Consider the following 71,302-nt stretch of genomic DNA (forward strand, 5'->3'; position numbering starts at 1 on the left):
CTTTGCCAGCGGGTATTCGTCGGAGGAGGAGTCATCCTCCTCCTCTTCCTCCTCCTCGTCGTAAGAGGTGAAGCTGGCCCAGGAGTGGAGGTCGTCCTCGCTCTCTCCCTCCAATTCCCCGTCGACAAGGAACCGGAGGTCCGCCTCCCCGTCGGTCAGGGATAGGTCATCGTCTGACCCGACGGCGGCCAGGGGTATTGATGCGTGTGGTTGACACGTCCGTTGGGAACCCCAAGAGGAAGGTGTGATGCGCACAGCGGCAAGTTTCCCTCAGTAAGAAACCAAGGTTTAATCGAACCAGTAGGAGTCAAGAAGCACGTTGAAGGTTGATGGCGGCGGGATGTAGTGCGGCGCAACACCAGAGATTCCGGCGCCAACGTGGAACCTGCACAACACAACCAAAGTACTCTGCCCCAACGAAACAGTGAGGTTGTCAATCTCACCGGCTTGCTGTAACAAAGGATTAACCGTATTGTGTGGAAGATGATTGTTTGCAGAAAACAGTAAAACAGGTATTGCAGTAGATTGTATTTCAGTATAGAGAATTGGACCGGGGTCCACAGTTCACTAGAGGTGTCTCTCCCATAAGATAAACATGTAGGATAACGTTGCATAGAAAACAAAAATTTTCCTACCGCGAACACGCAATCCAAGCCAAGATGCAATCTAGAAGACGGTAGCAACGAGGGGGTATCGAGTCTCACCCTTGAAGAGATTCCAAAGCCTACAAGATGAGGCTCTTGTTGCTGCGGTAGACGATCACTTGCCGCTTGCAAAAGCGCGTAGAAGATCTTGATCACGATCGGTTCCGGCGCCACGAACGGGCAGCACCTCCGTACTCGGTCACACGTTCGGTTGTTGATGAAGACGACGTCCACCTCCCCGTTCCAGCGGGCAGAGGAAGTAGTAGCTCCTCTTGAATCCGACAGCACGACGGCGTGGTGTCGGTGGCGGTGTAGAAGTCCGGCGGAGCTTCGCTAAGCAAACCGGACAATATGAAGTGGAGGAGCAAAGCTAGGGTTTGGGAGGGGGTGGCCGGCCACTCAAGGGGGGCGGCCAAGCTATGGTCTTTGGGGTGGCCGGCCCCCTCCCTTGGCCCCTCATTATATAGGTGGATCCCAAGTGTTGGTGTCCAAGTCTTCGAATAAGACCCGAAACCAAAACCTTCCATAGGAGGGGGCAAACCTAGCCCAACTAGGACTCCCACCCAAAGGTGGGATTCCCACCTCCCATGTGGGGGGTGGCCGGCCCCCTATGGTGGAGTCCACTTGGGACTCCACCCCCACTAGGGCTGGCCGGCCATGGAGGTGGAGTCCCTTGTGGACTCCACCTTCCTTGGTGGTTTCTTCCGGACTTTTCTAGAACCTTCTAGAACCTTCCATAGAACCTTCCGCGACATTTTATTTCACATAAAATGACATCCTATATATGAATCTTATTCTCGGACCATTCCGGAACTCCTCGTGATGTCAGGGATCTCATCCGGACTCCGAACAAATATTCGAACTTCATTCCATAATTCAAGAACTACCATTTCAACATCCAACTTTAAGTGTGTCACCCTACGGTTCGAGAACTATGCGGACATGGTTGAGTACTCACTCCGACCAATAACCAATAGCGGGATCTGGAGATCCATAATGGCTCCCACATATTCAACGATGACTTTAGTGATCGAATGAACCATACACATATATTACCAATTCCCTTTGTCTCGCGATATTTTACTTGTCCGAGGTTTGATCTTCGGTATCACTCTATACCTTGTTCAACCTCGTCTCCCGACAAGTACTCTTTACTCGCACCGTGGTATGTGGTCTCTTATGAACTCATTCATATGCTTGCAAGACATTTAGACGACATTCCACCGAGAGGGCCCAGAGTATATCTATCCGTCATCGGGATGGACAAATCCCTTTGTTGATCCATATGCCTCAACTCATACTTTCCGGATACTTAATCCCACCTTTATAGCCACCCATTTACGCGGTGGTGTTTGGTGTAATCAAAGTACCTTTCCGGTATAAGTGATTTACATGATCTCATGGTCATAAGGACTAGGTAACTATGTATCGAAAGCTTATAGCAAATAACTTAATGACGAGATCTTATGCTACGCTTAATTGGGTGTGTCCATTACATCATTCACACAATGACATAACCTTGTTATTAATAACATCCAATGTTCATGATTATGAAACTAATCATCCATTAATCAACAAGCTAGTTTAAGAGGCATACTAGGGACTTCTTGTTTGTCTACATATCACACATGTACTAATGTTTCGGTTAATACAATTCTAGCATGATATATAAACATTTATCATAAACATAAAGATATAAATAATAACCACTTTATTATTGCCTCTAGGGCATATCTCCTTGATCTCCCACTTGCACTAGAGTCAATAATCTAGATTACATTGTAATATACCTAACACCCATGGCATTCGGGTGTTGGTCATGCTTTGCCCTAGGGAGAGCTTTAGTCAACGGATCTGCTACATTCAGATCAGTGTGTACTTTGCAAATCTTTACTTCTCCATCTTCGATGTACTCGCGAATCGAGTGGTAACGCAGCTTGATATGCTTCAGCCTCTTGTGTGACCTTGGCTCTTGTGCATTGGCGATGGCACCCATGTTATCACGATAAATGATTAATGGGTCCAATGCACTCGGAACCACACCGAGCTCTACAATGAACCTCTTCATCCATACCGCTTCGATGAAGCCTCCGAAGCCGCTATGTACTCTGATTCCGTTGAAGACTTTGCCACCGTGCCTTTGCTTCGAGCTTGCCCAGCTGCTGCAGCACCATTCAATATAAACACGTACCCAGATTGTGACTTAGAGTCATCGGGATCAGTGTTCCAACTTGCATCGGTGTAACCGTTTACAACGAGCTCTTGGTCACCTCCATAACAAAGAAACATATCCTTAGTTCTTTTCAAGTACTTCAGGATATTCTTGACCGCTGTCCGGTGTTCCATTCCTGGATCACTTTGATATCTCGCTAGTCAAACTAACAAAGCATGTGCTATATCCGGTCTAGTACATAGCATGGCATACATGATAGATCCATCGCCGAGGCATAGGGGATGTTACACATCCTTTCTCTTTCTTCTGCCGTAGCCGGTCCTTGAGTTTTACTCAATACCTTGCCTGGTAACATAGGTAAGAACCCTTTCTTACTTTCGTCCATTCTAAACTTCTTTAGAATCTTGTCCAGATATGTACTCTGTGATAGCCCTATTAGACGTCTTGATCTATCTCTATAAATCTTGATGCCTAATATATACGATGCTTCACCAAGGTCTTTCATTGAAAAACTATTATTCAAATAACCCTTAACAACTTTGCTTAATAGTTCTATATCATTCCCGATCAATAATATGTCATCTACATATAATATCAGGAATGCTACGGAGCTCCCACTCACTTTCTTGTAAATACAGGCCTCTCCATGACACTTTGTATAAACCCGAAGTCTTTGATCACCTTATCAAAGCGTCGGTTCCAACTTCTCGATGCTTGCTTCGGTCCATAGATTGAACGCTGAAGTTTGCATACTTTGTCGACATTTTTAGGATCGACAAAACCTTTGGGTTGTACCATATACAACTCTTCCTCAATGTCTCCATTAAGGAACGCCGTTTTGACATCCATACGCCAAATCTCATAATCGAAAAATGCAGCTATTGCTAACAAAATCCTCACAGATTTCAGCTTCGCTACGGTGAGAAAGTCTCATCGTAGTCAACTCCTTGAATTTGTCGGAAACCCTTTGCGACAAGTCGAGCTTTATAGACGATAATATTACCATCGGCATCTGTTTTTCTCTTGAAGATCCATTTATTTTCGACTGACCTTTCGGCTATCAGGTAAGTCTACCAAAGTCCATACTTTGTTATCATACATGGATCCCATTTCGGATTTCATGGCTTCTTGCCATTTGTTGGAATCGGGCTCATCATCGCTTCTTCATACGTCGCAGGTCCTCATCATTGTTATCCACAATCATGACATTTAGACAAGGATCATACCAATCAGGAGTGGCACGTTCCTTGTCGATCTGCGAGGTTCGAGTAGTTTCCTCGTTCGAAGTTTCATGATCATTATCATTAGCTTCCTCTCGTTGCCGGTGTAGGCGGTACAGGTACAACTTCGATGCTTGCGCTACTCGATCAACGAGTATAGATTCATCAATCTCATCGAGTTCTACTTTTCTTCCAGTCACTTCTTTAGTGAGAAATTCTTTCTCAAGAAAGGTTCCGTTCTTAGCAACAAAGATTTTGCCTTCGGATTCGTGATAGAAAGTTTATCCTATAGTTTCCTTAGGATAACCTATGAAGACGCATTTCTCCGCTTTGGGTTCTAGCTTGTCCGGTTGTAACTTCTTTACATAGGCTTCGCAACCCCAAACTTTCAGGAACGACTGACTTAGGTTTCTTATTAAACCATAATTCATACGGTGTCGTTTCTACGGATTTTGATGGTGCTCTATTTAAAGTGAATGCGGCTGTCTCTAATGCATAACTCCAAAATGATAACGGCAAATCGTAAGAGACATCATACTACGAACCATATCTAAGAGAGTTCGATTACGACGTTCGGACACACCGTTTCGTTGAGGTGTTCCGGCGGTGTCAATTGTGAAAGTATTCCGCATTTCTTTAAATGCATGCCAAACTCATAACTCAGATATTCACCTCCACGATCAGATCGTAGAAATTTGATCTTCTTGTTACGTTGATTTTCTACTTCACTTTGAAATTCCTTAAACTTCTCGAAAGTTTCGGATTTATGTTTCATGAAATAGATATACCCATATCTACTCAGATCATCTGTGAAGGTTAGAACATAACGATAACCACCGCGCGATGCTACGCTCATTGGTCCACATACATCGGTATGTATGATTTCCAATAAGTCGTAGCTCGCTCCATCATCTGAGAGAATGGAGTCTTTGTCATTTTTCCCATTAGACATGCTTCGCATCTATCAAGTGACTCAAAGTCAAGTGATTCAAGTAATCCATCGGTATGGAGTTTCTTCATGCGTTTCACTCCAATATGACCAAGACGACAAGTGCCACATATAAGTAGAATTATCATTTAGTTTAATTCGCTTAGCATCAATGTTATGTATATGTGTATCACTACTATCGAGATCTAACGAAATAAGCCATTCTTTTGTGGTGCTCGACCATAAAAGATATTATTCATAAAAATAGAACAACCATTATTCTCAGACTTGAATGAATAACCGTCTTGCATTAAACAAGATCCAGATATAATGTTCATGCTCAACGCAGGTACATAATAACAATTATTTAGGCTTAAAACTAATCCCGAAGGTAGATGTAGAGGAAGTGTCCCGACTGCGATCACATTGACCTTGGATCCGTTTCCAACGCGCATCGTCACTTCATCTTTCAGCGGCTTGTCGTTTATTCTTTAGTTCTGTTTCGAGTTACATATATGAGCAACCGAACCAGGTATCAAATACCCAGGTACTAGAACGAGAACTAGTGAGATAAACATCTATAACATGTATATCGGATATACCTTCTTTCTTCTTCTTGACAAGGCCGCTCTTTAGATCAGCCGGATACTTGGAGCAATTACGCTTCCGGTGTCCCTTCTCCTTGCGATAATAGCACTCAAGATCGTGCTTAGGGCCGTTCTTAGGTTTCATAGGAGGCGTGGCAGCTTTCTTGCCACCCTTCTTGAATTTTCCCTTAGACTTGCCCTGTTTCTTGAAACTTGGTGGTCTTGTTGACCATCAACACTTGGTGCTCTTTCTTGATCTCAATCTCAGCAGCTTTTAGCATGCCAAAGAGTTCAGGTAACTCCTTGTTCATGTTACGCATATTGTAGTTCATCACAAAGTTCTTGTAACTTGGTGGCGTTGATTGAAGGACACGATTAATCCCCGATCTGTTAGGAATCACTATTCCCAAGTCATCGAGTTTCTTCGCATGCCCGGTCATGGCGAGCATGTGCTCACTAACGGAGCTGCCTTCTTCCATCATACAAATTGAAGAAATGTTTCGATGCTTCATAGCATTCCATCGCCGCATGAGTCTCGAATATAGCTTTCAGCTCATTCATCAACTCATGAGGATCATGGTGCTCAAAACGTTTTTGAAGATCGGATTCCAGATCGCACAGATGGCACACCGAACTTGAGAGTACCGAGTTTTCCGAGTTGCGTAAACAGCTTTTACTTCATCGGATTCATCTTCTGCAGAGGGTCACCTAGCGGTGCATCAAGCACAAATTGCGATTTCCGCCAGAGAGGAAGATCCTCACATGACGGAACCAATCGGTGAAGTTGCTACCGTTGCTCTTAAGTTTCTCTTTCTCTAGAACCGATTAAAATTGATTGAGGACGCCATCTCTACAACATATATTTGCAATAGTTTAGACTAAGTTTATGACAAATTGAGTTCAAATTTTAATTCAACATAATTAAAACCCTAGGTGAACTCCCACTCAAAACAATATCCCTCGCATTGTCTTAGTGATCACACGAACCAAATCCACCGCACCTAAACCCGATCATCACGAGAAAAGGTGTGATTTCAATGGCGAACACTCATAGTGTTCATCATATCAACCATATGATTCATGCTCTACCTTTCGGTATCACGTGTTCCGAGACCATGTCTGTACATGCTAGGCTCGTCAAGGCCACCTTAGTATCCGCATGTGCAAAACTGTCTTGCACCCGTTGTATGTACTTATCGAATCTATCACACCCGATCATCACGAGATGCTTCGAAACGATAAGACTTAATAACGGTGCTACTAAGGATGAACACTTTATTATCTTGAGATTTTAGTGAGGGATCATCTTATAATGCTACCGTCGCGATCTAAGCAAAATAAGATGCATAAAAAGGATTAACATCACATGCAGTTCATATGTGATATGATATGGCCCTTTTGTTCTTGTGCCTTTGATCTTCATCTCCAAAGCACGGATATGATCTCCATCATCTTCGGGCATGATCTCCATCATCGTCGGCGTAGCACCAAGGTCAATGGCACCGTCTTCATGTTTGTCCTCCATGTAGCAACTATTACAACTACTTTGAAATACTACTCAACATGAAATTTAAAGACAACCATAAGGCTCCTGCCGGTTGCCACAATACAATAATGATCATCTCATACATATTCATCATCATATCATGGCCATATCACATCACCAAACCCTGCAAAAACAAGTTAGACGTCTCTAATTTGGTTTGCATATTTTACGTGGTTTAGGGTTTTCGAGAGAGATCTAATCTACCTACGAACATGAACCACAACATTGATACTAATGTTTTCAATAGAAGAGTAAATTGAATCTTTACTATAGTAGGAGAGACAGACACCCGCAAAGCCTCTTATGCAATACAAGTTGCATGTCGAACGAGGAACAAGTCTCATGAACGCGGTCATGTAAAGTTAGTCCGAGCCGCTTCATCCCACTATGCCATAAAGATGCAAAGTACTCAAACTAAAGATAACAAGAGCATCAACGCCCACAAACCATTGTGTTCTACTCGTGCAACCATCTATGCATAGACACGGCTCGATACTCACCGTAGGATAACGTTGCATAGAAAACAAAAATTTTCCTACCGCGAACACGCAATCCAAGCCAAGATGCAATCTAGAAGACGGTAGCAACGAGGGGGTATCGAGTCTCACCCTTGAAGAGATTCCAAAGCCTACAAGATGAGGCTCTTGTTGCTGCGGTAGACGATCACTTGCCGCTTGCAAAAGCGCGTAGAAGATCTTGATCACGATCGGTTCCGGCGCCACGAACGGGCGGCACTCTCCGTACTCGGTCACACGTTCGGTTGTTGATGAAGACGACGTCCACCTCCCCGTTCCGGCGGGCAGCGGAAGTAGTAGCTCCTCTTGAATCCGACCAGCACGACGGCGTGGTGTCGGTGGCGGTGTAGAAGTCCGTCGGAGCTTCGCTAAGCAAACCGGACAATATGAAGTGGAGGAGCAAAGCTAGGGTTTGGGAGGGGGTGGCCGGCCACTCAAGGGGGGGCGGCCAAGCTCTGGTCTTTGGGGTGGCCGGCCCCCTCCCTTGGCCCCTCATTAGAGAGGTGGATCCCAAGTGTTGGTGTCCAATTCTTCGAAAAAGAACCGAAACCAAAACCTTACATAGGAGGGGCAAAACCTAGCCCAACTAGGACTCCCACCCAAAGGTGGGATTCCCACCTCCCATGTGGGGGGTGGCCGGCCCCCTATGGTGGAGTCCACTTGGGACTCCACCCCCACTAGGGCTGGCCGGCCATGGAGGTGGAGTCCCTTGTGGACTCCACCTTCCTTGGTGGTTTCTTCCGGACTTTTCTAGAACCTTCTAGAACCTTCCATAGAACCTTCCGCGACATTTTATTTCACATAAAATGACATCCTATATATGAATCTTATTCTCCGGACCATTCAGGAACTCCTCGTGATGTCCGGGATCTCATCCGGGACTCCGAACAAATATTCGAACTTCATTCCATAATTCAAGAACTACCATTTCAACATCCAACTTTAAGTGTGTCACCCTACGGTTCGAGAACTATGCGGACATGGTTGAGTACTCACTCCGACCAATAACCAATAGCGGGATCTGGAGATCCATAATGGCTCCCACATATTCAACGATGACTTTAGTGATCGAATGAACCATACACATATATTACCAATTCCCTTTGTCTCGCGATATTTTACTTGTCCGAGGTTTGATCTTCGGTATCACTCTATACCTTGTTCAACCTCGTCTCCTGACAAGTACTCTTTACTCGTACCGTGGTATGTGGTCTCTTATGAACTCATTCATATGCTTGCAAGACATTTAGACGACATTCCACCGAGAGGGCCCAGAGTATATCTATCCGTCATCGGGATGGACAAATCCCACTGTTGATCCATATGCCTCAACTCATACTTTCCGGATACTTAATCCCACCTTTATAGCCACCCATTTACGCAGTGGTGTTTGGTGTAATCAAAGTACCTTTCCGGTATAAGTGATTTACATGATCTCATGGTCATAAGGACTAGGTAACTATGTATCGAAAGCTTATAGCAAATAACTTAATGACGAGATCTTATGCTACGCTTAATTGGGTGTGTCCATTACATCATTCACACAATGACATAACCTTGTTATTAATAACATCCAATGTTCATGATTATGAAACTAATCATCCATTAATCAACAAGCTAGTTTAAGAGGCATACTAGGGACTTCTTGTTTGTCTACATATCACACATGTACTAATGTTTCGGTTAATACAATTCTAGCATGATATATAAACATTTATCATAAACATAAAGATATAAATAATAACCACTTTATTATTGCCTCTAGGGCATATCTCCTTCAAAACAGCATGTTGGGTGAACAAATTACAGTTGGGCAATTGACAAATAAAGAGGGCATGACCATGCACATACATATTATGATGAGTATTGTGAGATTTAATTGGGCATTACGACAAAGTACATAGACCGCTATCCAGCATGCATCTATGCCTAAAAAGTCCACCTTCAGGTTATCATCCGAACCCCCTCCAGTATTAAGTTGCTAACAACAGACAATTGTATTAAGTATTGCGCGTAATGTAATCAGTAACTACATCCTTGAACATAGCACCAATGTTTTATCCCTAGTGGCAACAGCACATCCATAATCTTAGAGATTTCTGTCACTTCCCTGCATTCACGGAGACATGAACCCACTATCGAGCATAAATACTCCCTCTTGGAGTTACAAGCATCTACTTGGCCAGAGCATCTACTAGTAACGGAGAGCATGCAAGATCATAAACAACACATAGATATAAATTGATAATCAACATAACAAGTATTCTCTATTCATCGGAACCCAACAAACGCAACATATAGAATTACAGATAGATGATCTTGATCATGTTAGGCAGCTCACAAGATCCAACAATGAAGCACAATGGGGAGAAGACAACCATCTAGCTACTGCTATGGACCCATAGTCCAGGGGTAGACTACTCACTCATCACTCCGGAGGCGACCATGGTGGCGTAGAGTCCTCCGGGAGATGATTCCCCTCTCCGGCAGGGTGCCGGAGGCGATCTCCTGAATCCCCCGAGATGGGATTGGCGGCGGCGGCGTCTCTGGAAGGTTTTCCGTATCGTGGCTCTCGGTACTGGGGGTTTCGCGATGGAGGCTTTAAGTAGGCGGAAGGGCAGGTCAGGGGGCCACATGAGGGCCCCACACTACAGGTCGGCGCGGCCAAGGGCCAGGCCGCGCCGCCCTAGGGTGTGGCCACCTCGTGGCCCCACTTCGTCTCCTCTTCGGTCTTCTGGAAGCTTCATGGCAAAATAGGACCCTGGGCGTTGATTTCGTCCAATTCCGAGAATATTTCTTTACTAGGATTTATGAAACCAAAAACAGCAGAAATGACAAAGAATCGGCACTTCGGCATCTTGTTAATAGGTTAGTTCCAGAAAATGCACGAATATGACATAAAGTGTGCATAAAACATGTAGATATCATCAATAATGTGGCATGGAACACAAGAAATTATCGATACGTCGGAGACGTATCAGCATCCCCAAGCTTAGTTCTGCTCGTCCCGAGCAGGTAAAACGATAACAAAGATAATTTCTGGAGTGACATGCCATCATAACCTTGATCATACTATTTGTAAAGCATATGTAGTGAATGCAGCGATCAAAACAATGTATATGACATGAGTAAACAAGTGAATCATAAAGCAAAGACTTTTCATGAATAGTACTTCAAGACAAGCATCAATAAGTCTTGCATGAGAGTTAACTCATAAAGCAATAATTCAAAGTAAAGGTATTGAAGCAACACAAAGGAAGATTAAGTTTCAGCGGTTGCTTTCAACTTGTAACATGTATATCTCATGGATATTGTCAACATAGAGTAATATAATAAGTGCAATATGCAAGTATGTAGGAATCAATGCACAGTTCACACAAGTGTTTGCTTCTTGAGGTGGAGAGAAATAGGTGAACTGACTCAACAATAAAAGTAAAAGGAATGGTCCTCCATAGAGGAAAGCATCGATTGCTATATTTGTGCTAGAGCTTTTATTTTGAAAACATGAAACAATTTTGTCAACGGTAGTAATAAAGCATATGAGTTATGTAAATTATATCTTACAAGTTGCAAGCCTCATGCATAGTATACTAATAGTGCCCGCACCTTGTCCTAATTAGCTTGGACTACCGAATCATCACAATACACATGTTTTAACCAAGTGTCACAATGGGGTACCTCCATGCCGCCTGTACAAAGATCTAAGGAGAAAGCTCGCATTTTGGATTTCTCGCTTTTGATTATTCTCAACTTAGACATCCATACCGGGACAACATGGACAACAGATAATGGACTCCTCTTTAATGCATAAGCATGTGGCAACAATTATTATTCTCATATGAGATTGAGGATATATGTCCAAAACTGAAACTTCCACCATGAATCATGGCTTTAGTTAGCGGCCCAATGTTCTTCTCTAACAATATGCATGCTTAACCATAAGGTGGTAGATCTCTCTTACTTCAGACAAGACGGACATGCATAGCAACTCACATGATATTCAACAAAGAATAGTTGATGGCGTACCCAGGAACATGGTTATCGCACAACAAGCAACTTAATAAGAGATAAAGTGCATAAGTACATATTCAATACCACAATAGTTTTTAAGCTATTTGTCCCATGAGCTATATATTGCAAAGGTGAATGATGGAATTTTAAAGGTAGCACTCAAGCAATTTACTTTGGAATGGCGGAGAAATACCATGTAGTAGGTAGGTATGGTGGACACAAATGGCATAGTGGTTGGCTCAAGTATTTTGGATGCATGAGAAGTATTCCCTCTCGATACAAGGTTTAGGCTAGCAAGGTTATTTGAAACAAACACAAGGATGAACGGCGCAGCAAAACTCACATAAAAGACATATTGTAAACATTATAAGACTCTACACCGTCTTCCTTGTTGTTCAAACTCAATACTAGAAATTATCTAGACCTTAGAGAGACCAAATATGCAAACCAAATTTTAGCATGCTCTATGTATTTCTTCATTAATGGGTGCAAAGCATATGATGCAAGAGCTTAAACATGAGCACAACAATTGCCAAGTATCACATTATCCAAGACATTTTAGCAATTACTACATGTATCATTTTTCAGTTCCAACCATATAACAATTTAACGAAGAAGAAACTTCGCCATGAATATTATGAGTAGAGCCTAAGGACATACTTGTCCATATGCTACAGCGGAGCGTGTCTCTCTCCCATACAGTGAATGCTAGGATCCATTTTATTCAAATAAAACAAAAACAAACCGACACTCCAAGAAAAGCACATAAGATGTGATGGAATAAAAATATAGTTTCAGGGGAGGAACCTGATAATGTTGTCGATGAAGAAGGGGATGCCTTGGGCATCCCCAAGCTTAGACACTTGAGTCTTCTTAGATTATGCAGGGGTGAACCACCGGGGCATCCCCAAGCTTAGAGCTTTCACTCTCCTTGATCATATTGCATCATACTCCTCTCTTGATCCTTGAAAACTTCCTCCACACCAAACTTGGAACAACTCATTAGAGGGTTAGTGGACAATAAAAATTAACATGTTCAGAGGTGACACAATCATTCTTAACACTTCTGGACATTGCATAAAGCTACTGGACCTTAATGGATCAAAGAAATTCATCCAACATAGCAAAAGAGGCAATGCGAAATAAAAGGCAGAATCTGTCAAAACAGAACAGTTCGTATTGACGAATTTTATCGAGGCACCAGACTTGCTCAAATGAAAATGCTCAAATTGAATGAAAGTTGCGTACATATCTGAGGATCACTCACGTAAATTGGCATAATTTTCTGAGTTACCTACAGAGAAAACAGCCCAGATTCGTGACAGTAAAGAAATCTATTTCTGCGCAGTAATCCAAATCTAGTATGAACTTTACTATCAACGACTTTACTTGGCACAACAAAACACTAAACTAAGATAAGGAGAGGTTGCTACAGTAGTAAACAACTTCCAAGACACAAAATAAAAACAAAGTACTGTAGTAAAAACACATGGGTTGTCTCCCATAAGCGCTTTTCTTTAACGCCTTTCAGCTAGGCGCAGAAAGTGTATATCAAGTATTATCAAGAGACGAAGTGTCAACATCATAATTTGTTCTAATAATAGAATCAAAAGGTAACTTCATTCTCTTTCTAGGGAAGTGTTCCATACCTTTCTTGAGAGGAAATTGATATTTTATATTACCTTCCTTCATATCAATGATAGCACCAACGGTTCGAAGAAAAGGTCTTCCCAATATGATGGGACAAGATGCATTGCATTCAATATCCAAGACAACAAAATCAACGGGGACAAGATATTGTTAATGGTAATGCGAACATTATCAACTTTCCCCAAAGGTTTCTTTGTAGAATGATCAGCAAGATTAACATCCAAATAACAATTTTTCAGCGGTGGCAAGTCAAGCATATTATAAATTTTCTTAGGCATAACAGAAATACTTGCACCAAGATCACATAAAGCATTACAATAAAAATCATTAACCTTCATCTTAATGATGGGCTCCCAACCATCCTCTAGCTTTCTAGGAATAGAGGCTTCGCGCTCTAGTTTCTCTTCTCTAGCTTTTATGAGAGCATTTGTAATATGTTGCGTGAAAGCCAAATTTATAGCACTAGCATTAGGACTTTTAGCAAGTTTTTGCAAGAACTTTATAACTTCAAAGATGTGGCAATCATAAAAATTCAAACCATTATAATCTAAAGCAATGGGATCATCATCCCCAATGTTGGAAAAAATTTCAGCAGTTTTATCACAAGCAATTTCAGCAGTTTTAGCAATTTCAGGCAATTTTGTACGCTTTGCACTAGGAGTAGAAACATTGCCAACACCAATTATTTTATTATTAATAGTGGGAGGTGCAGCAACATGTGTAGCATTAGCATTACTAGTCGTGGTAATAGTCCAAACTTTAGCTATATTATCTTCTTTAGCTAGTTTTTCATTTTCTTCTCTATCCCACCTAGCACGCAATTCGGCCATCAATCTTATATTCTCATTAATTCTAACTTGGATGGCATTTGCTGTAGTAACAATTTTATTTTCAATATCCCTATTAGGCATAACTTTCGATTTCAAAAGATCAACATCAGCAGCAAGACTATCGACTTTAGAAGCAAGTATATCAATTTTCCCAAGCTTTTCTTCAACAGATTTGTTAAAAGCAGTTTGTGTACTAATAAATTCTTTAAGCATAGCTTCAAGTCCAGGGGGTGTGTTCCTATTATTATTGTAATAATTCCCATAAGAATTAGCATAACCGTTACCATTATTATAAGGATATGGCCTATAGTTATTACTAGAATTGTTCCGATAAGCATTGTTGTTGAAATTATTATTTTTAATGAAGTTTACATCAACATGTTCTTCTTGTGCAACCAATGAAGCTAATGGAACATTATTAGGATCAATATTAGTCCTATCATTCACAAGCATAGACATAATAGCATCAATCTTATCACTCAAGGAAGAGGTTTCTTCAACAGAATTTACCTTCTTACCTTGTGGAGCTCTTTCCGTGTGCCATTCAGAGTAATTGATCATCATATTATCAAGAAGCTTTGTTGCTTCACCAAGAGTGATGGACATAAAGGTACCTCCAGCAGCTGAATCCAATAAATTCCGCGAAGAAAAATTTAGTCCTGCATAGAAGGTTTGGATGATCATCCAAGTAGTCAGTCCATGGGTTGGGCAATTTTTAACCAAAGATTTCATTCTTTCCCATGCTTGTGCAACATGCTCAGTATCTAATTGTTTAAAATTCATTATGCTACTCCTCAAAGATATAATTTTAGCAGGGGGATAATATCTACCAATAAAAGCATCCTTGCATTTAGTCCAGGAATCAATACTATTCTTAGGCAGAGATAGCAACCAATCTTTAGCTCTTCCTCTTAATGAGAAAGGGAAAAAATTTAATTTTATAATGTCACCATCTACATCTTTATATTTTTGCATTTCACATAGTTCAATAAAATTATTAAGATGGGCAGCAGCATCATCAGAACTAACACCAGAAAATTGCTCTCGCATAACAAGATTCAGTAAAGCTGGTTTAATTTCAAAGAATTCTGCTGTAGTAGCAGGTGGAGCAATAGGTGTGCATAAGAAATCATTATTATTTGTGGTTGTGAAGTCACACAACTTAGTATTTTCAGGGGTAGCCATTTTAGCAACAGTAAATAAAACAAACTAGATAAAGTAAATGCGAGTAACTATTTTTTTTGTGTTTTTGATATAGCAAACAAGATAGCAAATAAAGTAAAACTAGCAACTAATTTTTTTGTATTTTGATTTAGTGCAGCAAACAAAGTAGTAAATAAAACTAAGCAAGACAAAAACAAAGTAAAGAGATTGGGAAGTGGAGACTCCCCTTGCAGCGTGTCTTGATCTCACAACGGCGCCGGAAATTTGCTTGATGCGTGTGGTTGACACGTCCGTTGGGAACCCCAAGAGGAAGGTGTGATGCGCACAGCGGCAAGTTTCCTCGATAAGAAACCAAGGTTTAATCGAACCGTAGGAGTCAAGAAGCACGTTGAAGGTTGATGGCGGCGGGATGTAGTGCGGCGCAACACCAGAGATTCCGGCGCCAACGTGGAACCTGCACAACACAACCAAAGTACTCCGCTCAACGAAACAAAGTGAGGTTGTCAATCTCACCGGCTTGCTGTAACAAAGTATTAACCGTATTGTGTGGAAGTTGATTGTTTGCTGAAAACAAGAAAACGGTATTGCGGTAGATTGTATTTCAAGATAGAGAATTGGACCGGGGTCCACAGTTCACTAGAGGTGTCTCTCCCATAAGATAAACAGCATGTTGGGTGAACAAATTACAGTTGGGCAATTGACAAATAAAGAGGGCATGACCATGCACATACATATTATGATGAATATTGTGAGATTTAATTGGGCATTACGACAAAGTACATAGACCGCTATCCAGCATGCATCTATGCCTAAAAAGTCCACCTTCAAAGTTATCATCCGAACCCCCTCCAGTATTAAGTTGCTAACAACAGACAATTGCATTAAGTATTGCGCGTAATGTAATCGGTAACTACATCCTTGAACATAGCACCAATGTTTTATTCCTAGTGGCAACAAAGACATCCATAATCTTAGAGATTTCTCGTCACTTCCCAGATTCACGGAGACATGAACCCACTATCGAGCATAAATACTCCCTCTTGGAGTTACAAGCATCTACTTGGCCAGAGCATCTACTAGTAACGGAGAGCATGCAAGATCATAAATAACACATAGATATAAATTGATAATCAACATAACAAGTATTCTCTATTCATCGGAACCCAACAAACGCAACATATAGAATTACAGATAGATGATCTTGATCATGTTAGGCAGCTCACAAGATCCAACAATGAAGCACAATGGGGAGAAGACAACCATCTAGCTACTGCTATGGACCCATAGTCCAGGGGTAGACTACTCACTCATCACTCCGGAGGCGACCATGGCGGCGTAGAGTCCTCCGGGAGATGATTCCCCTCTCCGGCAGGGTGCCGGAGGCGATCTCTGAATCCCCGAGATGGGATTGGCGGCGGCGGTGTCTCTCGGAAGGTTTTCCGTATCGTGGCTCTCGGCATCGGGGTTTCGCGACGGAGGCTTTAAGTAGGCGGAAGGGCAGGTCAGGGGGCCACACGAGGGCCCCACACTACAGGTCGGCGCGGCCAAGGGCCAGGCCGCGCCGCCCTAGGGTGTGGCCACCTCGTGGCCCCACTTCGTCTCCTCTTCGGTCTTCTGGAAGCTTCGTGGCAAAATAGGACCCTAGGCGTTGATTTCGTCCAATTCCGAGAATATTTCTTTACTAGGATTTCTGAAACCAAAAACAGCAGAAAACAAAGAATCGGCACTTCGGCATCTTGTTAATAGGTTAGTTCCAGAAAATGCACGAATATGACATAAAGTGTGCATAAAACATGTAGATATCATCAATAATGTGGCATGGAACACAAGAAATTATCGATACGTCGGAGACGTATCAGGTAGGTCATCGTTCACCCTGACGGTGAAGTCCCATTCTTCATCGTCCCAATGCTCGGGAGCCTCCTTCTCCTATTGCGCCATCAGGTCGTGTTCTGGTATCGGCTCGCTGGAGGAGGAGGACTGGAAAGAGAGACCCGACGAGGCGGAGGAGGAGGAAGAGGAAGACATGGCTACAGAGGAGGGGTTTTTTTTTGCCGATGGCTAGTACAGAGCAAGGGGATGAAGAGGTGAACTGTTCGGCGCGGTTAAATAAAGGGGATATAGTGGAGATTTAATGCTACAACAGTTTCCGAGGAAGTGGTGCCAAAAAACTGTCAAATCGTGCAGAGAAGTTGAGAAGGCAAGGCATCATGATGAAATGATACTGCGACGGTTCTGCTCTGCCACGACATGACCCAACGAAGAAAAAACAGAGTGGTTTTGAAATTATCATTACCAAAACCAGGGGGGCATGTGTTATCACCAGATTTTAACCGAATCAAAGGTGGGCCGTGATTGAGATGGGCTTGGAAAATATACACGGGAAATATTCATGAATCGGCCTCGTGCAAGAGTTTGGGCTAGATTGCCCGTGTATCTGTAAATTATAGTAGGTTACGTGTCGGTTAGGATTAAAAGATAGAGTTTAGCTCGTACACGGTTGGGGTTATTCCCAAATTAGAGAGTCTACAGACTATAAATATGTATCTAGGGTTATTGAGAAAAGAGACGATCACGTTCACAACAAACCAATCTAGGCGCATCGCCACCCCTTGTTTCGAGGGTTTCTTCCGGGTAAGCGCTATGCTGCCTAGATCGCATCTTGCGATCTAGGCAGTATCTTGTTTATTCGTCGTTCATGTGTTGCTCGTACTGAAGCTTTTTTGATGGCGAGCAACACCGTTATCGTAGGTACTTTAGGGTTAGCATCGGTACTTTCTTGATGTATTTGCTTAGTTATGCTATCCCTAGATATCTAGCTGTCCTTACATCTATCTTAGGTGTAAGGGCAACACCTTGCTTAGTCTTTATTTAGTAGATTCGATCTGTTACGGTTGTTCCTTATTCTTCAAGGATTAGTTTAATATCCATATGGTTAGGCCTTGCAAACGGGTTGAAGGATCCAGTAGTGCGTGAGGTACGGTTTGCTGATCCTAGAAGGGATGTTCCGAGGATCGACTTCGTGTTGGTTTTTAGGCCTTTTCTAGGGTTGGTTTTCCGTCATCTTTCGTACTCCGCTGTGCTCAATTACGTGTAAGATGTGCCGGTTAGGAGGTGAAAACCCTAAATCGTCGTAGATCGTTTTAGCTTAGTATTGATCAAGCAGGACCACCATGTTATCGTAGATCCAATACGAATCATGGGTGGATCGGCTCCATGAGCCGATTCACAGGATAACCTGAGAGCCGATCGAGGCTCGTATTTAATGTTTACGTGTATGCCATGCAGGAAACTAGTCGAAGCAATCCATCACCTTCCTGACCAGGTATAGGTCAGGTGGCACGCCCTTGCACCAGCATCGGACGTGCGTGCCGAAGTATTGCGGGCCGTCGCCCGAGGGACCAGGGCCCACCAGCAGTCCTGGGAGCCTCCCGGCTCTACGTCTTGCCCGTTGCTGCTCGCCGGTGGGTTTTGGTGGTCAACAACAATAAAGTTATGATTCAGCATAAAACAAAAACTATTAAGAAGTAGATCGAAAATAACATGTCACCCTTCCGAGGTAAACAAAGGTTTGTATTTAAATCAAATTCCACAGCGCCAAATTGCAAGCAGTAAATTTAAACATGAATTCCTAAATCACAGTACCACGTTGAACGATGTTCAACTCGAGAGTGGGCCTAGATCCCAGTCCCAGCCCAACTTGCGATCAGACTGATACAACCCAGCCAAAGCGACCCGACGCAACCTACCCGGATCAGGCCCACGTGGACGCGCTAGGTCCTCGTCCCCGGCTCCGGCTGCTCCGCCGTCGGCGTCATGTCCCGCGGTGGCGTATTCCTCGGCGTCGACGTCGGCACCGGCAGTGCTCGCGCGGGTTTGCTGCATTCAAAACCCCTCCCTACTTGTTCTCTCACGTTTCTAGTAGTATAATGTCGGATTTTCCATATTAGGGCGAGATTTAGGAGGCTAGTTAATACCGATGCTGTCTTTCTAGCGAAGTAAACATTGCCATTTTGCTAGAGAAAATGGAAGGAAATATATTTCATGCGAGTCCACTCCAGTGATGAACTAAATGCTACCTTCATCGGAGGAAGTATTTTTTTACGGAAAATGAAAGAAAATATGTTCAGTTCTCTTTAACACTCTCTAACTGACTTTCTGTGATGGCGGTTAATGTGAATAAGTAATCAGACACTTTCTTTCCTATGAACATATTGTAGTTAAATTAGGAGTTATTTTTCTTCTTTTATTAAAAAAAGAAGTTAATTTTATTTTTGTAAATTGTTCATTAACATAACGCCATCAGTATGTTTTTCCACATAAAATGGAAGGAATTCTTAAGTATTTTTTTGGGTAACTCTCTAGCTCCCTCTGTGATGGAGAAATTTCATTGGGAGTTTAGAGGCTTCCTTGCCACTGGACATACTATAGAAAACTAAAATAGGAGTTAATTTCATTGGGTTGGTGTTGTAAATTGTTCGTTGTCTGTTGATTCAGGCCTCTTTGATGAGAAGGGTAAGCTTCTTGGCTCCGCAAGCAACCCTATACAGATGTGGAAAGATAAGGATTGTGTAGAGGTTGGCAACTTTTATGTTCATCAATACAGTCTACAACATGATCAATACGCTGTCTTGTTAATTCTCGGCTGTTTTCACCACTAGCAATCGTCAACGGATATCTGGCATGCAGTGTGCGCTGCTGTAAGATCTGCATGCTCGCTGGCAAATGTTGCTCCCGAGGATGTCGCCGGCCTTGGCTTCACCGCTACTTGTTCTCTTGGTTTGCTCTGATCTCCATTTTAGCCACGTGCCTTGTGGTTTGAATGAGAATTTTGTGTCTTAGGTGAATAGAATTTTTATCAAGTTGATGACAGAGGATGGTTGCTTGCAGTTGCTATCGGTGTTGATGGTTCTCCTGTTTCTGTTTCTTCGAATGGTGATTCAAAAAGAGACATCCTGGTGTGGATGGACCATAGGTCTGTTGACCAGGCCGAGAGAATTAGTTCTCAGGGTTCACCGGTATTGCAATTTTATGGTGGAGGTCTCTCTCCAGAAATGCAAGCTCCAAAGGTAACTGCTTTTATTTTCATGCATAAGATTCTCCTGACTTCGTTGTTCACCATTTAAAAAAACTGCTAACCATCTTATTGGAGATCTCAACTCTGTGTTGACTGTTCGATATTATAGTTACCATGTTGTTGCTCTACCTTCCTAGAAGTTTGGCTTGAGATTTGCAGAATCTCAGAACTCTAGCATTTCGAAAACTGAACAGCACAATGTTCTCTTCTTGACTTGTTCAGAGTATGATGTTTTGCTTAAAGAGTACCGAAACCGACATAGTTTTGACTTATTTAGTACTGAGCAGTGGTTTAAACAATAGGTTTGTTGTGTATTTTACTGTTAACTCCATTGCTTGTATCATATTTTGACTTAAAAAAATTTACAGCTTTTATGGGTAAAGGAAAATATGCAAGAGTCTTGGTCTATGGTATGGAGGTGGATGGACCTTAGTAACTGGTTAACATATCGGTGAGGTAACACTGAAACTTGATTTTATTATAAGCGACGACTTGAATTCCTAACATATTTTGCTTTGGTTGTTTATTTTCTAGGGCGACCGGTGATGACACCCGCAGCTTATCGCACATGGAGCAGTGGATGGCATCAGATTCATCTGATATGGAAGCATGTGGAAGGGATGAAGTCTTCTGGGCACAAATAGGCCTGGGAGACCTTTATGAAGGGAACCATGCAAAAATAGGTTGAGTGCATATCTATTTTGCTTTTGGTGCTAAAACCAGTGCATGGTATGTGGTTATTAATTTTCTAAACGTCATTACTTACTTTTCTGTGCGATCGAAATAGGACACAGCGTTGCACTTCCTGGTCATCCTCTAGGTTCTGGTTTAACACCTACTTCTGCAAAGGCAAGCAAATCGGTTTTGCTCCTGATTTATAATGGCACTGTTTAAGATGCCTTTATGGTAAATGGTACTATCATGCATGAACAAGGCAATCAATTACCAAAGTTCTTTCTTACCGTTTTTATGTTAGAAATAAATGATTATTTTTCATCGGTGTACTTTGCTTGCCTCCAATTTCAGGAGTTAGGCTTGCTTCCTATGACTCCGGTTGGAATTTCGATTCTTGATGCTTATGCTGGTGGTGTTGGAGTCTTGGAAAGCGTGTCGAATGCAGAGTTTAAAGCTGCCAGTAAGTGTTGATTCTCCTCTGTGTTTCCTAAAGAAACGACTACATCTAATTTCACATTTATCTGTGTGGAACACTTTTCCCAAGAAAAAGCAAATGGGTTGCAGCGAGATGCATTGCTAGAGAACAAGAATATGTACGCAAGCCAAATATAGGCACACCACACACAAGATTATGTGGAACATTTTGTTTGCAGTGTCTGATGAGGAGGCAATATGCCATCACATGGTTTTGGTTTGCGGAACATCTACATGCCACATGGCTGTTTCAAAGAAAAAGTTATTTATCCCTGGTGTCTGGGGGCCATTTTTGTCTGGTACAGTTGCCTTCATATCTTTATTATTTACTTCCCTATGGTCCTTGCCAGCATCTCTATTAGTTTGTTTCTGCACTTGGTTCGCTGCATCTTATGTTGTCTATGTTAGTTAATGGCTTAATGCTTATCTTGCGATCCCACATTCAGCAATGATACCTGAGTTTTGGCTCACGGAATGTGGCCAGAGTGCAACTGGTGCTTTACTTGATTACATTGTTCAAAATCATCCCGCGGCTCCCCTTCTAGCTAATCAAGCTGCTTCGCAAAGTAAGTTTCATTTTTGCTGAAGCAGATCATCTTCGAAGCTGTACCATGTAAAATGTGTGTAATATTCTTCTCAAATTGTGCAGATCTGTCCATTTGTGAGTTGCTGAACAAGATGTTGCTTTCCATGTCACATGAACAAAATATGCCTTTTCTGTCTACATTGAGTCAAGACACCCATGTTCTTCCAGATTTTCATGGAAATCGGTAAGGATTGTGCATTCTGTGTTAACTAAGAATGTTGGTTGCCTTGATTTTTTTATTTGCATATTTACTATGTGACACCAAAAATTATTAGTCGGTTTTAATTGAAGAAATATCCCTGAGCGCACACTGCGGAGGCCAAGCCTTGAATGCGGGTGGGTTAAGGGCCTGCACTCCCTCCTCTAGCCAACCGACACAAAAGATCTCAGAACAGATCAACCAGGCTTCTTTTCCTGTCATGAATTCAACGAGACATCATGAATCAATATGTCCCTGACACTGCATCATTCTTTCACTCCGGGTCATTAAAATTGGGTCTATTATGCCAACTTTAATGCCATGTCATTATGCAATTATCTGTTCCATCTTTTTTTAGAAAACATGTTACTTTTCACTTTTATTGCTAATTAGATGTACTCAACGAAATATGGCAACACTTTCTATCACACAGGCATCTACCAATGTATGTAAAGATTAAATCTTGTACCATAAACTTATCAGGCTATCACTTTTCACTTTTATTGTCATTCTAATTAGATGTACTCAACGAAATATGGCAACACTTTCTATCACACAGGCATCTACCAATGTCATGTAAAGATTAAATATTATACCATAAACTTATCAGGCTATCACTTGCACACACATTACCCCCCCCCCCCCCCCCCCTGAAACTGTTGGTTAATGTTTACTTGGGACCAGGTTGCACACTTCCAGTGCGGTTGACATGAATGTAACAACTATTGTTATCGCTAGGTCCCCTGTGGCTGATCCAAAATCTAAAGGGGTGATATGTGGATTGACACTTGATACAAGTGAGAAGCATTTGGCGCTTTTGTACCTTGCAACAATTCAGGGCATTGCTTATGGCACTCGTCATATCGTGGAGCATTGCAATGCTCACGGGCACAAGGTATTTATTTGCTGCCAATGATCTGAGAAGTAACTTGGTCTAGAAGTCGGTGCCTAGAATATATATAATTTTTTCGTCATGTATATAACAGATTGACACTCTTCTTGCCTGTGGTGGACTTTCAAAGAACTCCTTGTATATCCAAGAACATGCAGATATCATAGGCAAGTATATCAAAGAACATTCTTCCTGCAGTATATCAAAGAACACTCTTCCTGCAGTAAAATTTGGTCTCTCCATTTCCTCCTCTCCCCTATCCTCTGAAACTTAACTTGTTCTTTACAGGATGTCCAATAATACTTCCTAGAGAGAACGAGTCTGTGCTGTTAGGCGCTGCTATTCTGGGTGCTATTGCTGCAAAGAAGTTCTCTGGCATTCGTGACGCAATGAGAGCACTGAATGCACCAGGGAAGGTATATCTTTTTTCTCGAACATGCGCCAACGATGCATGTCACGTATTACATCCAGTGACAAAGCTATGCAAACAGAACGAAAACCAACAGCCAAAAGAAGACGGAAAGAGAAAGTAGAAGCAAAAGACCAAGGGTCCAAACAGTCCCTAACTAATTACGAGTATTCTTTACTCGTCTCTTGTTTCCACTTGCTATTTCTGAAGTATAATTGTTCCTTTTGAAGGTTGTGTATCCGTCTTTGGATCCCAAGCTGAAGAAATACCATGACGCGAAATATCAGATATTCAGGTGCCTGTATGAGCAACAGCTCTCCCATCGCTCAGTCATGGCGCGGGCATTGCACTAGCGATTTGTGACATGACAATATGACATGTATCACGCGAGGATGCTGCATTCTTGTTCATCCGACGCATTTGTTGCCATGTTTTCTTGCATTATTTACATTTTTTTGTGGAAGTTTGGGTTATTTACATATTTACATGCAGTCAGTTTTGCTTCCATGGTGGAAGAGGATGTACAATGTCTCCAAATTTGATTGTAGGACAAGATGACCCATTGTGATCGAAATATGTAGTGCGCTTATAGCCCCTTTCTCGCTCTATTCTGTCAAGACTATCACAGAAATTTCACTTTTGTGATAGTTGATTTTCATTTCTGACATACCCTCAAAATAGTAAAGAAGGGATTTCGTGTGTAAAATATTGCTGCCTGTATTTTAAACAAGATCACTGGATCATCTGCATACTGTAACTTGCTCAGGCCATGTTGAATTAAGTGAAGACTAACCCTAAGACGTGGCACTCCACCAGAAATTTTGAAGAAAGGGCCTTGCTTCTCATTAATGTTTATTGTGCCCATGTTTGACAGACAAAACCTTGTTCCTATCCAAGAGGAACATTATTTGTCATGGAGAGATCTTAGAGCATCTCCACTCGGGTCCCTAAAGGGCCATGGGAGGTGCTGCTGCTAAAAATCCCTCCAATTTCATTTTGGCGCTGGTGCGGCTCAACTAATAATCCGACGCCCCTAGGCCAAACCTAACCCATGGGAGCTAGCGGGGGCGCTAGATGGACACATGTTGGTGGGAAGGAGGGCGGGAAGGGAACACATGAAGCGTCGGGTCATCGTGGGCCAGAGTTATCAGCGGCTGCAGACTAGTCATCTTCTTCCTCCTCGCCTTTCGCGTCCTGTTAATGGTTTGCTCGCGTTCAGCACCAACATTTGTAGCCGCGCGGCAAACGACAACATTGACGCGTCCCGTTGATGAGCCATGCGTCGACGTTAATGGCCACCAACGCATCCCCTTTCCCCGCTATAAAAACCACCTCGTCGCCGCCATTTTTTCCATCCAAGCCCTTCCCCTCCATCGAGCAAAACACCGAGAAAATCCCTGATTTTTATCACACCGTGCCATGGAGAGATACGAAGGCGATGGCTTCAGGCGGCGATGGATGCTCATCGAGAGGCGCGCCCAATAGCATGCGCGGTACCCTGTCCTGTTGGAAATGCCTTGTCCTTCAGGATGGGTGCTTAGCGCCGACGCCTTGCCAATGCCGCCCGTGCCGGTCGGAGCGACGCAGGGCAACTATCTATGACCTCTACCGGTCAGTCCTCATGCTAGAGGAACTCAACGACCCACGGTGAAGGACGAGCACGGGAACCTCCCTTCCAGGCGCACCGGCGACGTTGCCATACGTGACCATTGCACCCCTTCTCCTCCCCGCAGCCGCCTCCACCTCATCAAGCCAAAGCGCGAGGCGAAGGAGTGGACGTCGCCGCTGGAGTACAAGGTGGCCGCCCTCCGGATTAAGGTGGAGGAGGGCCCAGAGGAATTTTCGGGCCAGTGCAGGTTCCTGGAGTGAAGATTACTCCCCGAGGCCAAGTCGTTGGTGGCGAAGAAGAAGAAGCTGCACATTTGCATCTTCGTCACCGTTGATGTGGCCAGCGCCCTATACCGCAAGCGAACGCCATGCACCCTTGGGTGGACCCACGTCCACCTCCCCGGTGGCTAGAGCCTTAGCCACCAGACGGTTCCCATGCTGCCGGTGCCATGACAAGGACGGGAGCGGCGACAAGAGACCTCCTCGCCGGTACCAAAGATTTAGCTTTGACTCGCAGATGTGGGACTCTTTCGGCCACCTCGAATGGGTTCCGCGGCGCCTAGCGGGGTTCCTAGGCGATGGCGAGTACAACTACGCCGCTTCGCTCGTGCCGATGAAGGAGGAGGAGGAGGAGGAGGAAGAGGAGGAGGAGCGGGATGACACTGAGGACTACATCGGCTACCTAGCGTACCTCATGGATAAGGCCAAGGAGCAAGGCAATGTGGACGAGCTCCCTATCATGTCGGAAGTCGTGGATGAGGACGAGACGATGAGGCTGGCCATGAAGGTCTCATAGGAGCAGCCTCCATCGCCACCGCCACAAGCATCGCTGCGCTATGCCTCGGCCGTCATGCCTCCTGGCCTCTCAGAGGAGGAGGCCATGGGGTTGTCCATGGAGGCCTCGACCGTTGCGCCGCCACCGTGGTCACCGTGGCCCTTGCCGCCTCCTTTCTACCGTGCACCGCCACCAACAGCGTACCCACTGGCACTCCACGCACATCGGCCTCCTCCTCCCGCACCAACACCGCCGCCGACGCCTCAACAGCCTCATCACTAGTCGTGGCCTTGGGCACCTTCGATCTTCATCGACCTCATCAACGACGCCGACAAGTAGCCAACCATGGCGGGTGCCCTTAGCTAAGGTTATTTTCTAGTCTTTTTAATTTATTTTCAACATTATGTAAACTGGTTCTACTACAATTCAGGCAAAATAATGCGTCGAGCCTCTGGGGCTACCCGATCCAAACGAGAATACGAGCCAGCGAGGTTGATTTGGTATCCACGACTCGACCCTACCGAATATAAACGAACACTTTTTTTTATCCATTTTGGGTCGGTCCGCTAAAAATGACCTTAAAAAAACGTGCAATGGATAAGATAGGTCAGTCCAATCAACCACAATTCATGGCCGTCAAGCAAGAGCTGTGGCGTTTAAACCGGTGGTCATCGGACGGTCCAGCCTGTCTGATATGCTTGACTCATATCCGTTGGATTTACCTTGACTTTTGTTCCCTTTCCAAGAAGCAAACGTTGCTCTGGCAAGTGGACCACCGCAAACGGATCAGATCAAACCGAGCCCACACACGCGACGCAGGCCCCGCCCACGTCGCCGCCGGCGGCATGTCCCGCGGCGGCGTCTTCCTCGGCGTCGACGTCGGCACCGGCAGCGCCCGCGCAGGCTCGTCATCCTCTGACTCATTTGAGCCAACGTCCACTTAATTTCTCTTGGCTAGCTAATAGTAGATAAGCCTTGACCGTTTCTTGATTTGCGAGTAGCGATTGAGTAGGCTAGCAACGCTGGTTAAGTTTGAGATACTAGATAAAACTTGCCCGTAGATAAAACTTGTCCGCTCATGAACTGAATATTTGTTTTACGGGAGCGAAAGAAGTTTGTTGAGTTTCCTGTAATTCTCATTCCATCTTTTTTCTTCGGATGTGCTGGAGGGTAATTTGAGATAGGTATTAAGGAAGTATTCTTATCATCGAGTGTATTGGAACTTGATAAAGGAGTTTATTTATGGAAGGTATAGCAACTAGCAGGTAATTTGGTTCGTGTTGTAAACTGTTAGTTATCTGTTGATGCAGGCCTGTTTGATGAGAAGGGTAAGTTGCTGGGTTCGGCGAGCAGCCCCATACAGATGTGGAAAGAGAGAGACTGCATAGAGGTTGGCAATTTGTGATCCAGTTAATGTATTCCATGATTGATGCATGAACCAAGTACCACCTTGCTGATTCTGGGTGGTTCACCACCAGCAATCGTCGACGGATATCTGGCTTGCGGTGTGTGCTGCTGTAAAATCTGCGTGCTCTCTGGCAAGCGTTGCCCCTGAGGATGTCGTCGGCCTTGGCTTCGCCGCTACTTGCTCCCTTGGTTAGCCCTGATCTCCACTTATTTGAATGGGGAATTTGTGTCTCAGGTGACTGGGATTTTACCGTTTTGATGATAACATAGCCTGCTGCTTGCAGTTGCTGTTGACGCTGATGGTTCCCCTGTTTCGGTTTCTTGGAGTGGTGATGCAAGAAGGAACATCATCGTGTGGATGGACCATAGAGCTGTCGATCAGGCTGATCGAATTAATGCTCGCAATTCCCCGGTGTTGCAGTACTGCGGTGGGGGTGTCTCCCCAGAAATGCAGGCCCCAAAGGTATCGGTTTCTCTTCCATGAAATGGGATTCACGTGATGTATTGCACTAACTCCTGACTCCCCGATGCACCATTTATTGAAAATCATAATCATGCTGTTTGGAAATGACGATTGCCTGATAATGATAATATTGTGTTGTCACCTATGTGACTGGATTGGAGAGGGGCTTAAGAATGTGATAAACATAGACATTATTTAGGAAATCTCTAAATTTGATTGTAGCATGCATAAACACAGATCTGACCCTCCTGATTTTCTCGCTAATGAGGAAAGTGGTTAAACAAGTGATACCGTTGAGATTGTCTGATTATTTTTATTGCTAATGGTATAATTACACTTAAAACATTTACAGCTTTTGTGGGTAAAGGAAAATCTGCAAGAGTCTTGGTCTATGGTATGTAGATGGATGGACCTTAGTGACTGGTTAGCATACAGGTGAGTTTCCAGCTATCCAAGTCTGATTCTGCTGTAAGCTATGAGTTGAATTTCATAACATGTTCTGCTTTGGTGGTTCATTTTCTAGAGCGACTGGTGATGACACCCGCAGCTTATGCACAACAGTTTGCAAATGGACATATCTTGGACATGCACACATGGGGCAGTGGAAGGAATCAGATTCACGTGATATGGAAGCATGTGGATGGGATGAAGTGTTTTGGGAAGAAATAGGCTTGGGAGAACTTGTGGAAGGGAATCGTGCGAAAATAGGTTGAATGCTTGTTCAGTGTCCACTTTTCATGCTGCAATCGATGCGCCATTTATTGTCATTGATTTTCTAATACGCCACTGTTCTTATGCAATCGAAATAGGACGCAGTGTTGCGTTTCCGGGCCATCCTCTAGGTTCCGGTTTGACACCTGCTGCTGCAAAGGCAAGCTGATTCAAATTGCTTTTGATTTCATATGGTATTGTATAAGTTTAAATTTATAGTAAGTTAGTAACCGCATCATGTAACAACTATGTGATCCATTCTCTAGGTTCTTTCTCTAAAGTTTTATCAAGAAATGAATGTGCTATCAGTTTTAAGTAATTGCCTTTTTAAACTTGAGTGGATCTATTCCTCAGGAGTTAGGCTTGCTTCCTGGGACACCTGTTGGAACTTCCCTCATTGATGCTCATGCCGGTGGTGTTGGAGTGATGGAAAGTGTACCAGATGCAGAATCTAAAGCTGACTGTTAGTGTTGATTCATCTGTATTTTTCTGCATAAACTATTTCTAGAACTTTATATTTACCGCAGAACATTTCATTGCAGTGCCTGATGAAGAAGAAATATGCCACCGCATGGTCTTGGTATGTGGGACGTCTACATGCCATATGGCTGTTTCAAAGAATAAACTATTTATCCCTGGTGTGTGGGGGCCATTTTGGTCTGGTACAGTAACCCTCTTATTTCCTTCCATATGTTTCTTGCCAGCATCTCTTTTTGCCCCTTGGTTCTCCAGTATCTTTTGTGGACCATGTTGACTGATGTGTATATCACACTTCCATATTCAGCGATGGTTCCTGAGTATTGGCTCACGGAAGGTGGACAAAGTGCAACTGGTGCTCTGCTTGATTACATTGTTCAAAACCATGTTGCTGCTCCCCTTCTAGCTAATCATGCTGCTTCTCAAAGTAAGTTTTTTTTAATGTTTTCTCAAGTATATTATCTTTGAAGCTGTACCATGTCAAGGTTGTAATTTTGTTCTCTAATATTCAGGTGTCTCCATATTTGAGCTGATGAACAAGTTATTATTTTCGATGTCACAAGAACAAAATATGCCCTTTCTTTCTGCCTTGAGTCAAGATACCCATGTCCTTCCAGATTTTCATGGAAATCGGTAAGAAAACTGTTATAACTTCTGTTTTTAAACAATATGCCTATTAACTACTCCCTCCGTCCTCAAATAAGTAGAAGTTTAGCCTCAAACTTTCTCCATAAAAGAGTGTACTTCTATGTTCCCAATGCACTTTAAAGTAGCAAAAATTCCTTCTCTCTAATTGCACGGAAATCAAACCCAATAATATTTAGCATATGTTATCTTCATTTTCTACATGCGTTTAGCTTATTGGAGGTGAAAGAATTAAAGATGAGGGAGATATTGGTTTGCATCTTCCCAATGCAATTGTCTCTCCACTTGATAACCTCTCTTGAAAAACCCGTATGTCCACTTATTTGTGGATGGTGGGAGTAGGTCTTTTCTTCACAATTTTGTAATGTGACACATACAGATCTCAGACTAGATAAACCAGTCTTTTTTTTTTCTGACCAACAATGTAAAAATAACCAGTCCTGATAAACTAGTTCACTCCAGATGGTAAACACTAGATGCATTTAGCTTTATGTAATGTACTTACAAAAGCAGTTCTCTTTTCTTGTCATTCGAATGAGATGTACTCAACTAACGATATGGCAACCGAACATAATCAGTGAGACAGCTAGCAATCTCAGTTGTTCCTAAGAAAATAAATCTACCAGAATTGTGACATTGCACACCTGATCAGCTGCACACAATTTTGTTATTCCCCCTCAATGTTCTGATTAATATTTACCTGACACTGCTTAATACAAAAAGGCCAGCATTTGATGGATCTTAAAAAAAAAAACTAACACTAGATGATACACTTGCAAAACTCAATGTTTTCGTTAATGTTTACCTGACACCAAATTATACACTTCCACTGCACCTGAATGTAAAACCATTCGGATGGTTAGGTCCCCTGTTGCTGATCCAAAATCCAAAGGAGTGATTTGTGGCTTGACACTTGATACAAGTGAAAAGCAGCTAGCGCTTCTGTACCTAGCAACGATTCAGGGTATTGCGTATGGAACTCGTCATATTGTGGAGCATTGCAATGCTCATGGACACAAGGTATTTATTTTCTACAAGGATTCGGAACTTAGTATGTAATTGGATGCCTATAATATATACTTTTTCCATGTATTAGATCGACACTCTTCTTGCTTGTGGCGGACTTGCAAAAAACTCCTTGTATATCCAGGAACATGCAGATATCATCGGTAAGTCTCCTCTTCCTGCAGTCACCTCTCCATATTCTCTCCTCCCTAATCTGTGAATTTAACTTCTTCTTTGCAGGATGTCCAATAATACTTCCTAGGGAGAACGAGTCAGTGCTTTTAGGCGCTTCTATTCTGGGTGCTGTTGCTGCAAAGAAGTTTTCAGGCGTTCGCGATGCAATGAAGTCACTGAATGCAGCAGGAAAGGCATGTGCCAAACCCTCCTATTTCAAAGAAAAAAAAAGAATCGGCTTCAATTTTGTATTTGTATTGTTAGACACCCTAGAAAGCACGCTAATCATCAAACATGCACCATTTTCTTCCTAAAAATGCATACATTGTCAGTTAAAATCTTCCATTTTTTTAATTTGCCAGTTGTAAACCAAAAAGATTATTTTTTGTAGGTAGTGCATCCGTCTTCGGATCCCAGGGTGAAGAAATACCATGATGCCAAATATCAGATATTCAGGTCCCTGTACGAGCAACAGCTCTCATATCGCTCAACCATGGCACAAGCATTGCGATAGGGACATGTAACCACTGAGCTGGGTACTTCACTCTTGGTCTGGAATACCCTTGGTTTATTTATACTTGTAAAAAACATCCAGTCAGTGATGGAATCAGTGATACGGTGCCTATGAGTCACAAAAGTAGAGCAAATTGAACCGTTGTCATGGAATGGCTGTATAAACCACAAAGTTTCTGTGAAATTATAGAGAGAGTTTGATTAACCAGGGTAGCATTCATTGAGCACCATCGAAACATCCTAGCTGCAAATTCTCACAGCAGGTTATGCTAGCCTGTGAGCTGCCCTGTTTTTCTGTTTGTCTTCTTTTACTCAGATTACTTACATATTAGATGAGCTACCACACTGCTCCTCATTGAGCAGTCTCCACAAGCTTGTGCAGAACTGCATGTATTTACATTGCATTGCTCATTAGTAAACTGTGCAGCATATTCTCGTGATGGGATCAGACTGAAATGAAACAAACAACATTGACATTAACATACCTCTTTGTATGCTCCCAGATCACCGGTGGACTTGGACACCTCGATGACACAGTGTGCTTCAGTCACCTCAATCACCTGCATCTCTCATCATGATCAAAATAAAAAAATTAGATAGATGCCTCGCAAAGCTGACAGTTCTGAAATGCCATTTGTTGTGTGCAAATTCTTGGTGTCGAGCGGTTGAAGAGAATACATAGAAAAGGATACACTGCATGGTATATCACCTCTGCCGAGAGAGTAAGATCTAGCATGCTTCTTGATAGCAATCTGATGTCCTGAAGCTTCACCTGTGACAAAATGAGAACCCAGTCTCAAATGACTTGACCTGGGATTTCTCGAGATTTGAAGAAGCTGAATTCATTTCTTTCTTTCTGATCTCTAGTTAATTACCATGGAGTTGCTCATTCTCCTCACGGACAAGCTCACATCCCGGGCTGCAACCCTGATCATCTTCAGTGTCTCCTGCACCGCGTGCGGCGAGCCGAGCTTTGTTTTCTGGTGATCATCCATCAGTAGCCAAGTCAGTCACTGAAATACAGGTCACAACCTAGAACCATGTTTTGGTGCTGGTAAAATACATAAACCAAGTTGATCAAAAGGTCTGGTCACTGCACCTGCTCCTGGAAGAGTCCTGACAAATCGAGATCGCTGCACGTTGCTATCAACTGGAACGCATTAATGAGCCGGCTAGGCTCCGGACTTGCTTCTTCAGCTTCCCTTACCTAGACACAAGAGAAATCCTAGCAACTAGAGGTAGGAAATGACAGGTGCATGCCGAAGGAAATAACTAATATGTGCGTGTTCCAGACTCCAGAGCAGTGTTTACTAGTAGTACTCAGTTACCTGCGTGTTACGGCTGCTATCACTATCTGTGCTGGCTTCTTCAAGATCAACACAACCATCACAATAAACACTCTCTGTTGTCCTTTTTGAGGGTTTAGCCTCTTGGAACCACTTGTCGTTGAAAATATCGCTTATTTTTGCTCTCTACACCATGGTTGCAGATGATCTTGTTAGTTAACTGAAGATATGTATCTGTCCAATGCTTCTAGTATAACACTATAACTACATAACATTTTGCACAGGATTACCCTTATAGGAGATGGATCCAGTATGCTCAATATAATCTTCTTCTGAGGCAGCGTGATCCACTGCGGGAAAGCAAACTGCCCTCGAGATATCTTTCAGTACAACAATTGTCAGAAAGGAAATTCCAATCAGCAAGGTACAACACATCAAAAGGCGGTATTGAATGCAGATATTCATGCTTACCCTTCGGTACAAGTTTGTGAAGCTATGGTCTTGAAATGGAAGATAACCAGTAAGAAGTTCGAACAGGATCACACCGCAGGACCAGATGTCCGCAGCTGCCCCCTCGTAACTTTTGTGCTGAATCACCTATAAGATCATATGAAATCATAAGTTGGCCATGCTAATGACATGCTTTGTGGGACATGTGATGCAGCTTAGCTAGTAGGATATGCCATGCTCTTGTTTTCTCGGCAGTGCTATGATCTTATAATACCTCAGGAGCCACATAACACGGTGAGCCACAAGATGTAGATAGCAACTGCCCTGGCTGAATCAAAGGAAATTTAGATACAAAGCTACAGAGTTGATCATTCCGAGTCATCAAAAACTCGAACGAAATGAGCTCATGATCTTTGCAAGTTCCTACCTTCCTTAGAACACTGAGTCCAAAATCAGATACCTTGAGATTGCCTTGATTATCTAGCAAAAGGTTTTCTGGCTGTGTACACCATCAGGAAGTATATAGTAACTCAGTCATAAATAGCTAATACTCCGGTAAGCAAGATAGTTAGACAAGATTGGTATGAACATGTAATTAATGGATATATATATAGTAATAATATACTGACCTTGAGATCCCTGTGGAAGACGCCTCTGCGGTGGCAATAGTCCACAGCATCAATCAACTGGTAGAAGTACTTGTTTGCTTCCCTCTCATCCAACCTCTTGTGGTAAATCTTAAACAGAAAATTCAGGAAAGATAAGAAATCACAATCACCTGGTTTAAGCAAGTCTTGAGACTATAATCAAGAATGGGCTACACTACTCTGTTTGGCTATCTTACTAGCCTATCAGACAGCTGCCCTCCTGGAACATACTCCATCACCAGGCATATCTTGGTCTTCGTCGCGATCACCTGCGTGCACAAGAAACAAAGTTGCTTCTGATTAAAATGGTATGTTCCTTGTTGAGTATATATATGGGCAACCGAATAAACGTAACGGTAAACCAAATTACTCTTGCTAATTCTAGATTGTAGGTTATATGCTAATTCAGTATTGATCCGAAGAATTGAGGAAACGACTGAGGACTGAGGTTCTGTGAAATTCAGAATCCCATATATTTACCTCGTGTATCTTAACTATGTTGGGGTGATTGAGAAGCTTCATTGCGCTGATCTCTCTCTTCACCTTCAAATACCAAGCGATGCAATAACAACAAACAAAAGATCAGCCGAACACCAAAACATGGTTTAGAAACAACACTCGGGATCAGGCCTCAGGGTCGTACCTGATACATGAGGTTGTTCCTGAGCACCGTGCTCCTGTCGATGACCTTGACGGCGACGCTGCCGCCGGTCTCCATGTCGACGGCGAGCTTCACCTTGGCGAAGGAGCCCTCGCCGATGGTCCGGCCAACCCTGTACTTACCAATGCTCTCCACCAGCACCATCTTCCTCGGTCTCTCACTGCCCCCCTCGTAAATATTCTTGTGGCACATGAAGAGTCAGAGATACCGTAGCAAGCAACAAACTGTGTTGCTTCTTTCTGATCTGCAAATCAAGCAGTCGAATGAAGTGTGCAGCAGGAATGCAGGATTCGCGAAAGGCGGTGGTAATTTGGACACTGCCCTTGTCCTTGGTACGATAGATGGACTTGTACTGTGAAACGGAGATCAGGTGAGAGGGGGAAAGGTAGTTGGGGGTCCGGGGTTTGGAGAGAAAGTAGCCGTGGGGCAACGTGATCTCCGGGCACAACTGCCAGTCGACGTCCACGCGCCCTTCCGACGACGGCGTGCACCATGGCCCCGCAAAATGAGAGGCCTGTGTGTATCTGCCTCCCCTCGCCGGCGTGTAAACGTGCGGCTGGCCGACCGGCCGGCCGGCCTTGGTCGATAGTCGATGGGCCATGGATACCAAAGCTGAAACTTGCGCTGCTAAATCGATGATCGAATAGATCACCTGTCGAACCATACCGGTACCGGAAGATCGAATACTTGCAGCCGAAAAAGATGTCTCTACATGAACGCTTGGACACGCGTGCTGCCGGTGTAGAAGGAATGCAATGTCAAACCTGGAGGAGTGCAAAGCGGCGCCCGTTCGTCATAATCCCCAGGTTACTTGTACCATTTTTATAGCGAGCGGTTCAATTTGTACCACACACCTGCATTAGCGGGCTTATGTTTTTTTCTTTTTGAGAAACACAGTACAAACGCAGACGCTCACATACACGCGCATACACTTACTTGTACCATTTTTATAGCGAGCGGTTCAATTTGTACCACACACCTGCATTAGCGGGCTTATGTATCCCTACTTAAACTCATATTCATGAGTTGTAATATAGATTGCAACTGAAATTTTGTGACATCACCTAGTCACCCTCATTATTTATACTCCCTCCATTTCAATAAATAAGGCGCCCTCGTTTTGCGTGTTTTTTCTTTGACAAAAAATACTCTAAATGTATAAAGATTGTTGGTATAAAATAGCATAACTGGAAAGTTCTTTTCAATACGAATCCAACGATAGTAATTCCGTACAATACAACCAAGATTTTGATGCTCAATTTTTTTAGTCAAAGTCAGTGGCGGACCCAGAAAAAATCGTGACTGGGGACATATCATTTGATTGGGGGTACTTCTTCTCTAAATTTGCCAAATTTTAATGAATCTTTTCCAAACTATATAAAAATACCAAGGGAATTCAAAATTTGAGTGGACTCAGCTATACCTGGGTCCGCCCCTGGTCAAAGTTCGTCTTTAAATGCGCGTGGGTCGTATTTATTGAAACGGAGGTAGTATATTAATAGGGCAATCTATGGACGTACCATTATAATGGGTTACCTTGACGAAAATCTATGTCTATGTCTATATCTAATAATAAAGAAGCTTTTTTTTTTTTTTTTGGGTTTCCTCCATCACTTTAGGCTCTTGTCCGTCCGTTTAGCACCCTCGCTAAAGTCGTCTGGCGCAACCAATCGTGTTCCATGACCAACAACAGGCACGTCCATGCCCCAAGCAAGCCAACGTTGGCAATTTATAGATACATCTCCACTTCCCTCGCCGCTCTCTTCTCCCTACGCACATGGTTTGGCAAGAGGATTTGTATCTCGTGATATAGGCCGGCATATGTGGTTCACAACTCCACCCGAGAGTGTTTGTATGCACTATGATACTATCTGAATAAACGTGGGTGTACCGTTAAAAAAAGAATAAAAATGGGCGTGAGTTACATATAAAAAACCCGGTGCCGACGGGGTGCAATGGCTGTGCTCACCCGGTCGCCGCAGCGCCAAATGCTCGAAAGACTTCGTAGCTTCGGATGACATGTCCACGACTTCCCACCCACATATCTAATGTCGTCTTCTACAACTCGCTTCACAGATGTAAGATAGGTAAAAAATTCATCCACGATGAATTTTCTTATTTAAGAAATTACAGGAGCTCTTGTACAAACTGGATAGTACCAATTGCAAGTGCATTGCAGGCTAGCATATCAAATAAAAAAAATTATGAATGCAAGTATATTTCAATGAATTTTTATGTTTGTCGGTGATTATTATGGGCGGTGATATTTTGATAGCAAATAGAAAAACTTGCACATGCAATTACATTTGCCAAATATTCCATTTGTACTAGAAATTTTAAACTATATATGCTTGTATAATCGTGCACTAGAAACCACTATTAAACTATATGTTAGATTGTACGCTTCATTTAGAGATCTATATCATGATGTTAAGGATATTAAAGTGAACATAAACACATAAATACACGCATGCTTATACTTATATACTATATAACTTATTCATTGTCAAAAGGCAGTTCAATGAAAAATATTTACATCATACATTTAATTTTAACACAGGGTAAATGCTTCAGTAATACATCGCATATGTATAACAAAGAAACATATAATCATTGTTTAGCAACATCTTAATCTTGTTAACTATGCCAACTAAGTAATAAAAAATTAAACTCTTTAAAATTGTAGTATGATAAAAAAAGAGTTAGAAATGAGTATAAAAGTTTAGTATAAGCTATATTTAATTTAACTCATCTCATCTAGATTATTTAGTTATGTAAAGTTATGAAACATAGATTTTTCATACAAAAGCGGACTCGAAAATGTTGTAACGGAGTAAAATGTTTAAGAGTGTGGATTTGTTGCCACCGATGGGTAGTGCTAGCCCTTTGGATGTCGTGCGGTCTGTTGTTGGAGATTCGCGTGGAATCGTCACAACCCATCCTTAGATGCTGTGATACACATGGTTTACGGTGTTAATGTCCTAAATATTCGTCGATTAACATCAATCTGTGTCAGTTGCAGCAAATCTGTCACGTGTATTCATTCGACATGTCCACTATATTATGACTTTTGGGTGAAAAACTGCCATATGTCAGGCCGTGGCAGAGCTTTCTTCATCAGTAGTATGACCACTGACCATTGACCGGTCATAGCTGGCTACAACAGCCACACGAGTTCACCTGCATATACAAAGAAAATGACTGCACTCAGAAAAATCATTAAATGTTGTCGACCCAAAGCTACAATGAACACATTTCAAAGGTAAGAGCATCTTCACCAGCACCTCTAAATAAATAGGCACCAGTAGATACGCTAGCACCTGCTTTTCAAATTAGGAGAGGTTGCACACACTAGCGATTCCAAAATGACAGTCTTAGTTGTTTTAAAATTGCATAGAATTTAAATATTGGTCAAAAAATATTGGATTTTGTTCAAATCTATACAAAGTTTGCAAAATATATATACTATCAGACGAAAAAAACAAATCTAATTAATGGGGGCGGTCGAAGCCATTGTAGTCGAGGATGATGTTGGCGCCGTCGCCACCGCTGTCGTCATCGTCCGAGACGAACTCGAAGTCGTCAGAGGAATGGTCATCCACTTTACCTCTAGTGCGGGTGCCGATGTCGGTACCGAAGCATGCCCTTCGAGGTCGACAACGTTGTTCTTGTTGTTGATCGCCAACCAACACTACGCCTGCCATTCGGTCACCGCCGGCACGTCCTCGTTGAACGACCGGTTCAGTGGCAAATGTTGCCCCGACGCGTTCTCTGTATCTTCAGCGCCGTGCTACGCCGCCGGCATCTCCATCTCCACCTCCCAGCACTTCTTCTCTGGCCGCGGTGGCGGGTGGTTGGAGGATTGGCGCCCTGCGGCGCCCAAGGTACATGTGAATGCGCCTCCTCCTACTTTGGCCAGAGGGGCGCTGGCGCCAAGGATGACGACCTTGATACGTCGTGGATGATAATCCCGCCGCTCCATCTCGGCGGAGGGTAGGGTGTTGATCATTGGCGGCCACCAGAGTTGGAGCCGAAGCGCAACAATCCCGAATACGCCACGGGAACGACGGCCTGGTTCACGGGAAAGCACACCGGCCGGCGAGGAGGCTCGCTGGATTGCAGCGGGCGGTAGCCATACGCGGCGAGCATGGCATCGATGCCACATGTGCCACCACGCTCGCCGGCCAACATTGTTGAACCGGACGGTGTCGGGGCCAGCAAACCTGGCGCTCTCCGCCTCACGCTGAAACACTTCCGACCAGCCCTAGTGTCGTTGCCTATTCGACGGTAATCCAGAGGAGGGATCCTCATGGAGGGAATAAGAAGTAGGGGCCATCGGGCGGAGAGTCCTCGGGATGGTGGGACGCGATTTACCCAGCTTCGGAACACCTGCTCGATGACAGGGTCTATTGCTGCTTGTCTGGAATTATCTGGGCGCTTTCACGTTGTTACAGTAAGTTGTGGTTGTGCCTCTAGGGCTCCCGGGATCCGTCTTATAAAGGCGCCAGGATCTAGGGTTTACACGGAGAGTCCTAGCCGGAATACAAGTTGCCTAACTACGGAATATTACATTGCCGTGCACGTCAAGGATCCACCTTTCCTTATACGCCGTACTGGATCCGGCTACCCCTGATGGAGGCCGGATCCGACTTTCAGAGTAGGTAGGTGGATCCGGCTCCTTGTTCCGGGCTGGACTTCCTCCATCTTGAGCATCAGCAACTGGGCCGCCCGATGGGCCATATGCCACCATCTCCGTCTATGGGCCACCCGGGCTTGCCGGATCTAGCCACTGTCGATGGTGCACTCATGAAGTATACCCATAACAGTTGCCCCCAGAGTTCTCCGAGGTTCACCTATCCTTTCCGTCTTGCTCGAACCATCTTCACGTCTGGCAATCTTCCCGGAAACTTGGGGAAACTTGAAGAACTCCAACTTCATGAAACTTCCTTTTCTAGCTTGCATGCCTAAAAAAACCTTCATCTTGCGAGACTTCATCCATCGAACTCATTGTTACAACGAGTCTCCGGGTTACTACCCTGCAGAGATAATAGCTTATAAATTGAAACTCGTACCCGCAACCTCGAGGGGTTCAAACAGTTCCGTCAATCTTGGCGCCATTTTCAGGTAATTTGAACGGTAACTTGATCCTCAACCATTTTTATCGCTAGGGTTTCCGACACATGTCCATCATCCAATGGCGTGACTCTTGCGTTCCGACCACAGGATGCGGAGCACGAATCTCACCCCGCGCCTATAAATATCCCCACCGCTCACTCTAATCGCACCATTCCCCCCTGATTCACCTCTCCTCCGAGCGCCGCCACCGAGCTTCCGCTTCCGCCGTGCCGGAGTCTGTCGGAGCTTCGCCGGAGTCTGCACCGCCGCACCGTCGTCTTCGTGTTCTTAACTTCAAAAAAGACACTGCAGCAAAACCTCGCAGCCGGCAACTCCGACCACAGCAGCGTCCATCTCTGGTAAGTATTCCGGCCTCGAGCTTTTGATCGGTGTTGGTAGGTATGACTAGCGAGCAGTGGTAGCTCCGACTAAGTTTAGTTTCCATTCATTATAGATTTCTTCGTCTACTCCGCCTCCATCGTAGTCGGAGCCGATTGCGGCCACGCCTATCTCTTCCCGCCCCTCCACCATTTGTCCCCATTCGGCTGGATCTTGCCAAAGGATCCGGCAAATCCATCGAAGGAGCCAACTCTAACCCTGCGGACCTAGCCGGCAAAGAGCAGATGGAGAAGAAGGTGGAGGAGGTAGCCGCCAAGAAATCTAAAGCCCGATCTCACGAAGGCGAAGTCAAAGGGCAATGGTGGCCCTGCCCACCACCGAGGACGAGCTCCGCAGCTTTGAGGCGGAAGGATTCCTGAAACCCGGATCCTGGAGAGTGGTTCCGGGTGCCCTAAGCCCGGCGCCCGAAGCCGGAGAATGGGTGCTGACAAGGGCGTGGGTTGAGCACGGATTCTCGCTGCCTCCGAGTGATTTCTTCTTGGAAATCCTTGAGGCCTACAAGCATCAACCCCACAACATCTCTCCAAACAACGTCCTCGCCATCGCCAACCACGTCGCCCTCTGCGAGGGTCATCTCCGGGTAAAACCTGACTTGGCCCTCTTTCAGTTCTTTTTCTCCGTCAAGAAGGAGACCATCCCGCAGACTTCCTCGCTCGCCACCTGTGGGAAAATTACTTTCAAGATCCGCCCCGGCCGCGTCTACCCTCACACGGATCGTCATGTGTCCGTGAGGTACTGGTCTGGGGGGTTCTTCTACGTGAAGGACGTCGCGGATCCGGCCAGCCCCAAGACTCTGCTGGTGTTCAAGGATGGACCCGCCAGCGAGACCCCCGCCTGGACTGCTTGCCCGCACATCTCCGAGTCACCTACGCTGACGAGGATGGTTAGGCGGATCTGCAAGCTGACGGAATCCGTCTTGTCGGGGAAGGACTTGACGCTCTCCTGGTTCACCAAGCGGATCCAACCCCTCCAGCACCGTGAACGTTTGATGTATGAATACAGCAGCCACGACGACACCATACGCGCCACTAAGGACAACCTTTCTTCTGATGCCATGGACAAGAAGCTCCGGGTTATGATCAAGATTCCGCGTGATGTTCACTCTCACGCGTGTCAATTTGACATATACACGGAGGGTGCCGGCACTGCGGTATGTTTTCCGACTAATCATCATTTTCCTTTTTATGCCTGCAAATTTTCCTAAGGAATTTATCTTGTGTGTACAGCTCGAATCCCTCGAGGAGAAGGATCTTGGGACCTTGACCGGATCCCACATGCTGGCACATCAAACCCGAAAGCCGCATCCGACGCGGAAATTCTTGAGGGCGCTCCTCCCGCAAAACAGAAGAGAGGCGCAGCTTCCGGGTCGGCGACCAAACACGCGCGTGAAGTCCCCAGCGCCGCGGCCAACAAGAAACTTGAGAAGGAAAAACAACATCTCAAGGAGATCGACACCGGCAAAAGAGCGCAGGGCGGCATCGAGAGGTTCTTCAACAAGCCTGGGTAATAACTCAATTTCCGACTGACTTCTTTCCAACTTATCTCAAAAACTGCTAAGTGTCATGCTCTTTTATCGTGCAGCAAAATTGCCGGAAATAAGCCCCAGAAGAAGAAACTCAAGCCCTCGCATGCCTCCATGCCAATCACTCTAGAAGTGTAGATTCCGCCAAAGCCTTCATCCTCTGCAGCTCAGGATCCGAAGAACATCATCAACCTTGATGATATTCCGACACCCAATGCAGATTCTGGCAAAGGAGCTTCCTCCTCCAAACCCCCGCCTGAAGAACCCGAAGCAACCTTGGCTGAAGCTCCGGATAATGATGCCGCAAAGAAATTATTGCTAAGTGGTGCTACTGGTATGCCCCAAACGCACCCTCACTTGTTTCCGGTTCTCCGTAAAGCTCCTCTACACCAGAGCCACACGGAAATGACGCGCTTGATGAATAAAGTGTGGGGAGAGGCGGATGTAGAGCAGCATCACCTGGCCAGTTTGGATGACAATCTCCGTGTTTTCTTCGCGAAGCACAAAGCCGTGCGCCAGGTACCACTAGCCCCCAAGCATCGGTTTATATATTTCCGAGTAAAATTTGTAAGCCGATGCTTCAATTGTATTATCTTGTTTGAATCTTGGCGGAAACTTGAAATTTCCTAGCACAAGAAGATTTTTAACTTCGCGTCCAGCCCCCAGATTGTAAATTTCCGACTAAACAATCCTACTTGCTTCACAGAACACACGCCAGCTGCGCACGAAGACATGCACCAGCTAGTGGTGGAGCAGAAGGCGAGATTGAGCGGCTGAACAAGAAGGAGGCGGAGGACCAGCATGCGATCATACTCCACGAGACTCATTTGAAAAACAACGAGGGTATGTCTCCGTCCTACTAGAGGTTCCTCAATGTGCTCTTCTTAGTTGAATATGTATTTTACTTTGAACTTGCTTTCCGCCATACAGAACTGCTTGCCAAGAGCCCCTCCGTTGACGAAATCTCCGGCAAGCTTGAAGTTTTGGAATCCGAGCATGAATCCCTCCAGCAATCCCTCAAGGAGTCTTACGAGCGTGAGACTAAATTCAATAAGGAGCTAGAGGAGAAGCACGCTCAGGCGATGACGGAGATGGCCGAGAAGCTCAAGAATAACAACAACAACAGAGTTAAGACTCTAGCGTCTAAGCTCAAGGCTGCTGAGGCGGAGGCGACGGACGTCGACGAGCTTATCTTCCGTAAGGACTTCACGTCTCCGGCATGTATATTGTACTCTCTCATCTTCCCAACCCGGAATCTGATCACATGATACTTTGCGTGTATCAGCGTTGCTGGGATTTGAGTGGAAGAAGGATATTGGCATCTCCCGAACTGAAGCGTATGAAGAAGCCATGAACTCCATCGAGGACCTTATTGAATCTTGCCAGACCATTGCTCGGAAGCTGTCCCTGAAGAAAGCCTGCACCACAGTCATTGATACGATGACGAAGCGGATGAAGATGGTGCCGGAGCTGATCAGGGACTGGCAAGAGTCATCTGCTCGCGGAGCTGATGCCACTGCCTTGGCCATGTGCAAAGCACATTTTCCCTCCATGGATTTGCCATGATCGCACGCGGAGTCCCAAAAGCTACCAACGTCAAGCAAGCCATCGCGGAAACCCAAGGCTTTGACACGCTTTTTGCCGAGCGAGTGGATCACTCGTCATGGTACAAGAAGCATGACCTTCCAGCTGGTTTTACCGATGAGGAGGAGGAAGACGAGGTAGAAGGCTCTGGGTCCAGCGCGCATCATTCAGGCGAAGAATCTGGCGATGGTTCCGCCAAGGACAGCACCTACCAAGCTTCTGATGACAAGCCAGAATCGTCAGAGTGATTCCTGAAAAAACATTGAGCTGCATCATTTTGGCCCCTTCGAGGGTTTGTAATAAAACTTAAGTATTTGAAGTAGTTAGGACGAAACAAATGCATGTCGTGGGCGGAAGAAACTTATCCCCGCAATCCGTTTAAGTTATATATGCATGTTTCGTTGTTTAGAAAGCAAGTGCTAGTTTCTAAGTTTTCCGGCTTACTTATTTGACCTTCCAAGAGCCGGAATACCTTTAGCCGTAAATGCTCACCGATGGCGATGAAGCCCAATGGCAATCCGTCAATAACCGCGGAAACAAGCCCCCAGCCGAGGTGCCGGAAGCCGCTACCGGGAAACCATAAGTTCACAACGAAAAGCTCATCCACCAGAAAACTTAAGCTCACATCCTAATGGATAATTTTGAAAATCACAACTTTTATACACGCCTAGGCGGAAACATCCAGCTCTGCGGTTTAGTCGGAAAACATACACGATCAAAAAATGAACAAGTAAATGAGGTAAAAGACTCAAAGAGTGAACCATATGCTTTATTTCATCGATTATGTATCATAACTATTACAAAGTATGTAATACGAAAATTGCTAAGTGTGGAAAGGACGTAGTTGTGCTATATTCCAAGGACGGTCTGTTTCATCGTATACGTCACCCGGATCCTCCTTCTTGCGTTTTCGATGCCAATTGGCAGGTCTATCCTTTAACTCGTGGATATCAACGAAGTAGTAAGATCCGTTGTGCAACACTTTGCTGACGACAAAAGGTCCTTCCCATGGAGATTGCAACTTATGCTCTTTCACCCGTCGAAGGCGGAGGACCAAGTCACCTTCCTTAAATGAGCGGTTCCGAACTCGATGGCTATGTTAGCGTCAGAGTTTCTGCTAGTAGATGGTGGAACGTTGATCAGCTAGGTTCGAAGCTTCTTCGAATAGGTCCACAGATAGCTGTCGAGCCTCGTCAGCGGTTTCTTCATTGTAGGCGGAAACTCACGGGAATCATGGATGATGTCAGAGGGCAACACAGCTTCAGATCCGTATACTAGGAAGAAAGGCGTGAATCCAGTTGACCTGTTAGGGGTGGTTCGTAAACTCCACAAAACAGAATCTAACTCCTCAGCCCAAGCTCCGGCTGGTCGCTACAGCGGTTCTTCAAGGCGAGGTTTGACTCCGGCTAGTATGAGGCTGTTGGCTCGCTCGACCTGCCCATTGGATTGTGGGTGAGCCACAGAGGCAAGGTCAAGCCGGATCCCTATGTCATTACAATAATCCTTCAGTTCTCCCTGTACGAAGTTTGTGCCGTTGTCTGTGATGATGTTGTGTGGGATGTCGTATCTCACTACGAGGCTGGAAACAAATTTTATTGTCGTAGCACCATCGGCTTTTCTCACTGGCTTTGCCTCGATCCACTTACTGAACTTGTCAATAGCGACCAAGAGGTACTCAAAAGCACCAGGAGATGATTTCTTCAATTTTCTGACCATGTCAAGCCCCCAGACCGCAAACGGCCAAGTAATAGGGATGGCCTTCAGCTCCTGAGCAGGAGCATTTGGTTGTGTAGCATAGTACTGGCAACCGCGGTAGGTTTTGACTATCTTTTCAGCATCTTCTTTAGCTGTTAGCCAGTAAAAACCTTGCCGGAAAGCTTTGGCAACGAGGGACCTGGGAGCGGCGTGATGCCCGCAATCACCTTGGTGGATCTCTCTGAGGATTTCAATGCCATCTTGATTTGAGAAACATTTCAGAAAGACCCCATTTGCACTTTGTTTATAGAGCTGTCCATCGACTATTGTGCAGGACCTTGCTCGTTTGATGACCTGTCGTGCGAGGACTTCCTCCTCCGGCAGCTTCTGGTTGATGAGGTAGTCCAGGAAAGGCCTAGTCCAAGCCAGAGTGATAACCATTACCTCCTTAGCCAGAGACACTGCCACGTGTGGGTTTTCCGGGTTAGCGCCCTTTAGTGAGGGTGTCCGTAGGTGCTCAAGGAAAATTCTAGGCGGAATGGGTTTCCTGCTGGATCCGAGCTTGGACAGCATATCTGCCGATGTGTTGTCGTCTCTCTAGATGTACTTGACTTCGTATCCGAGGAAGCACTTGGCGATCTCGTCAACTTCCAGGTTCCGGCTACTTGTTGTGCCACCAGGTCGGAATCTCCGCAGCATATGATGTGCTTGATCCCAATTTTCTCAGCGATGCGCATACCGTGTAGTAGAGCCTCATATTCTGCCATGTTATTTGTAGCTTTGAAGTGAATCTGCAGAACATACTGCAGTTCTTCTCCGGTGGGTGACTGCAGGGTACTCCAGCCCCTGAGCCTTGATGTTGCTTGGATCCGTCAAAGTGCATGACCCAAGCTTCAGGTTCCGGCACAGGTGTACCCTCCGGCGCTTCAGTCCAATCGACGAAAAAATCCGCCAAAATTTGAGATTTGATTGAAGTTCTGGCTTTGTAGTTGATGTCAAAGGCGAAAAGTTCTATTCCCCACTTCGCAGCAGGTGCACCCCTCTGACCCGAAGAAGATAGTCAATACTTCGATAGACCTTACTGTCGCATAGGAAAGCGCGCTCATCGAGTTCCTCCATGAGCGCTGGGAAATATTTGCATGGGAGCCATCCGACATGCCAGGTATTCCCAGGGAACTCGCTGAGCACACCCTCAATGTTGACCCAAAAGCCAAACCAGTACAACAGTCGATGCGCCGGTTTTCTGAGCCGAAGAAAAAAGCAATCGGCGAAGAGGTTAGTCGGCTCCGCAAGGCAGGATTCATTCGGGAGCTCAAGGAAGCCGAGTGGGTGGCCAATCCTGTCATGGTGCCAAAGAAAGACACAACCGCTCTTCGCATGTGCATCGATTACACGAGTCTTAACAAGCATTGCCCTAAGGATCATTTCCCACTGCCTCGCATCGATCAGATAGTCGACTCCACAGCAGGATGTGATCGTCTCTCTTTCCTCGATGCATACTCCGGGTACAACCATATCAAGCTCAAGAAGGAAGACCAAGAGCTGACCGCGTTCATCACCCCGCACGACGTTTTTTGCTACAACGTCATGACTTTCGGGTTGAAAAACGCAGGAGCAACCTATCAGCGGTGTATGCAAGCCTGTCTTGGAGAGCAGATCGGAAGGAATATCGAAGTCTACATTGATGATATCGTGGTGAAGACAAAGCACGCCGCCACTCTCATCGACGATTTGCGGGAAACCTTCGACAATCTCAACAGGTATAAAATCAAGCTGAACCCGAAGAAATGTTTCTTCGGGGTGCCAGGAGGACAAGTACTCGGGTACTTCATCTCAGCCAGAGGGATAGAGGCCAATCCCTTAAAGATCAAAGCTATTCTCGACATGGAGCCGCCAAAGAATTTGCACCAAGTGCAGCAATTGGCAGGACGACTGGCAGTACTCAGCAGATTCATTGCCAAGCTGGGAGAGAAAGCTCTGCCCTTCTATAGCCTGATGAAGAAGTTAGAAAAATTCGAGTGGACAGATGAAGCGTAGGAATCTTTTGACAATCTGAAGAAGATCTTATCGACGTCTCCGGTACTCGTAACCCCACATGAAAAGGAAACATTGCTCATGTACATAGCAACAACGGTGCAAGTCTTCAGCAGCGTCCTAGTCGTTGAGAGAGAGGAGGCATGAAGAGTTCACGGCGTGCAAAGGCCCGTTTACTACCTCAGCAAAGTACTCACACCAGCAAAACAGAGGTATCCTCATCACCAGAAGTTGGCGTATGCGGTATGGAGAACGGCTCGCAAGCTACGCCACTATTTCACGGAGCATCCGATCATTGTTGTAAGCGAAGCACCATTGAAGAACATACTCACTAACCCAGAAGCCACGGGTCGAGTGTCCCAATGGGCCATCGAGATATCACCACATGACATAACCTACGTCAACCGGACGGCGATTAAATCTCAAGTCCTCCCAGATTTTGTGGCAGACTGGATCCAATCACAAACACCTGCAGCACCCGATATGTCTGGATCATGGACAATGTATTTTGACGGATCTAAGCGGAGTACAGGTGCAGAAGCAGGGGTGATACTAATATCGCCACAAGGGGACAAGATGAAGTACATCCTACGTATGAATTTCTCCCTGCCGACAAATAATGAAGCAGAATATGAAGCGCTGTTGCACGGTATGAAGATGGCAAAGGCATGTGGAGCAACTCGCCTGGAGATCTACAGAGACTCGAACCTGGTGGTACAGCAGTCGATGAATTTATGTGACGCGGTCAGCGACAACATGATCGCCTACCGTCAATTATACCAGAATATGGAAGCCAAATTCGAAGGGTGCGAACTCAAGCATATCGGCAGAGCCAGCAACGAGGAAGCCAACGCTCTGGCGAACATTGGATCCACATGCTCTCCCATTCTAGACGGAGTATTTTATGAAGTTATCACTCAGCGGTCGATAAAGGAGAAAGCATCGGCACCTCCAAAAATCATCGGCTGACGATTCAGAGACTAGCTTGCAGCAAAATGTCGAAGAATCTATAGAGCAGGTCCTCCTCCTCGAACCCCTGTGGACCAAACCCTTTTTAGCATACCTGATAAAGCAGCAACTACCAGAGGATCCGGTGGAAGCCAGGAGAATTGTGAGACGGTCAAAAGCCTTCACCGTGGTAAACGGAGAACTCTACAAACGTAGTATCTCTGGCATCTTTCAAAGGTGCATAGCCATCGACGACTGAAAGGCTCTGCTACGCGAGATACATGAAGGAACCTGCGGGCACCACGCAAGTAGCAGGGCCCTTGTGGCGAAAGCTTTCAGAGCAGGATTTTACTGGCCAACGGCAGCATCGGACGCACGGGACCTTGTCCTGAAGTGCGATCCTTGTCAGCGTTTCGCACCAAGACCTCATGCTCCCGCAATAGATCTGATGACGATACCACTCGCATGGCCCTTCGCACAGTGGGGACTCGATCAAGTTGGACCGCTGCCGAGATCATCGCCTGGGGGTCACACGTATCTACTGGTTGCAGTCGACAAGTTTACCAAATGGATTGAGGCTGTACCTGTTCAAAATCAGAAAGCCGAAACCGCCGTCCAGTTCTTCAGGGGAATAACTTGTCGATTTGGCATGCCTCACAGTATCGTCACAGACAACGGAACTAATTTTGATTCCAAAAAGTTCCGGAAGTTTTGCAATGATGGTGGCATTAAGCTAAAATTCGCATCGGTGGCACACCCCCAGACCAACGGCCAGGTCGAAAGGATCAATGGTCTAATAGGAGACGGCCTCAAGAAACGCCTTACGTGTGCGGCTGGAGCCTGGGTCAAAGAATTACCATCTTTGCTTTGGAGTTTGCGTACTACACCCAATAGGTCAACCCAGTACACCTCGTTCTTCTTGGTATACGGTGCCGAAGCAGTTTTGCCAGCCGACGTTCAGTTCGAAGCCCCTCGGGTGACCGCGTACACGGAAGCTACTTCCAACAGCGCGCTGCAAGATGCCGTGGAGCTCCTTGACGAAGCTCGAGATATTGCCTTGGCAAGAACAACGGTGTATCAACAGGCGTTAAGAAATTATCACAGTCGACGAGTACGCAATCGAAGCTTCAATGTTGGAGATATGGTACTGCGACTGAAGCAAGAGAGACCTCTGAAGCTCGAATCTCCATGAGAAGGACCGTTCATCATCACTAAAGTGATACCAGGGGGAGCTTATCGGCTCAGGAATCCAGCTTCAGGTCAAGACGTTGAAAATCCATGGAACGTTGCACATTTGCGACGGTTCTACGCATAGGATATAATTATCCCCTTCCTGTTATTTGGCAGCTCCTAAGCTTGTCTTATTTTATGAATAAAATTCTGATTAGGTTTCCTACCTTTATTGTTCCAGGCCTCATCATCCGAACAAATTGTTCGGGGCCCTTGTCATTATACCTGGGCATGTGTCGGGCCGGGCCGGGCCTCGGGCCAGCCCGAGGTAGGCCCGACGCAAAATAATCCGGCCCAAGCCCGGCCCGGCCCGACCAAATTCCCACCAAGCCCGTCGGGCCGCGGGCCGGGCCGTAGTGTTAAAGTGAGTTTTCGGGCTACCCAGGCCCGGCCCGGCCCGGCAGTCGGGCCAACATTTCTGGCCCAAGCCCGAGTTTTTCGGGCCGGGCTCGGGCCGGGCCGTCGGGCCGGGCTGCCCATGGCCAGATATACTTGTCATTGACTCTTACTCCCATCGGGAGCGCAGGCCAGAAACACGCTCGCACAGTGTCGTTAATTAAATATTTCCATCGGGAGCTAAGGTTAATGACACACAACAACCATCCAAGCCTCGAGAAAATACGCGAGTGCTGCAGTCGATGGATGTAACGGCCCAGGGTAGTACCCCCTATAGAGTTGTTTGTTCTTTTTCTTTTAGTGCATCATCATGGCATCATGCATCATATCATCCATGCTTTTCACAAAACAAAGTTTATTTTTATAAAACCCCCTTGTCTTTTCCCTTTAAATAAAACCATAATCCCTCTCCCTCTCTCATATTACTTATTTTATAATTAATATTTTCCAACAAAGAAGTATTTGAATATAATGTGTTTTGTTTTGGTTACAACCAAATAAATATTTTGCAACTATTTTTAAATCTCCTTCTCACTTTCGTTTCAAATTCAAAATAGAAAAGGTTTGAATTCAAATGTTTTAATAAAAAGAAAAAAAAGAAAAACCCCTTCCCTCTCTCCTGGGTCTCTCCCTCTCTCCCTGGCCCAAGTCCCTCTCTCCTTTCTTCCTTACCCGGTGGCCCATCTCTCTTCTTTCTCTGGCCCAAGCCATCTCCCTCTTGGCCCGTACCCCTTCGAGGAGAAAAGATCTTCTCCCTTTCCTGTCGTCTTCTCCACCTCGTCACGCATGAGGCGTGCCTCCTTTTTCCCTCATGGCTGTGGTCCTCCCTCTCAACCACTGCCCCCTTTTCCCCCTCTTAAATCTCCAACTCGAGCCCCAGCAAACCCTAGCCCTCCTCCCTCTGGCCGTCGCCACTATCTCCTCTTCTCCCCACCTTTCTCCTTTTTCTCTCCGTGAACAAAACGAAGAAACACTGCCACCACCATCCTCACCATGGCTCCGCCTCCACAGACCACCCCCCGCCGTTCTGAGGGCACCGGCAGATGCGCCTCGATGTCCTTGTTCTCCACGCCGGAGGAATCGAGCTCATACGCTCCCAGTCGCCGCCAATCCCGCCGTTTCTTCTTCGTCTCCGGCAGCAAAACTTGACGATTCCGGCCGGCCTAGTCCTTCCCCGGCGACCTCAACCTCACCAACATGTTCTGGGTAACCTCCTCTTCATCCTGGACCTCTCCTTCATCTCCGTCCCCCTCCTCAGTTGTCCCGCCGACGTTGACCGTCATGCTCCGCCACAGGTGCTCACCGTCGGCGTCCCTCCGGCGACCCCCTGGACTCCACACCACCGCCATCAGCCTCCTTGTGTTCTGGCGCATCCCCGACGCCAAGTTTCCCGTCCCGATTCGCCTTGAATCGCCGGATTGATTGGCTACTGGATCTCCCCGCCATTGCTGTAATGTTCAAGCTCGTCCCTGGCACCGGTTGGTTCTAGTTGTCACGGGCCAGCACGTTAACAAGATCTGGATCAGTAGCCCAGTGGTAACACCCTTGATCCGGTTACCGTGTGGCCTGAGTTCAAATCCCCATCTGGGTGATTAAGCAACACCTTTTTGATGTTTTTCTCCCCAGATCCGTGGATGGGCCTTGGCCCAGGTTCTTCTCCCGGCGCTAGCCTACATCCGCCGCCGCCGCAGGCTTAGTTCCGGCCCAGAACCGAGCAGGTTCGGCCCAGTTTTCCCCTGCCTTTCCTCTCTTCTTTAATTTTGCAAAAAAATGTTTAAATCTTGCGAAATTCATATCTTTCAAACCGCTCATCGAAATGCAAAGTGTTTTATATGAAAATTGATCAGAAAAATATGAGGAACATGAATATGCCATCCATTCATCTGTTTGCATCCCGCATCATGTCGTGCGTTGATAGTTGTGCATATCCACCTCACATATATGCGGAGTATTTTGGATTTCCAACTATGGTTTTCCCCGCTCCGTTTAATATTGAAGTAGCGCACCCCTGACATGATATGCCATGCTAATCAACACTTAACTTTGACGCTAGAAAATGCAACTCCAACCTAATTTGCTTGTCCGGGGTTCCGACTCCGATTAAATTGGATAAGTGCATCGCATCCTGTTTGCCATGTCATGCATATCATATCATGATCATGCTGGATCTTCTTTATCCGTAGTAGTAAGACTTGCATGCGTTGTGTGTTCCAGCATTTGCTTCTTCACGGATAGGATCATGAAGTGGTGTTGAGAGATACGACAAGTTCTTCTGCAGCTTTTCACAGGCGAGCCCACCCCTTCACCTATTTTACTTTTACATGCTCCTTTGATCTATTGCTATCCTTATGTTGCGATTCTGTTGTGTCACGTGTCCTATCCACCTGTTACCTATATGTCCGAGATACACCTCCTCGCCCTACCTATTGTTTGTTGTTTGCCAGCTTTGCGAGTCGTAGGCGAGTTTAGGGTTTTGTTGATATCTCGAAATGTTCGGGATATCTTGTTGGGAGGTTATCACATGATATATCAGTTGTTGGAGATACACATGCTTTACTTAATTGTTAACAACTAAAATTGTAAGCAGAGGCATCTGTGAGCCCCTTTGCGAAAGCATTGGAACTTTGACTCGCTAATGTCCCCTAGGACCCGAGTTCTTGTTATCTGTTCCGAGATTGAGCGCTCTACCCATGCGTGGGGATTCACTGGGACCCCCCTCACCCTTTACCTTTTCTCAAGTTAGTTGAAAAGGGGGCCACAACCTTGGTTTTATTTGGCGCATGCATGTTTATTACTGTTGCCTTCGGGTGTTTACTTCCTGTTGCCTTCGGGTGGTTTATTTCTGTACTGCACTGCATAATTGCTAGACGACTTATCTAGTGTTTGGCCGTTAGTGCCCGCCTAGACGCCTACGCAACCTCTGGGTCCGTCTCGGAGTACGGCCGGACTTCGTCACGGGTAGCTTAGTTGGGTGGCCCCCCTAGACTTTCTTGTTGAACTGGGAACGGTCTTGTTGTGAGACATTCACCTGTCGTAAGTGGGTCGAGCATGCGTATGGTTACATTTGGGCAACCCCTGCAGGGTGTACATCTTATCGATAAGCCGTGTCCGCGGTTATGGACGACTTGGAATTGTATAGCTTGATCATAGAACAACTTACACCTTATTTCCTGTTGTTAATAATTTGCTAATAAAACTCTTTCAAAAGTGTGTGTGCCTTTGCAATACCTCTTGGCGAAGGGGGATCGCATCGGCTGTGTTATGTTTGTAGAGTATAGAACAGTTACCTTGTGCGCTCTCTTATCTTCTCTGAGTAGACGGATGTTGTAGAGTGTCTCTATTGGATAGTAGCTTTGCTGCCGCTAAACTCCACAAATAGCCGGGTGAAGTTTATACCGCCCACCAGCGAGCATAGCTGGTCTTGTCTCGCAAGTAAGTGCCAATGGTACTTACCCTCGCCTTCCTTTCTTTTTGTCTCCTCCCCCTTTTGTCGGCAACCGAAGGCCTGACTTTGACAGGTACGAGACGACGACGTTAGCAAGGTTACCCTTCCGGCTTGGCCTGGGCAGGGTTATGGACGCCACTGATTATCTTCAGGACTCTTAGTCCAATTTGTATCTTGTCCGTACTCGGACGTATTCGATCTTCTGTATGATTTGGATCTTTGTATTGTATATTTGTATCTTGACTCGTTGGAGTCGTTGTTGTAATATATGTATCTTGTGGGCTCTATTGTAATCCTGTTGTAATGTTACCGCTCGTGTTAATTCCTCTGGCATCACGTGTGTGATTCGTCGCGCACGTCGTGTCGGAGGGCGTCTCTGAATCGATATCGTGCGGATTTTGGTGGGATCGCTGGAATCCTCATGGTACCGGTTCCGGGGCGTCACAAGTTGGTATCAGAGCCAGGTTGACGGTACCCCACTAGTCCAGCCTGTAGGATAACCTTGCCAACGGACGTTGTTGTGTCTAGTGTCAAACCTATTTTCTAAAACTCGTTGGATAGTTCTGATCAGCTCTGATTTTTCTCCTTATCTATATTCTTTCTCATCTTACCTATGCGAGTTTTGAGTCTTCTATCTTATCTGAGTTTCCCGAGTCTTAGGTTCCGACGTGGGTTGGATGACCTTTGCCTTATCCTAATAGGTTCGATCTTCGGAGGTCCCGACGGAAGTGCATCATCAACAGCGGAACAACGACTTCTTGTTGGTGGTGTCGACCGTTCAACATGGAGCAACAATTCTTGTTAGTGGTGTCGAGAAGATCGACACGTCGCCTGAGGATCCGATAGTTCACCTCTCTTCCCGCGTACCTGGACGTGGGATCTCGGGGCGCGATCCCTTGTTAGTGGTGTCGATTGTAACGGCCCAGGGTAGTACCCCCTATAGAGTTGTTTGTTCTTTTTCTTTTAGTGCATCATCATGGCATCATGCATCATATCATCCATGCTTTTCACAAAACAAAGTTTATTTTTATAAAACCCCCTTGTCTTTTCCCTTTAAATAAAACCATAATCCCTCTCCCTCTCTCATATTACCTATTTTATAATTAATATTTTCCAACAAAGAAGTATTTGAATATAATGTGTTTTGTTTTGGTTACAACCAAATAAATATTTTGCAACTATTTTTAAATCTCCTTCTCACTTTCGTTTCAAATTCAAAATAGAAAAGGTTTGAATTCAAATGTTTTAATAAAAAGAAAAAAAAGAAAAACCCCTTCCCTCTCTCCTGGGTCTCTCCCTCTCTCCCTGGCCCAAGTCCCTCTCTCCTTTCTTCCTTACCCGGTGGCCCATCTCTCTTCTTTCTCTGGCCGAAGCCATCTCCCTCTTGGCCCGTACCCCTTCGAGGAGAAAAGATCTTCTCCCTTTCCTGTCGTCTTCTCCACCTCGTCACGCATGAGGCGTGCCTCCTTTTTCCCTCATGGCTGTGGTCCTCCCTCTCAACCACTGCCCCCTTTCCCCCCTCTTAAATCTCCAACTCGAGCCCCAGCAAACCCTAGCCCTCCTCCCTCTGGCCGTCGCCACTATCTCCTCTTCTCCCCACCTTTCTCCTTTTTCTCTCCGTGAACAAAACGAAGAAACACTGCCACCACCATCCTCACCATGGCTCCGCCTCCACGTACCACCCCCGCCGTTCGAGGGCACCGCAGATGCGCCTCGATGTCCTTGTTCTCCACGCCGAGGAATCGAGCTCATACGCTCCCGATCGCCGCCAATCCCGCCGTTTCTTCTTCGTCTCCCGGCAAAACTTGACGATTCCGGCCGGCCCTAGTCCTTCCCGGCGACCTCAACCTCACCAACATGTTCGGGTAACCTCCTCTTCATCCTGGACCTCTCCTTCATCTCCGTCCCCCTCCTCAGTTGTCCCGCCGACGTTGACCGTCATGCTCCGCCACAGGTGCTCACCGTCGGCGTCCCTCCGGCGACCCCCTGGACTCCACACCACCGCCATCAGCCTCCTTGTGTTCTGGCGCATCCCCGACGCAAGGTTTCCCGTCCCGATTCGCCTTGAATCGCCGGATTGATTGGCTACTGGATCTCCCCGCCATTGCTGTAATGTTCAAGCTCGTCCCTGGCACCGGTTGGTTCTAGTTGTCACGGGCCAGCACGTTAACAAGATCTGGATCAGTAGCCCAGTGGTAACACCCTTGATCCGGTTACCGTGTGGCCTGAGTTCAAATCCCCATCTGGGTGATTAAGCAACACCTTTTTGATGTTTTTCTCCCCAGATCCGTGGATGGGCCTTGGCCCAGGTTCTTCTCCCGGCGCTAGCCTACATCCGCCGCCACCGCAGGCTTAGTTCCGGCCCAGAACCGAGCAGGTTCGGCCCAGTTTTCCCCTGCCTTTCCTCTCTTCTTTAATTTTGCAAAAAAATGTTTAAATCTTGCGAAATTCATATCTTTCAAACCGCTCATCGAAATGCAAAGTGTTTTATATGAAAATTGATCAGAAAAATATGAGGAACATGAATATGCCATCCATTCATCTGTTTGCATCCCGCATCATGTCGTGCGTTGATAGTTGTGCATATCCACCTCACATATATGCGGAGTATTTTGGATTTCCAACTATGGTTTTCCCCGCTCCGTTTAATATTGAAGTAGCGCACCCCTGACATGATATGCCATGCTAATCAACACTTAACTTTGACGCTAGAAAATGCAACTCCAACCTAATTTGCTTGTCCGGGGTTCCGACTCCGATTAAATTGGATAAGTGCATCGCATCCTGTTTGCCATGTCATGCATATCATATCATGATCATGCTGGATCTTCTTTATCCGTAGTAGTAAGACTTGCATGCGTTGTGTGTTCCAGCATTTGCTTCTTCACGGATAGGATCACGAAGTGGTGTTGAGAGATACGACAAGTTCTTCTGCAGCTTTTCACAGGCGAGCCCACCCCTTCACCTATTTTACTTTTACATGCTCCTTTGATCTATTGCTATCCTTATGTTGCGATTCTGTTGTGTCATGTGTCCTATCCACCTGTTACCTATATGTCCGAGATACACCTCCTCGCCCTACCTATTGTTTGTTGTTTGCCAGCTTTGCGAGTCGTAGGCGAGTTTAGGGTTTTGTTGATATCTCGAAATGTTCGGGATATCTTGTTGGGAGGTTATCACATGATATATCAGTTGTTGGAGATACACATGCTTTACTTAATTGTTAACAACTAAAATTGTAAGCAGAGGCATCTGTGAGCCCCTTTGCGAAAGCATTGGAACTTTGACTCGCTAATGTCCCCTAGGACCCGAGTTCTTGTTATCTGTTCCGAGATTGAGCGCTCTACCCATGCGTGGGGATTCACTGGGACCCCCCTCACCCTTTACCTTTTCTCAAGTTAGTTGAAAAGGGGGCCACAACCTTGGTTTTATTTGGCGCATGCATGTTTATTACTGTTGCCTTCGGGTGTTTACTTCCTGTTGCCTTCGGGTGGTTTATTTCTGTACTGCACTGCATAATTGCTAGACGACTTATCTAGTGCTTGGCCGTTAGTGCCCGCCTAGACGCCTACGCAACCTCTGGGTCCGTCTCGGAGTACGGCCGGACTTCGTCACGGGTAGCTTAGTTGGGTGGCCCACTAGACTTTCTTGTTGAACTGGGAACGGTCTTGTTGTGAGACATCCACCTGTCGTAAGTGGGTCGAGCATGCGTATGGTTACATTTGGGTAACCCCTGCAGGGTGTACATCTTATCGATAAGCCGTGTCCGCGGTTATGGACGACTTGGAATTGTATAGCTTGATCATAGAACAACTTACACCTTATTTCCTGTTGTTAATAATTTGCTAATAAAACTCTTTCAAAAGTGTGTGTGCCTTTGCAATACCTCTTGGCGAAGGGGGATCGCATCGGCTGTGTTATGTTTGCAGAGTATAGAACAGTTACCTTGTGCGCTCTCTTATCTTCTCTGAGTAGACGGATGTTGTAGAGTGTCTCTATTGGATAGTAGCTTTGTTGCCGCTAAACTCCACATATAGCCGGGTGAAGTTTATACCGCCCACCAGCGAGCATAGCTGGTCTTGTCTCGCAAGTACGTGCCAATGGTACTTACCCTCGCCTTCCTTTCTTTTTGTCTCCTCCCCCTTTTGTCGGCAACCGAAGGCCCGACTTTGACAGGTACGAGACGACGACGTTAGCAAGGTTACCCTTCCGGCTTGGCCTGGGCAGGGTTATGGACGCCACTGATTATCTTCAGGACTCTTAGTCCAATTTGTATCTTGTCCGTACTCGGACGTATTCGATCTTCTGTATGATTTGGATCTTTGTATTGTATATTTGTATCTTGACTCGTTGGAGTCGTTGTTGTAATATATGTATCTTGTGGGCTCTATTGTAATCCTGTTGTAATGTTACCGCTCGTGTTAATTCCTCTGGCATCACGTGTGTGATTCGTCGCGCACGTCGTGTCGGAGGGCGTCTCTGAATCGATATCGTGCGGATTTTGGCGGGATCGCTGGAATCCTCATGGTACCGGTTCCGGGGCGTCACAAGTTGGTATCAGAGCCAGGTTGACGGTACCCCACTAGTCCAGCCTGTAGGATAACCTTGCCAACGGACGTTGTTGTGTCTAGTGTCAAACCTATTTTCTAAAACTCGTTGGATAGTTCTGATTAGCTCTGATTTTTCTCCTTATCTATATTCTTTCTCATCTTACCTATGCGAGTTTTGAGTCTTCTATCTTATCTGAGTTTCCCGAGTCTTAGGTTCCGACGTGGGTTGGACGACCTTTGCCTTATCCTAATAGGTTCGATCTTCGGAGGTCCCGACGGAAGTGCATCATCAACAGCGGAACAACGACTTCTTGTTGGTGGTGTCGACCATTCAACATGGAGCAACAATTCTTGTTAGTGGTGTCGAGAAGATCGAAACGTCGCCTGAGGATCCGATAGTTCACCTCTCTTCCCCCGTACCTGGACGTGGGATCTCGGGGCGCGATCCCTTGTTAGTGGTGTCGATTGTAACGGCCCAGGGTAGTACCCCCTATAGAGTTGTTTGTTCTTTTTCTTTTAGTGCATCATCATGGCATCATGCATCATATCATCCATGCTTTTCACAAAACAAAGTTTATTTTTATAAAACCCCCTTGTCTTTTCCCTTTAAATAAAACCATAATCCCTCTCCCTCTCTCATATTACTTATTTTATAATTAATATTTTCCAACAAAGAAGTATTTGAATATAATGTGTTTTGTTTTGGTTACAACCAAATAAATATTTTGCAACTATTTTTAAATCTCCTTCTCACTTTCGTTTCAAATTCAAAATAGAAAAGGTTTGAATTCAAATGTTTTAATAAAAAGAAAAAAAAAGAAAAACCCCTTCCCTCTCTCCTGGGTCTCTCCCTCTCTCCCTGGCCCAAGTCCCTCTCTCCTTTCTTCCTTACCCGGTGGCCCATCTCTCTTCTTTCTCTGGCCCAAGCCATCTCCCTCTTGGCCCGTACCCCTTCGAGGAGAAAAGATCTTCTCCCTTTCCTGTCGTCTTCTCCACCTCGTCACACATGAGGCGTGCCTCCTTTTTCCCTCATGGCTGTGGTCCTCCCTCTCAACCACCGCCCCTTTTCCCCTCTTAAATCTCCAACTCGAGCCCCAAAGAAACCCTAGCTCCTCCTCCCTCTCGGCCGTCGCCACTATCTCCTCTTCTCCCACCTTTCTCCTTTTTCTCTCCGTGAACAAAACGAAGAAACACCGCCACCACCATCCTCACCATGGCTCCGCCTCCACGTACCACCCCCGCCGTTTCGAGGGCACCGGCAGATGCGCCTCGATGTCCTTGTTCTCCACGCCGGAGGAATCGAGCTCATACGCTCCCGGGGCCGCCACCAATCCCGCCTCGTTTCTTCTTCGTCTCCCGCAGCAAACTTGACGATTCCGGCCGGCCTAGTCCTTCCCGGCGACCTCAACCTCACCAACATGTTCGGGTAACCTCCTCTTCATCCTGGACCTCTCCTTCATCTCCGTCCCCCTCCTCGGTTGTCCCGCCGATGTTGACCGTCATGCTCCGCCACAAAGCTCACCGTCGGCGTCCCTCCGGCGACCCCCGGACTCCACACCACCGCCATCGCCTCCTTGTGTTCTCGCGCATCCCCGACGCCAAGTTTCCCGTCCCGATTCGCCTTGAATCGCCGGATTGATTGGCTACGCGGATCTCCCGCCATTGCTTTGTAATGTTCAAGCTCGTCCCTGGCACCGGTTGGTTCTAGTTGTCACGGGCCAGCACGTTAACAAGATCTGGATCGCAAGAGTCTGGTAACACCCTTGATCCGGTTACCGTGTGGCCTGAGTTCAAATCCCCATCTGGGTGATTAAGCAACACCTTTTTGATGTTTTTCTCCCCAGATCCGTGGATGGACCTTGGCCCAGGTTCTTCTCCCGGCGCTAGCCTACATCCGCTGCCGCCGCAGGCTTAGTTCGACCCCGTAACCGAGCAGGTTCGGCCCAGTTTTCCCTGCCTTTCCTCTCTTCTTTAATTTTGCAAAAAAATGTTTAAATCTTGCGAAATTCATATCTTTCAAACCGCTCATCGAAATGCAAAGTGTTTTATATGAAAATTGATCAGAAAAATATGAGGAACATGAATATGCCATCCATTCATCTGTTTGCATCCCGCATCATGTCGTGCGTTGATAGTTGTGCATATCCACCTCACATATATGCGGAGTATTTTGGATTTCCAACTATGGTTTTCCCCGCTCCGTTTAATATTGAAGTAGCGCACCCCTGACATGATATGCCATGCTAATCAACACTTAACTTTGACGCTAGAAAATGCAACTCCAACCTAATTTGCTTGTCCGGGGTTCCGACTCCGATTAAATTGGATAAGTGCATCGCATCCTGTTTGCCATGTCATGCATATCATATCATGATCATGCTGGATCTTCTTTATCCGTAGTAGTAAGACTTGCATGCGTTGTGTGTTCTAGCATTTGCTTCTTCACGGATAGGATCACGAAGTGGTGTTGAGAGATACGACAAGTTCTTCTGCAGCTTTTCACAGGCGAGCCCACCCCTTCACCTATTTTACTTTTACATGCTCCTTTGATCTATTGCTATCCTTATGTTGTGATTCTGTTGTGTCACGTGTCCTATCCACCTGTTACCTATATGTCCAAGATACACCTCCTCGCCCTACCTATTGTTTGTTGTTTGCCAGCTTTGCGAGTCGTAGGCGAGTTTAGGGTTTTGTTGATATCTCGAAATGTTCGGGATATCTTGTTGGGAGGTTATCACATGATATATCAGCTGTTGGAGATACACATGCTTTACTTAATTGTTAACAACTAAAATTGTAAGCAGAGGCATCTGTGAGCCCCTTTGCGAAAGCATTGGAACTTTGACTCGCTAATGTCCCCTAGGACCCGAGTTCTTGTTATCTGTTCCGAGATTGAGCGCTCTACCCATGCGTGGGGATTCACTGGGAGCCCCCTCACCCTTTACCTTTTCTCAAGTTAGTTGAAAAGGGGGCCACAACCTTGGTTTTATTTGGCGCATGCATGTTTATTACTGCTGCCTTCGGGTGTTTACTTCCTGTTGCCTTCGGGTGGTTTATTTCTGTACTGCACTGCATAATTGCTAGACGACTTATCTAGTGCTTGGCCGTTAGTGCCCGCCTAGACGCCTACGCAACCTCTGGGTCCGTCTCGGAGTACGGCCGGACTTCATCACGGGTAGCTTAGTTGGGTGGCCCCCCTAGACTTTCTTGTTGAACTGGGAACGGTCTTGTTGTGAGACATCCACCTGTCGTAAGTGGGTCGAGCATGCGTATGGTTACATTTGGGCAACCCCTGCAGGGTGTACATCTTATCGATAAGCCGTGTCCGTGGTTATGGACGACTTGGAATTGTATAGCTTGATCATAGAACAACTTACACCTTATTTCCTGTTGTTAATAATTTGCTAATAAAACTCTTTCAAAAGTGTGTGTGCCTTTGCAATACCTCTTGGCGAGGGGGGATCGCATCGGCTGTGTTATGTTTGCAGAGTATAGAACAGTTACCTTGTGCGCTCTCTTATCTTCTCTGAGTAGACGGATGTTGTAGAGTGTCTCTATTGGATAGTAGCTTTGCTGCCGCTAAACTCCACATATAGCCGGGTGAAGTTTATACCGCCCACCAGCGAGCATAGCTGGTCTTGTCTCGCAAGTACGTGCCAATGGTACTTACCCTCGCCTTCCTTTCTTTTTGTCTCCTCCCCCTTTTGTCGGCAACCGAAGGCCCAACTTTGACAGGTACGAGACGACGACGTTAGCAAGGTTACCCTTCCAGCTTGGCCTGGGCAGGGTTATGGACGCCACTGATTATCTTCAGGACTCTTAGTCCAATTTGTATCTTGTCCATACTCGGACGTATTCGATCTTCTGTATGATTTGGATCTTTGTATTGTATATTTGTATCTTGACTCGTTGGAGTCGTTGTTGTAATATATGTATCTTGTGGGCTCTATTGTAATCCTGTTGTAATGTTACCGCTCGTGTTAATTCCTCTGGCATCACGTGTGTGATTCGTCGCGCACGTCGTGTCGGAGGGCGTCTCTGAATCGATATCGTGCGGATTTTGGCGGGATCGCTGGAATCCTCATGGTACCGGTTCCGGGGCGTCACAATGGACGTACTATCACAAACAAGGCTCAAACCGGTGCACTGCGTGACGAAGCCAAGCGCCTAAATCCCTCGATCATTCGACAGGTGTCGCTCTACAGAACTTACATATCGACTCCGCAATAAACTTGCAATTACAACTGAGTCGTCGGGTGAGAATGCTGACTTGATCACTCGGACGCCCCCGACAAAAAATTATTAATCGAATTAACAAATTCACCAAAAGTACATAATGTACAAAGCACACATTACTTTTATATGAGATTATCCCTTGCAGGTACAAGGTCATTACATACATATGAATGCATAAATTCATGGCAGATTTCTCTGGTCCTCTCGGGCCTTCAGGTCCCTCTCAATACATGTTTCCATCCGAGAGATGATAGTATACGCAGGATTTCTGGCAATGTCATAATACTGGTCTAGACTCCTATTGGTGTTTGCTATGGCCTCCAAATCTAAGGTCGGATGACACGCTAACACTGAAGCAAGGGCAAGTTCAGCGCCGGCCAGAAGCTCTTTTCGCACCAACAGTCGAATCCTCTCAGGGGTCTTGAATCGAGTAAACAGAGCAGATAAAGTTTTGGGTGCTTAGTCCAGAGGAAACAATGTTTTCCAGACCATCGAGAGATGAGCATGGAACTTGTCGAAGTAGTAGTGCACCCTCTCCGCTCGATGTTCAAATTTGGCCACGACAACAACTTTTGGTCGATAGGACCACAACTCATGCTTCGGGTGAGCGACATCGGTCATCGCTTCGATCTTTTCATGGATCCTCTTGTTCTCCTCCGATTCGTCAGAAGCTACGACTGTCGAGAGGCAAAAATCAGCTAAAGGATATTCAAGCTTCGATAAAAATCGATGGATGGATAGGTACTTACAGCTCAAGCTTTCAGTAGCAACACAGAGACGGCCGAGAGCGTGTTGATCAATGGTAGTCGCAATCTCGCTCTTTCTTTTCACCAACGCCGCCATCGCGTGAAGGGTGGTTATGTCTTTGTTAAATCGGGATATTTGATCACGCAAACGCGAACAAGATCAGATTCATCGCTAGCCAAAGGATTTAAAGAAGGATCGGCACGAGAAGAAGATGAAGGAATCTGCAGCACAATTCTCAGTTCAGAATAGCATTAATAAAAACTCCCATCGGGAGCGTTGGAGCGTATATATTACATTCAAAAGATTGTTGGTGCTGGCAACAGAGCCAGAATAAAACATGATTGGGTTAAACTGTATCAGGCCTTAATTACAACTGACAGAGCAAGCATTCATTCAAGTAAGAGCTGATGATGAGCCAGGGGCAGCTTCAGGCGCAGTTTTGGTCTTCGCCTCGTCAACCAGCTTGAGGAGTGATTAGCACATGTTACTGCCGATTGTTTGAAGGGCTTGATGGCGTGTAACTCACACGTTCGTTGGGAACCCCAAGAGGAAGGTATGATGCGCACAGCAGCAAGTTTTCCCTCAGAAAGAAACCAAGGTTTATCGAACCAGGAGGAGCCAAGTAGCACGTTGAAGGTTGATGGCGGCGGGATGTAGTGCGGCGCAACACCAGGGATTCCGGTGCCAACGTGGAACCTGCACAACACAACCAAAGTACTTTGCCCCAACGAAACAGTGAGGTTGTCAATCTCACCGGCTTGCTGTAACAAAGGATTAACCGTATTGTGTGGAAGATGATTGTTTGCAGAAAACAGTAGAACAAGTATTGCAGTAGATTGTATGCGATGTAAAGAATAGGACCGGGGTCCACAGTTCACTAGAGGTGTCTCTCCCATAAGATAAATAGCATGTTGGGTGAACAAATTACTTCAGTGCAATTGACAAATAGAGAGGGCATAACAATGCACATACATGATATGATAAGTATTGTGAGATTTAATTGGGCATTACGACAAAGTACATAGACCGCTATCCAAGCATGCATCTATGCCTAAAAATTCCACCTTCAAAGTTATCATCCGAACCCCTTCCGTATTAAGTTGCAAAACAACAGACAATTGCATTAAGTATGGTGCGTAATGTAATCAATAACTACATCCTCGGACATAGCATCAATGTTTTATCCCTAGTGGCAACAAAGACATCCACAACCTTAGAACTTTCACACATCGTCCTGCATTTAATGGAGGCATGAACCCACTATCGAGCATAAATACTCCCTCTTGGAGTTAAGAGTAAAAACTTGGCCAGAGCCTCTACTAATAACGGAGAGCATGCAAGATCATAAACAACACATAGGTAATAGATTGATAATTAACATAACATAGTATTCTCTATCCATTGGATCCCGACAAACACAACATATAGAATTACAGATAGATGATCTTGATCATGTTAGGCAGCTAACAAGATCCGACAATGAAGCACATAAGGAGAAGACGACCATCTAGCTACTGCTATGGACCCATAGTCCAGGGGTGAACTACTCACTCATCACTCCGGAGGCGACCATGGCGGTGAAGAGTCCTCCGGGAGATGATTCCCCTCTCCGGCAGGGTGCCGGAGGTGATCTCCAGAATCCCCCGAGATGGGATTGGCGGCGGCGGCGTCTCAGTAAGGTTTTCCGTATCGTGGCTCTCGGTACTGGGGGTTTCGCGATGAAGACTTTAAGTAGGCGGAAGGGCAACGCGGGGGGCCACACGAGGGCCCCACACGCCAGGGCCGCGCGGCCAAGACCTAGGCCGCGCCGCCCTGTTGTGGCGGCGCCTCGTGGCCCCACTTCCTTTCCCCCTCGGTCTTCTGGAAGCTTCGTGGCAAAATAGGACCCTGGGCGTTGATTTCGTCCAATTCCGAGAATATTTCCTTTGTAGGATTTCTGAAACCAAAAATAGCAGAAAATAGCAACTGGCTCTTCGGCATCTTGTTAATAGGTTAGTGCCGGAAAATGCATAAATACGACATATAATGTGTATAAAACATGTAGATATCATCAATAATGTGGCATGGAACATAAGAAATTATCGATACGTCGGAGACGTATCAGCATCCCCAAGCTTAGTTCCTGCTCGTCCCGAGCAGGTAAACGATAACAAAGATAATTTCTGGAGTGACATGCCATCATAAACTTGATCATACTATTGTAAGCATATGTAATGAATGCAGCGATCAAAACAATGGAAATGACATGAGTAAACAAATGAATCATAAAGCAAAGACTTTTCATGAATAGTACTTTCAAGACAAGCATCAATAAGTCTTGCATAAGAGTTAACTCATAAAGCAATAAATCAAAGTAAAGGTATTGAAGCAACACAAAGGAAGATTAAGTTTCAGCGGTTGCTTTCAACTTATAACATGTATATCTCATGGATAATTGTCAACATAGAGTAATATAACAAGTGCAATATGCAAGTATGTAGGAATCAATGCACAGTTCACACAAGTGTTTGCTTCTTGAGGTGGAGAGAGATAGGTGAACTGACTCAACATAAAAGTAAAAGAAAGGTCCTTCAAAGAGGAAAGCATCGATTGCTATATTTGTGCTAGAGCTTTTATTTTGAAAACATGAAACAATTTTGTCAACGGTAGTAATAAAGCATATGTATTATGTAAGTTATATCTTACAAGTTGCAAGCCTCATGCATAGTATACTAATAGTGCCCGCACCTTGTCCTAATTAGCTTGGACTACCGGATCATCGCAATACACATGTTTTAACCAAGTGTCACAAAGGGGTACCTACATGCCGCCTGTACAAAGGTCTAAGGAGAAAGCTCGCATTTTGGATTTCTCGCTTTTGATTATTCTCAACTTAGACATCCATACCGGGACAACATGGACAACAGATAATGGACTCCTCTTTAATGCATAAGCATGTAGCAACAATTAGTGTTCTTGTAACATCCCAAAATTTTCAAAATACAACAAATGAATTTCCCTAGTTCCCAATTTTTGGAACCAACAAAAACTTTTATTAAATTAAGTGTGAGACATAGTGATCTTGCTTAATTCTTGTGCAATTGCCATGATTGCTTGTTATAGTAGTTTGAAATGATCTTAAACCCTAAAACCTCACCCCCTCTTTTCACCATCCTAGTTAAAATAAAATAAAAGGAAATTAAATAAGAAAAAGGCATATGTGCTTATGGCTATTTTTTGTGAAACTTTACCCTAAGCTTTTCTACCTTGTGTAGAGGTTTGGAAAACCTTCATAACCCTTACCTAGTGATTACCAAACCTAATTCAAGAGGTTTTCAAAGAAAATAAAAAGAAACTAAAAATGCCATAGAGGCATATGAGAGTAAACCAGCAAATTTGTGAATTTGGGAATCTTGACCCTAGGACTTATTGTGAATGGTGGGATCACTCCTATATACCATTTCAACACTCAACAACACCATTTGGGTCAAGCCAAGTCAAATTAAAACTCAAATGCAACATATGCATAGAGACATATGTGACACATGGCCATTTCATCAAACCTTGACCTATGACTTTAAACCTTGACCAAATGATGTGAAACCTTCTCCAAACCTAACCTAATGCTAAATTAACCCTAACCCATGCCCAAGTAAAGCAAGAGGCACAATTTACAAGAATAATAAAATTTGACATCTCACCTCTTATGTGTTATGGCCATTTTTGCAAATCTTTGAACAAGACCTTTTGAAATGGTTTCAATGGTTTTAAAATGTTTCTAAACTAATAAGAATCACATTAGAGTCAATAAAAGTCAAATCAAATGGAGAGAAATCAAATAGGGAGAAAATCCCAATTTCACTCACATACACCTAAGGCCAATTTTGCAAATCCTCACCAAAGGCCACCATTGCTTGATCCCTTGCTTGTAGAATACTTATATATGATAAACCCACACAATTGCATCAAAGAAACAAAAATCAAACCAAAGGGAATCTCAAAACCTTCACACATATGATAATGGTCATATGTCACCTTTTTATTTTCTTCACCACTTTGCCCCTCCTTATCTTGTTATTCCTAAACCAGACTTGGTCAACTAAGGCCACCTCATCCAAGACCAAGTGATGGTGAACAATGTTGGTGTTGACCACCAGGGCTAGAGTTGACTAGGTTGACCAGAAATGAGGTGCCAAGATGGAACCCGAGAATGAAAACAAGATCATCTCACTTTTGAGATTTTGCAAATCTTCTTCAAAATGAATACTACCACCACACATGTTTGTCTCTGGTCTTTTGCAACTCAACCAAACCAAACATTTTAAAATTTTGAATCCTTTTGAGCTCAACCAAATTTGGTAAAATTTGGCAAATTGCAAATAGACATAAATTCCAACACTATTTGAAATAGTGCTCTACCTCAACCTAACCTGCCCCAAACTAACCTACATGTCCCCTTGACCCCTCTCTTCATCACTCCACCCCAGCAACCCTAGAGAGGCAATGCATGGCATGCATGCACACCCATGCCGGCCATGGCGCCACCCTGCCGAGCCTTCCCTCTCTCCCTTCTTCCCCAACCACGACCACCATGTCCAGTACCTCCACCTCACCTCCCTACTGCAGCCTATGCAAGCCCTGGTCGGAGAGGACGCCGACAGTCGCCGGAGATCGCGCGCCCAGGACGGCCAGGACATGCCAATGACGTCGCCGCAGTACCCGCCACGGACATCACTGGCCACCTGCCGCCTCGCCAGCACACGCACGCCCTGTACCTCCTCTCGACGCCTTGAGCATCACCGTGCCACCGCGGACGCGCCAGACACGCGCGCGACCACTGCCCTTGCCCGCCGCCGCCGGAGACAAGGACGGAATCCCGCCGCATCCGCGCCAGTACACGCCATCGCCCGACCGTCGTACGCCTCGCCGTACCGCGCCATTAATGCCCCAAGGACCGCCGTGACGTCGCCTACCTCCTGCGCACCTTCCTCGCTCCTTCATCGCCCTGGACCGACGACCTAGCCATTGACCTCGCCCGCGCCTCGCAGCACCCCTGGCCTCTATAAATACCGAGCTCCCCTCAGCCATCCAAGCACACCAGCAGCATCCCCACTCTTCCCTCGCCCTCCTCGACCACTTCCCCTTCTCGATTCATCACCGGAGCTCCCCAATTAAGCCGCCGAAGCCCGCCAGTACCTCATCTCGCCGGCGTCTATTCAGGCCACCTCTAGCTTCGCCACCGGTACCAGCGCACTCGCCGTCGATGACAACCTCCTCCTGCCTCGTCGCCGACCCTCGCCGGAGTCCAGGAGCACCGCCGACCCCCTACCTCCGCCGCTCCAGCACGCTCCTCCCCCCCGACGAAGACGATGCCTCTGCACCGTCGGATCCGCACCTAATCGCACGGCTACCATCAAACGGTACCGCTTCGGGTGTTATGACTCGGCCGATCGGTGGATCCCATGCATGACAGCCCACGCGTGCGTGGACGTGTGGTGGGCTGGACGTGGGCCGTTTTAATTCAATTCGGCCCAACTCTGTTTCCCGCCAGCCCGTTAAATTCAAATTCGGTTTAATTAATTCAATTCAAATTCAATACTGGCTCCAACTTTGAAAATTCATAGAATCTGTTTGACTTGGCCAAATTTTACAAATTTTATATATTTGGAAAGCTTAGGATTTTATCTACACAATGCCACTGGATTGAACCCTAGATCTATTATAGAATTAAAGTAGGAAAATAAACAAGGCAGGGACTTTTCTGCCTTAGAATAATTATTAAAAATCAACCAAAAATGTTTTTAAGTTAATTCCAACTCCTATAAATCACATTTCACTTGTACTAATTGTTTTGCAACAATATGCCATGCTTACTTTGAATGATCATGGCCTAGCTTAATTAAAGGACTATATGGCTATTTCTAGTCAAAGATATTGTCCAAAACTATTAATAAATCACATGGGAGTTTTTCTCTCATTTAAATTTTGTCATGTACAATTCAAAATAAGGTAGAGACTCTGGTCATTTAGGTCTCATATGAATTGTTTGATGATATTAAATCTTTACCATATTATGATTAAAGTGTATGAGGTGCTTCACCCCATTTAAATCATTTTCTTAAATAATAAGTATGAAGAGGTTGACTTTGGTCAACCTAGGTCATATATTATTCATAAGAGAAATTAAATCTTAATAAGATAATGAGAGGAAATTATTTCTCTAAGTAATTAAAAGTAATACCTTAATTAGTATGAGAGGAAATTATTTTTCTTAAATAAGAAAACAACACATCTACCCACTTAATAGTAAATGGTGATGCTAATTTAATTTGTGTAAATTATATGAGGTGTTTCACTTCATTTAAATCATGTCCCAAATACTTTCATATGAAGTTTGGACCCCTGGTCAAATGCTCTCATATGAAATACTTGGAGAATTTAAATCATTTGTAGAAGTGTTAAATAGTATGAGGTATCTCTGCCTCATTTAAATCATTTTCTCAAATGATGATGATGAATGTTGACTTAGGACAACATGAATTCATGAGTGATTGTTTGAGAAATTAAATCTTAAGGAAGATTCAATGAGAGGAAATTATTCCTCAAGAACTATATGGAAACTATCATTTACATATGAAATGAGAGGAAATTATTTTTCCTCAAACAAGACCACCAATGCACCAAATTGTACTAATTGTGTGAATAGAATAGTTTGTGTGAATACATGTGATGTTTAGAATAGCCAATGAATTGCTTGGTGATTGTTCCTCGTATTCGTATTTTAGACGCTAGTACCGAGGAGTATCAAGAGGAGGAGGAGGTCTACTTTCAAGGAGAAGAAGACCACTTTGATCACCTCAACAACCAAGGCAAGCTAGACTAATGCAAGCTATTTTGTTGCAAGCTAATATTCTTGCTAAGTGGAAAGCTCTACAAGAGCAAGGCACCACCACATTCTTACTTTATGCTTAATGAGCCCATCCCAAGTTTTACTTTACAAGCTTTATTAGTTTTTGGTTTATCAAAGTTTACTTTTTGATTCATGATTCACTTGGTTTAGAGTAGAACAAGATCATCACATTTAGCCTAGAGCAATGAAAGCTAGTTAGCACCCCTCATGACTAGTTGCTAGTGCTAATAAATAAAATTGACTACTTTAGATGGGAACATGTGAAATAACATGACTTTGAAAACCTTGGAATGATGAGTCATTCTATTGAAAGATTTTGAAGGTGAATATGACTGGTGAATGAAATGGTGAACTTTACAAAAACTGATGGTTGGGTTCGGATGCGATACCATTCCAATTTTACAAGTACCCCCACAATACCTGATATGGGTAGGGCTTAACTAGAAGCTTATGTATCTTAGTATGGGTTCCCTGTGAACAAGCGTCATCGGGGTTATGCCAAGGGCTGCCTCCAAAGAAATATGGAATGATGTGATATGACGTGAATATGAGGTGAATGTCCGGCCCAAGCCCCGTGCGCTCCTGTGCCGACTGTCTGTCTTCACTGGGAGGCCAAGCTCATGGGGAGAGATGCCTATACTAGGTTATGTACGTGAAAGGTTATGGTTGGTAGTCCGCACACGGAGTGTGATAAATCAGGGCCAGTTAACCCTGACGGATTATTGCAAATGTTGTGGCACAAGTGTACGACCTCTGCAGAGTGTAGAACTATTCGAATAGCCGCGTCCATGGTTATGGACGGTTGGAAAGGCCATACTGTTCCGTCATCAGACCATTTTCAAAAATGTGACATGTGAAGGGTGACTTGTGATTTGAACTTGAAATGGTGATTTTGACTTGAACACAACTGAGTTGTGGGAATGACACTAATGTTCCCACTTGAGTTAGTTAGCACATGAAGAGTCTTTATTTCAAATACTTGTGAACTAAAATTGGCTTTATGCAAAAGAAACTAGAGCTTAGCATCCCCCTTACTAGAATTGTTAGTACTTACATTAGTATTAGTTTGCGAGTACTTTAAAGTACTCACGGCTTTGTCCCTGGCTATTCAAATGGCCAGACTATGAAGAGGAACAGCAGTATGAAGAGGATGGACATCAGGACGTCTACGACAACTAGGACTACTCCTGACGTCAAGCGTTGGCCTGTGGACTATAGAGTCCCCTTCTACTTACGCTTCCGCTATGTATTTGTGATGTGTGTTGAAACAATAGTTCAACTATTATTGTAATATTGGATCATGTGATCTATTTGTAAGACGACTATGGTATGTAATGAATGATGACTTATGATATTCAACTGTTATGTCTCGCAACAACAATATTCCTGGGATTGCGATGTATGGCATAACAGGCATCTGGACTTAAAAATCCGGGTGTTGACAAGTTGGTATCAGAGCCATTGTTTGACCTTAGGAGACCCTAGTTAGAATGGACGTCTGAAAAACTTAGTTTCAAAACCAATAAAGTGAATATTTATGAAAATTTATTCTCACTCTTATCCTTGATAAATTTTTCAAAAGAAGAAATTTATGCTCTACTTTTCTTTGAAATTCTACATAAAATTTTGCACACTTGATCCCTTCACTAACTTACTTATCCTAATTGCTCACAGATGGAGTACCAATGGGAGTTCCATCAGCTTGGTCACGGAGGCGACCTAAGGTTCGAAAAGGATTTGAAGCAACTAGTGGAATATCTAGGATACCCATATCCCGAGTTCTTCGGAATACCCCTCATTAATCAGTTGGGAGGACCACCTCGGTGGGAAGTTTCTACAGATCTACGAAGAAAGCATGGAGCCCCGGTATGGGAAACCATATGGTTTTCTGTAACGGGAAGCACCTGGAAGGAAGGACTAGTCAGAGCTATGCAAGAAGCCATTGCCCGTCTGTGTGGACAAAATGAGAACAAGATCCGGAACACTCGCTTCATCTACTACCCAAGACATGACTCCATGGGAAGATCGATGACCATGCTACCACACACGGAGATGAACCACTATGTAGCACACCAGGACTTCAGGCTGTACAAAACCCGCAGGGATTTGG

General features: G+C 45.1%; 3 protein-coding genes and 3 long non-coding RNA genes across 7 annotated transcripts; 5 read left to right on the forward strand and 1 right to left on the reverse strand.

Moving 5' to 3' along the window:
• Positions 1-18,987: 18,987 nt before the first annotated feature.
• LOC127308052 (uncharacterized) lies at positions 18,988-24,171 on the forward strand. 2 transcript variants are annotated; one of them, XM_051338817.2, is made up of 15 exons: positions 18,988-19,142; positions 19,766-19,845; positions 19,930-20,047; positions 20,159-20,337; positions 20,714-20,796; positions 20,880-21,028; positions 21,133-21,194; positions 21,372-21,480; positions 21,674-21,793; positions 21,941-22,060; positions 22,144-22,264; positions 23,018-23,174; positions 23,266-23,338; positions 23,460-23,587; positions 23,811-24,171. In XM_051338817.2, the coding sequence occupies exons 1-15, from the start codon at positions 19,085-19,087 to the stop codon at positions 23,931-23,933; spliced, it is 1,680 nt and encodes a 559-aa protein (XP_051194777.1). In that variant the 5' UTR covers positions 18,988-19,084; the 3' UTR covers positions 23,934-24,171. The 2 variants fall into 2 exon arrangements, with proteins under 2 accessions (XP_051194777.1, XP_071677815.1); XM_071821714.1 differs by having other exon boundaries at positions 19,005-19,621.
• A 2,515-nt stretch (positions 24,172-26,686) lies between these two features.
• On the forward strand, positions 26,687-31,563 carry LOC127308051 (uncharacterized). The gene is made up of 15 exons (XM_051338816.2): positions 26,687-26,866; positions 27,274-27,353; positions 27,442-27,559; positions 27,655-27,833; positions 28,186-28,268; positions 28,357-28,541; positions 28,643-28,704; positions 28,899-29,007; positions 29,087-29,206; positions 29,329-29,448; positions 29,534-29,654; positions 30,530-30,686; positions 30,763-30,835; positions 30,912-31,043; positions 31,241-31,563. The coding sequence occupies exons 1-15, from the start codon at positions 26,809-26,811 to the stop codon at positions 31,357-31,359; spliced, it is 1,716 nt and encodes a 571-aa protein (XP_051194776.1). The 5' UTR covers positions 26,687-26,808; the 3' UTR covers positions 31,360-31,563.
• LOC139832150 (uncharacterized) lies at positions 29,661-30,288 on the forward strand. Its single transcript, XR_011746813.1, has 2 exons — positions 29,661-29,975; positions 30,009-30,288. It is a non-coding gene; the product is annotated as an uncharacterized lncRNA (long non-coding RNA).
• On the reverse strand, positions 31,507-34,935 carry LOC127308053 (CBL-interacting serine/threonine-protein kinase 21). Its single transcript, XM_051338818.2, has 14 exons — positions 34,385-34,935; positions 34,222-34,284; positions 33,939-34,010; positions 33,724-33,831; positions 33,522-33,593; positions 33,369-33,422; positions 33,116-33,241; positions 32,935-33,024; positions 32,687-32,830; positions 32,458-32,565; positions 32,234-32,338; positions 32,068-32,130; positions 31,844-31,918; positions 31,507-31,742 (listed from the first exon to the last, which is right to left on the reverse strand). Exons 1-14 carry the CDS (start codon positions 34,592-34,594, stop codon positions 31,680-31,682), a joined length of 1,353 nt encoding a protein of 450 aa, XP_051194778.1. The 5' UTR covers positions 34,595-34,935; the 3' UTR covers positions 31,507-31,679.
• A 14,981-nt stretch (positions 34,936-49,916) lies between these two features.
• Positions 49,917-53,055, forward strand: LOC127308054 (uncharacterized). The gene is made up of 4 exons (XR_011746814.1): positions 49,917-50,531; positions 50,621-50,861; positions 50,952-51,043; positions 51,540-53,055. It is a non-coding gene; the product is annotated as an uncharacterized lncRNA (long non-coding RNA).
• A 1,587-nt stretch (positions 53,056-54,642) lies between these two features.
• Positions 54,643-57,158, forward strand: LOC139832151 (uncharacterized). Its single transcript, XR_011746815.1, has 3 exons — positions 54,643-54,965; positions 55,056-55,147; positions 55,644-57,158. It is a non-coding gene; the product is annotated as an uncharacterized lncRNA (long non-coding RNA).
• The last annotated feature ends 14,144 nt before the right edge of the window (positions 57,159-71,302 follow it).

This window comes from Lolium perenne, chromosome 6 (assembly GCF_019359855.2).
Source record: "Lolium perenne isolate Kyuss_39 chromosome 6, Kyuss_2.0, whole genome shotgun sequence".
NCBI lineage: Eukaryota > Viridiplantae > Streptophyta > Magnoliopsida > Poales > Poaceae > Lolium > Lolium perenne.

Excerpts from the sequence above, each read along its gene's own strand:
- LOC127308052 (XM_051338817.2), top strand. The coding sequence starts at position 19,085 with ATGTCCCGCGGTGGCGTATTCCTCGGCGTCGACGTCGGCACCGGCAGT. Across the intron at positions 23,175-23,265 it reads GCAATGCTCACGGGCACAAG|ATTGACACTCTTCTTGCCTG; the intron begins GTATTTATTTGC and ends TGTATATAACAG. Across the intron at positions 23,339-23,459 it reads AGAACATGCAGATATCATAG|GATGTCCAATAATACTTCCT; the intron begins GCAAGTATATCA and ends TGTTCTTTACAG.
- LOC127308053 (XM_051338818.2), bottom strand. The coding sequence starts at position 34,594 with ATGTGCCACAAGAATATTTACGAGGGGGGCAGTGAGAGACCGAGGAAG. Across the intron at positions 33,832-33,938 it reads GGCAGCTGTCTGATAGGCTA|ATTTACCACAAGAGGTTGGA; the intron begins GTAAGATAGCCA and ends TTTCTGTTTAAG. Across the intron at positions 33,594-33,723 it reads TCTTCCACAGGGATCTCAAG|CCAGAAAACCTTTTGCTAGA; the intron begins GTCAGTATATTA and ends TGGTGTACACAG.
- LOC127308051 (XM_051338816.2), top strand. The coding sequence starts at position 26,809 with ATGTCCCGCGGCGGCGTCTTCCTCGGCGTCGACGTCGGCACCGGCAGC. Across the intron at positions 26,867-27,273 it reads CACCGGCAGCGCCCGCGCAG|GCCTGTTTGATGAGAAGGGT; the intron begins GCTCGTCATCCT and ends CTGTTGATGCAG. Across the intron at positions 31,044-31,240 it reads GAATGCAGCAGGAAAGGCAT|TGCATCCGTCTTCGGATCCC; the intron begins GTGCCAAACCCT and ends TTTTGTAGGTAG.